We start from the raw sequence: 72,089 nt of genomic DNA, 5'->3' as shown, positions 1-72,089 counted from the left end.
CAATTTACAGTAATAATTGGAATAAGTTAGAAATTCGGGGTCCACTGTAACAAATACAAACATGATAGTTATCATTTAGTTGTGCCATAAGTATGTAAACTAATATTTGTAATATATTATAATTTACAGTGTTAATGTAAATATTTTAAATATATTGAGTTGCTGTTTAATCAAAAATATATATGTAAATGATATATATGACCATAAGATAAACATTGGATGGCTTTGTAGTATGATTCCATGTTTTGACTATTTAAATCAAGAGGTTTGTTACAAAGGGTTAGTTTGTAAACTTTGCAAATAAATTGAATCAGTTCAACCATATGTTAGATAACAGTGTTTCTCAAACTGTAGTAGTGTGCCAAAGAATTCTGTAAAAAAATGTGTTTGATATGTGTGTAATGTTACAGTGCCCAAATATATACCGTATTCTTTGGATTAAAGCGCACACTCGTTTATAAACCACATCCAGTAAGTAAAAAAATATATATATCCATACATAGCTGCATCAGTCTGTTAACTGCAGATATATATGTTGTAAAATTAGTTATTTGCAGCGAGCAATTTTGTAAATGTTTATTTGCATACCTTAATTGCTTTCAAACGGTGCGTATGACATGGCAGTAAAACGGCCGATCAAATAAAACAGACATCATTGTCATGGACCCACTGAATGCAGAAGATTTGCTGACTCTCCAATCAGGCTCAATTAATCCACGGTGACATCTCGGTGAATTTACTGAGGAATTTACGAAATTGAAACATTTAAAAAATAATTTCATTGTAAGTTAATAATACTGACATAGACACTCGAAATGTGTTAGCATATTGGCTAATGCTAAGGATGCTAGCTTCATTACATTATGATAGCACATAAATATGCATGAAAACACTTCAACATCACACATGGGATGGTTTAGTGCAGGGGTCACCAACCTTTTTGAAACCAAGAGCTACTTCTTGGGTACTGATTAATGCGAAGGGCTACCAGTTTGATACACACTTAAGTAAATTGCCAGAAATAGACAATTTGCTCAATTTACCTTTAACAAATAAGTATATATATATATATATATATATATATATATATATATATATATATATATATATATATTTTAAAAAATGGGTCTTTCTGTCTGTCATTCCGTCGTACATTTTTTTTCCTTTTACGGAAGATTTTTTTGTAGAGAATAAATGATGAAAAAACACTTAATTGAACGGCTTAAAAGAGGAGAAAACAGGAAAAAAAAAAAGAAAATTAAATTTTTAAACATAGTTTATCTTTAATTTCGACTCTTTAAAATTCAAAATTCAACTGAGAAAAAGAAGAGAAAAAAAGCTAATTCAAATTTTTTGAAAAAATTACAAAAATTATTTACGGAACATCATTAGCAATTTTTCCTGATTAAGATCAATTTTAGAATTTTGTTGATATGTTTTAAATAGGTTAAAATCCAATCTGCACTTTGTTAGAATATATAACAAATTGGACCAAGCTATATTTCTAACAAAGACAAATCAATATTTCTTCTAGATTTTCCAGAACAAAAATTTTAAAATAAATTAAAAAGACTTTGAAATAAGATTTAAATTTGATTCTACAGATTTTCTAGATTTGCCAGAATAATTATTTTGAATTTTACATCATAATAAGTTTGAAGAAAAATTTCACAAATATTCTTTGTCAAAAAAACAGAAGCTAAAATGAAGAATTAAATTAAAATGTGTCTATTATTCTTTACAATAAAAAAAAATAATTTACTTGAACATTGATTTAAATTGTCAGGAAAGAAGAGGAAGGAATTTAAAAGGTAAAAGGGTATATGTGTTTAAAAATCCCAAAATCATTTTTAAGGTTGTATTTTTTCTCTAAAATTGTCTTTCTGAAAGTTATAAGAAGCAAAGTAAAAAAATAAATTAATTTATTTAAACAAGTGAAGACCATATTTTCTTGGATTTTTAAATTGTATTTGAGTTTTGTCTCTCTTAGAATTAAGAATATGGAGCAAAGCAAGACCAGCTTGCTAGTAAATAAATAAAATAAAAAATAAAATGAGGCAGCTCACTGGTAAGTGCTGCTATTTGAGCTATTTTTAGAACAGGCCAGCGGCTACTCATCTGGTCCTTACGGGCTACCTAGTGCCCGCAGGCACCGCGTTGGTGACCCCTGGTTTAGTGTGTATTAGTTGGAAAATTTTAACTTTAGTTATATTGTAAAACTTACATTAAGTGATGAATGAATAATTCATACAGGTTGAAACACTATGGATGATTAGAAGATGGAACAGCACTTATACGTCCTGTTCAGAGCTTTAAGTAGCAGGAAACACTATGTCCATTCACCCAGCAGCATCAGCAAACTCGTCAAAAAGATGGCACCGTAGCACAAAAATTAACACACCATTTCAATGTCTTTGTATGTGTTTCATGAAAACTATTCGCATTATGGCCGTCAGTGACGCAAAATCCATAAATTAGCCGCACTGTTTTATAAGACGCGGGGTTTTAAGTGTAGGGAAAAAAGGGGCGGCTTATAGCCCGGAATTTACAGTATATATGTTATGAGTATTTGGGCCTACTAATTACTACCTATTCCCCCCCGCCCAATATTTGTCTGATCTTAAATGGGATTGTGCTGAAAATACTAATGTCCCCTCTGGGATTAATAAAGTATTTCTGATTCTGATTCTGAATTCAAATACAGTATATAATACAATAAAATACATCAATTGGTAAGTTCTAGTTTTATTGTTGCATAAAATTTAAATTTAAATATTGTAGATAAAGTAAATGGAAATGAAATGAAACTTCTCTACATTTTACATTGACGAAATAATGAATATAACAGGTCCACATTCAATAATGACAAACGGTACAGGAAACCACCAGAGTTTACATGAATCAATACCAAATGTCATTAAAACTAACCTACAAGAAGTGACAATATTGATCTGACATCAGATTCAGTCAGTGTGTGTTTTTGTGCGACAAGATCTATTGTTCTTGCTGGACACCTTCACGTGTCATCGTGCATTATTCTTCACTCTTCCTTTTGTATTATGTTAATATAGTTGGAGAAATGACAGTTATATCAATTATGCATCAAGTGAGGTTGTATGAAAGGCATCAATGCAAATCAGGTTTCAGAGTGAGATGAATTGAAATGTATCGTTTCAGAGCAGTGAGTTCAAGGCTCTGTGGAAAAAAAACACCTGAATGGAATCACAGAGTATGACGCTTTGAGAGGGATTGGATGTGAGAGACACTTTTAGACAACCCGCAGGTCCTACAAGCAGTTTTCACTCTTCAGAATAGTCTTTCTGAGAGAATGTGTCTATTAGTATGGTTATCATTCACTTTTGTGAGGTCATCACTGCAAATATAGAAACTAGACGGAAAATAAGTGACGTCATGCAAAAAAAACCAAAAAAACACCCAAATATTGTTTTGGATTAAAACCAAGCTGTCAGATATCTACAGTTAATTGTCAGAAATGACGCTCAGGTTTTATGGCACAACAGTTACCATGGAAACAGGCCGCATTCTCCGGCTTTATCTGTCAGTCAATCGATCCACAAAAGTTGCATACAGCCGTTGATCAATAAGTAATATTGACATTGTGGATAGAAATGAGTCAGAGCTTGGTAGGTGTGATCTTCTGGGATGTGCACACTTCTGAGTCCACAATGCCCTCCTCTGTTCCTGATCCTCTCTTTTTTGGAGCAATCTCTACTCATGAGGAAATCATTCTCGTGTAAACAGCGCCACCAAGAGATATTGGAGTAAAGTACAAGTCTCCACAAACAGTACTGTGTTTGTCTGATTATTGTTACATTCAATTTTTGTAGTAAGCTCTTGAATTATGATACTTTTTTTTTTTTAGCTGAACATACACCAGGTTACACATTTTCTAAAAGGATAAAAAATGTGTAATAATGAAGTTGATAGAGTATTTGGAATGTTTGTTCAGCAGTAAAATAAAAAATAAATTATGAGTGTCTATACTGATGATTGGAATGGTACATAAAAAAGAAATTTCATTATTGAGAAATTATTTTTCATACCATAATTATGTAAACACAACACAAAATAGGCAAACAGTTTTGAATTCATGAACTGAAAATGTTTTCAGACCAAAAGGGTTTATAGAACAATCTCAAATACAAGATGTAGTAAAACCAGGAGACATCGGGCTCTGATACTGAGCGTCATAGAATATGAAATTTCCTTTACACAACATATTATAAATACACCTTGTACACAACATAAACACTGTTCAAATATACACACAGTTAAGACAGACAAACAGTTGTGAAATATCCCTGTACACGTTCTGGTTAAACATTTGTACCAATAATATATACAATCACTTATATTTCCATTATTATTCATATCCCACATTTAGTTTTGTAATTAACATTGATTATAGTATTAACTACTGTGTTGATTCAAGAGTGATATATTTTCTAAGACATTGGTTTTAAAGGATTTTTTTTTTTTAAGGAATCATTCAAACTGTTCCACATATGAACCCCACTGACAGAAACACATCTACTTTTTAAGCTAGTTCTTAAGTTTGCTTTCTGAAAGACAGATGAACCTCTGAGGTCATAAGGACTTTCCCTGGGTTTGAACCTCTCTTGTAAACACCGAGGCAGCATGCAGTTATGAGCTTTATACGTCACAATTGCAGTGTTGAGGTCAACAAGATCATGCGGTTTTAATGTTTTTTTTATCCAATAAACAGAGCATCGGCATTGGTACAATTGTAATGGATTTCTTTTGAAGTTAGAACATAGAGTTTATGTTTGATTCGTAATTGTTACCCCAGATTTCAACACAATAGTTGAGATATGGGAGTACGAAAGAGTTATATAACATGTTAAGCGCCTTTTGATTTGCAGTGTTTTTTATTTTATATAACATAGCAATAATTGTTGCCATCTTTGTCTTGAGTATGTTTATGTGCAGTTTACAATTTAATTTGTCATCTATATAGACTCCCAAACATTTTGTTGAATACATCCTTTCTATCTCCACATCATTAATTCTTAAGGGACATTATATTATTTTTACAATATCCAAATATTATATATTTTGTTTTATTTAGGTTGATTGATAGTTTATTGGCATCAAACCATTGCTTTAGTACAGTGGTTCTTAACCTGGGTTCGATCGAACCTTAGGTGAGTCAACCTCAGGTGTTCGGCAGAGGTCAAAAGACACCCGACTCATCGTGTAAATACAAACTTCTCCCTATCTGCGTATTACTGATACGGCAACGGCTGACTGATTTGCAGGTGTGTAACTTGTTGTGAGGTTATGCACCAGGTTGGTTTTGTTGTTTGAACAAGGTGATGTTCATGCACGGTTCATTTTGTGCACCAGTAAAATAAACATGGTAAGACTTTAGTATGGGGAACACATCCATCCATTTTCTACCGCTTATTCCCTTTTGGGGTCGCGGGGGGCGCTGGCGCCTATCTCAGCTACAATCGGGCACAAGGCGGGGTACACCCTGGACAAGTCGCCACCCATCGCAGGGCCAACACAGATAGACAGACAACATTCACACTCACATTCACACACTAGGGCCAATTTAGTGTTGCCAATCAACCTATCCCCAGGTGCATGTCTTTGGAAGTGGAAGTTTTTTTGTTTTGTTTTGTTTTTTTTTTGTTTGTTTTTTTAAATACCTAATTAATGGGAACACATATTCACCATTAATTAGGGATTTAAAAAAAATATTATTAAAATTTCTCCGATGTCGCCTATAATTTGAGGGCTTTGTTTAATTTTTAACCATTTTCTAAGATTAATAATTTGAAATCATTAATCCATTTGTAAAGTTTGGGTTTCCTTAAGAAAGCGACTTGTGTGCATAAAAATGTTGCTTGCACATTGTATTCAATCATCACTCGATGTCCTTGAAATAAAGTTATCGGAAAAAATGTGTTCCGTTTTCTCTTCTGTTCCAGCTGAGATAGGCTCCAGCACCCCCCGCAACCATGAAAGGTACAAGCGATAGAAAAATGGATGGATGGATGGATGTTTGACTTGGATATTTTGACATAATATTGCCACCAGAGGTCGCTGTATTTTTCTCAGAAACACAGGCGGAAAAGGACGTGGCAAAGAAGCAGCTCACTTCCTGTATTTTGCCAGCGAGTGTTGACATCAGGGTGGTGTCGTGTAATATCCAATTAAGTCCAAACGGCTGCGCTTCCGGACACTTTTGGACTTTGCTGTAGTTTCGGAACACCCACACGAACAGGAGTCTGTGTGACAGGCCGGCGTGGTGTACATGTGGAGCGGGCAGCCGGCGCTTTAAGCGTCCGGACTTCTGGGTGCGATGGCGTGTCTTCTGTCGCTGATGGTCGGCGGGCTTCTGGAGCTCAGCCTGAGCGTTTTAGCGAACGGAGAAGGTTATCCCATCTTCACTGATGAAATTCCTTTTAAAATCACTTGGCCCGGGGCTGATTTTACAATGGTACGGACTCCTATTCGAGTCATTAAGTGTAATGTTGCAGGTGTGTGTTTTGACAGTTGTGTGTGTGGATTTCAGCCTACTTCCGGTGCTCTGTACAAGGAAGACAACTTTGTCATTATGACCACGCTGGAGAAGGAGAAATACAAGTGCCTTCTGCCTTCACTCACGGCGGGGGACGAGGTTGGTTTTGGGTTTTGAAACTGAAAGTGAAGTTGAACCCTTGTAAACAATCCATCCATCCATACTTTCCCTTTCGGGGTTGCTGGAGCCTATCTCAGCTGCATTCAGGCTGGACAAGTCGCCACCTCATCACAGGGCCAACACAGACAGACAGACACTCACATTCTTCACACACTAGGGCCAATTTAGTGTTGCCAATCAACCTATCCCCAGGTGCATGTCTTTGGAAGTGGGAGGAAGCCGGAGTACGTGGAGAGAACCCGCGCAGTCACGGGGAGAACATGCAAACTCTACACAATCCATCCGTTTTCAATTCAGCTTGCCCTCATTCGGGCTATTAGCTGGAGCCTATCCCAGCTAGATGTGGGCTGCCTAACTTTAGATCAGGGGTCGGCAACCTTTACCACTCAAAGAGCCATTTTGACCCGTTTCACAAAATAAAGAAAACAATGGGAGCCACAAAACTCTTTTGAAATTTAAAATGAAATAACACTGCACACAGAGTTTGCTTTGTGCTATGTATAAACCAGGGGTCTCAGACACTCCCTAACACTTCCGGGCTACATTATACACCCCCTACTACCACCAACCCCCCGGCCCCTCTGTGCGGTTGAGTTGGGCGGGGTTAAGGGGTGGGGGCGGTATTTGGTGGTAGTGAGTTTTCCTTGCCCTTTTGTGGGTTCTTCCGAGGATGTTGTAGTCGTAATGATTTGTGCAGTCCTTTGAGACATTTGTGATTTGGGGCTATATAAATAAACATTGATTGATTGATTGATTGATAATGTAGCCTGGAAGAGTTAGGGATCCATGGGGTTCTGGGTATTTGTTGTGTTGTGTTACAATGCGGGTTCACAGAGCGGCGCATATTAGTAATAGTGTTAAAGTCGTTTATATCACAACCCTCAGTGTAACCTGTATGGCTGTTGACCAAGTATGCCTTACAGTCACCAACGTGTGTCAACAGAGGCCGCTCACTAAATGTGACCGGCCAACTCGTAGACAGCATGGTGTAAAGCGGGCGCGACAACTCGATTTAAAGGACATTAAAGGCATCGCCATCATGGCACGCCCGGGCGAAGATTTAGGATATTTCTGGGATAGGCACTAACATCCGGGAACCTCCAATAAAAATCAAAGGGGTCGGCAAATATGCAGCTGAGCCACATCAGAGTGATCATAGAGCTGCATGCCGACCCCTGCTTTAAATTGATGCAGAGTATTGCTTCACCACTGTTGACTACAATGGTAAACATTTGCTAAATTATTTGTCTTTCCTTTTATTTTGTAGGATGATGTAAAGGAATACCGCGGCCCCAGTCCAGCTGACCTCCTGGAGCCTTTGTTTAAGCGAAACAGCTGCTCGTACAGAGTGAGTAAAAACTCCGGGCCTCCGCTCACATCTGCGTGCAAAACAAAAGCCAAATATTTTCGGTTTCTCTTTGCTGGCAGATTGAATCCTACTGGACTTATGAAGTATGTCATGGGAAGCATGTAAGACAGTATCATGAAGAGAAGGAGACGGGTCAGGTGAGTGAATGTTAAGTTATTACTTCATAGAGGAGCACTGTCTGAATATTACCGTGTGTAACCACAGAAAATAAGTGTTCAGGAGTACTTCCTGGGGAATATAGCTGAGAAGAAACAAAGTACAGAAACAGGTATGTGTGTTTTTGACTTATTTTACTGACCAACAAAAATTTGGGGTCTGCTCTTTTTAAAATGTGTTGGGATTTTAAATTACTAATATAGGTGTATTAAATACATATCCCTCTAATTATTTTTTAGGTTTTAACAAAATTCCTATTTTAAATATTGAAATTAGAATTTGTGACATCAAACCAAATTTTTAAATCTGATTGAAACTGTGCTTTTGCGCCAATTTACCAACCAATTTACCAATCCATACATCCGTCCATTTCTACCGCTTTCTCCCTTACGGGGTCGCGGGGGGCGTTGGCGCCTATCTCAGCTACAATCGGGCGGAAGGCGGCGTACACCCTGGACAAGTCGCAACCTCATCGCAGGGCCAACACAGATAGACAGACAACATTCACACTCACATTCACACACTAGGGCCAATTTAGTGTTGAATTTACCAATCCAATGTATGCCTAAAAATCTATAGTATAGATAGGGCAGCACAGTGACACAGGGGTTAATGCATGTGCCTTACAATACGAAGGTCCTGAGTTCAGTCCCGGGCTCGGGATCTTTCTCTGTGGAGTTTGCATGTTCTCCCCGTGACTGCGCGGGTTCCTTCCGGGTACTCCAAAAACATGCACCTGGCGATAGGTATATTGGCAACACTAAATTGGCCCTAGTGTGTGAATGTGAGTTTGACTGTTGTCTGTCTGTCTGTGTTGGCCCTGCGATGAGGTGGCCTTCCGCCCAAATGCAGCTGAGATGTGACCCCACTAGAGGGATGAAATTTTATATATATATATATATATATATATATATATATATATATACATACAGTGGGGCAAAAAAAGTATTTAGTCAGCCACTGATTGTGCAAGTTCTCCCACTTAAAATGATGGCAGAGGTCTGTATTTTCATCATAGGTACACTTCAACTGTGAGAGACAGAATGTGAAAAAAAAAATCCAGGAATTCACATTGTAGGAATTTTAAAGAATTTATTTCTAAATTATTATTCTTCCTCCAAACACGACGAGTTTATACCAAAATGAATACATGGATGATACAGCAAAGGATTGGGAGAATGTCATGTGGTCAGATGAAACTAAAATAGAACTTTTTGGTATAAACTCAACTTGTCGTGTTTGGAGGAAGAAGTAAACTGAGTTGCATCCCAAGAACACCATACCTACTGTGAAGCATGGGGGTGGAAACATCATGCTTTGGGGCTGTTTTTCTGCTAAGGGTCAGGACGATTGATCCGTGTTAATGAAAGAATGAATGGGGCCATATATCGTGAGATTTTGAGCCAAAACCTTCTTCCATCAGTGAGAGCGTTGAATGGTTGACCAAATACTTATTTTGCACCATAATTTACAAATTTATTTAAAATTCCTACAATGTGAATTCCTGGATTTTTTTTTCACATTCTGTCTATCACAGTTGAAGTGTACCTATGATGAAAATTACAGACCGCTGTCATTTTAAGTGGGAGAACTTGCACAATCGGTGGCTGACTAAATACTTTTTTGCCCCACTGTATGTGTGTGTGTATATATATATATATATATATATATATATATATATACATACAGGTATATGTGGGGGGGGAAATGACTATCTTGTGATTTTTTTTCTTCCCATACATACATATATTGCGCTCTACCACGGTATCGAGCACTGTATGTGTGTATATATGTGTGTGTGTGTGTGTGTATATATATATATATATATATCCATCCTTTTTCTACCGCTTATTCCCTTTTGGGGTCATATATATATATATATATATATATATATATATATATATATACGTGAATGCGTGGGTTCCCTCCGGGTACTCCGGCTTCCTCCCACTTCCAAAGACATGCACCTGGGGATAGGTTGATTGGCAACACTAAAATTGGCCCTAGTGTGTGAATGTGAGTGTGAAAGTTGTCTGTCTATCTGTGTTGGCCCTGCGATGAGGTGGCGACTTGTCCAGGGTGTACCCCGCCTTCCGCCCGATTGTAGCTGAGATAGGCGCCAGCGCCACCCGCGACCCCGAACGGGAATAAGCGGCAGAAAATGGATGGATGGATATATATATATATATATATATACACCTGTATATATACACGTGTGTGTGTGTGTGTGTGTACACGGTACTTGGATACACTCTTTCCTCTTTCTGGATAATCTAATTAAGATATATATATATATATATATATATATGCATATATATATATATATATATATATATACTTATATATATACATATACCTGTGTATATATACACGTGTGTGTGTGTGTGTGTGTGTGTACACGGTACTTGGATACACTCTTTCCTCATTCAATGGGTTTTCTTTATTTTCATGACTATTTACAAAATGTCCAAATATTAAGAGGACAGTGGGGGCTTTTAAGAAGAGAAAGTCCAACTGGAGCAGCAACACGAAGGAAGTGTGACGTCATTCTCGCTACAACTCGCCTAGTATGTCAGGGACAGAAGTAGTCTCTAAACACAAGTACATTCTATAATAACACAGGAAAAATATGCTAGATTTATTGCTTGTCGTTAATAATGAAGTCATTAAAAGTCTTTAGACATTTGAAAAATTCTCAAAGTACATTATGCAATAAACAGCAACAAATGGAAATATTGTAGAACGATATAAAATATATGTCAATACTAATTATTAATAACAATTGTATTTTAAATATATGTATACATTTGTTTAGACTTTTTAAAGAAAACATATCATAGCAGATTATGCCAATTATGTGGTGATGGTATGGTGACCACGCTCCTAACGCCACAGGTACTTTGGCAATCTCAGGGAAGCACTGGTTGTTAAATGTTTAAATGTGATGATAAATGTTTTCTTTTTACATCTATATGTATTAAATGCAGTTAAATATCAATTAATAAATATAGATTTATTTTTTATTTAACATTCAACACAAAGCTTTGCTATCCAGGTTTCTTGTTTTCTTACACTTCTGTGTCTCATTTGCAGGTACTGTATTGTACTTGCATGTGGTTACAATTCCAAGACGTTAGTCAGCAGTAGTGTATAGAGTACGGTTTGGTGCCGAGCTACTAAGTAGTCTTTGCCTTAAATTTAAATGAACATAGTTTGCAATCGAAACAAGTAACATATGTCTGGAAATATTGTACAGGTAGATTTTTTCCTTGTATTGTACCCTTTAGTACTACCAGATTTTGGTCAGTAACTATCAAAGTATTCAAATTAGTTACCCATCCCTAACTCTTTGTAATTATTGTATTATATTTGTTGCATTATGCTATAAAAGTATCTTGTTTTAGCTAAACCCAAAGAGCCAGAACCTGCTGAATCGGCTGCGCCTGAAACAGAAGTAAGCTTCACACCCAAGTTTGAATATTAAACAGCTTAAATTATGACACTGACACATGCTATTCTTTTGTGCTGCCAAGGTGCCATCTAAGAACATAGAAGGTCAACTGACTCCATACTACTCCCTGGAGATGGGTTACGGGACACCTTGCGTGTTGAAGGAGAACCAGCCGCGCGCCACCTCTGTGCTATACGTGTGTCACCCGGAGGCCAAGCATGAGATCCTGTCAATCGCAGAGGTCACCACTTGCGAATATGAGGTGGTGGTGCTGACCCCTTTGCTCTGCGCGCACCCAAAATACAGGTGGACCTCGCTACCCTGCCGTGATTAAAAGCATACATCAGATTTAGCCTGACGCCCCTCGTTGCAGGTTCAGGTCGTCCCCGGTTAACGCCATCTTCTGCCAAGCGTTGGCTGGTTCGCCACTGCGGCCTCAGCGGCTCGCCCAGCTGGATAAGGAGCAAGAGGAGCAACTCAAGCCTCCTTTCATGGCCACCGCAGAACCCAGAGACGTGAGTTGCTTGTCTTGTGAAAGGACGACAACAAGCTCACTGATCTGTCTTGTGTGTTACAGGAGGAGACTTCACCAGTGAAAGAAGAGGCCTTCACTTCCACTCCCAAACCGATCGCTGTTGGCGGACAGGCTCAGGTGGCCGTGGGCAATACTCACATCTCACGTCTGACAGACAATCAGCTCATCAAGGAGTTCCTCAGTGGCTCTTATTGTTTACATGGGGTAAGACCTTGTCAGCTGATTTGGAGGAGAGTCTCCTAGAGGCCTGAAATGTTCTGACGATGTGATGTGTCCTTTAGGGGGTTGGATGGTGGAAATATGAATTTTGTTATGGAAAGCACGTCCATCAGTACCATGAGGTAAGACAATCTTTGTGTCTGTTAGGGAGGGCTGCTTTTAAACTGGTTGACATACCTTAAGTAGCATTTTATTTAGCAACCAAAACTGCATCTGAAAAAAAATCACAAAATGTACCAAATTCTGTTTTACAAGTGCATTATTTGAATGTTAAAATAGCACAAACTGGCATTTGAACAGCTTTTCCAGTGCTGATAATGCTTGTAAAAGTTGTAGGGTGTTTTTATTTTATTACTTTATTACTTTATTTTATAAATTTGTATTACTTATGTCTAATCGTAATTGTGTCACATAGAACACGTGCTATTGAAACAAATAATTTGATAAAATAACGTAATTGTAATAATAGATAAGTGTAAATATTCATAACAAGTTGTGATTTTAAGAGGACAAAGCTTTGCCGTGAATATACATTACAGTGATTATTGGCAGACCATCCCTTACCTAAAATTACCGTAAACTCTTTAGACATTTGACCAGCAGCCATGTACCCCCTACACTTGCATACTTAGAAAACATACTTAAGTTATTACTGGGACTATTTTAGCTGTGCAATTACTTTGCTAAACACTAGAGAGTAGCCTTAACATGTTTGGGTTTTTTTAAATGCAATCAATCCTGCGCCTCAGATTGTACACTTCTAGGGCCTGACCTACTAAGATCCAAATAGGAAGTGCAAAATAGTATGTACAAACTTCAAAATGTTTTGTACTATTATTGGTCGTGTTTCATATGATCTGCTAAGACTGCGTGTACACTTGATAGCGAGTGTAAAAATGGTGCAGACCGCCATATTTAAATGAGAATTTTGCATGTATACTGCCTGTCACTATGGATACACTGAATTCCCTTCACAATTATGTCATCTTATGGTTAAATCTGTGGCGTTGTCATGTTGTTGACATGCAGCACACAACTATAATATGTACCACCTTTCTGGGCTATATTTAAGTATGATCTAAACAACAGAACTTACTTTTTCTGGGAGGTGTGTTTTGATATGTATGTATATAATGTAATAAGATATTTTAATTATTTATATTATAATATATTTTCTTTGTGAAAAAACAGCTGCCATTTAAAAAAAAATTAAATGAAAATTCAACCGAATCATTCGACTTTGTTTTAATCCATCAATTAAGTCATCCAACAGCTGTAAAATTCCTAAATGATTTTTACTGAATAGACAATATTACTAATGTTTTTATTTTTGACAGTCCAATTATGTTGACACGCATACAGATGGACTATACTGTCTGTTCGTGTGTTTTTGCAGCGCGATCATTTGTGCATAATTGTGTCAGTTTGCATGAACATTCAAGACATACTAAATATAGACGCAAAAGAGCGGCCACATAGCAGCTTTTGGCCTTGATAAATCACTTTGCGATTGCTATCAAGTATGCACTTGTTTTAATTCACTCAAACCTTAAGTATTTAATTCACACAAACCTTAAGTAGCTCAAGCCCTATGTCTATTTTTATAAACCACGGCTTTTGTCAAATGTTTGTTTCGCATACTCCTACGTCAGTTCGTACCGGAGGTTCTATCTGTGCTTTGTTAAAGTTTTTTTTTCATTATTTTGGTCCATTATTGGACTTGTGCAAGACTTTAAATCTGCAACGTGTCCTCTTTATAGCAAATAGAAGTCCAAATCTTTAATTATTGGCATGTAACAAGATTTGTGTTGCTTTTGTGTTTCAGGACAAGGAGCAAGGCAAGAACATTGTAGTTGTCGGGAACTGGAACGCAGACGAACACATGGAGTGGGCAAATAAGAACGTGGCTCGATCCTACCAGCTCAAAGACAGTGGAGTGCAGAAAGTCAAGTATGTTGTTGTTGAACATCCTTCATCACAACCACCTGCTCGTTGTCATGTTTGTGTGCTCACAGGTTGGTCTCTCACTTCTATGGCCATGGGGACCTGTGCGATATGACAGGGAAGCCAAGACAAGTCATTGTGAAATTAAAGTGCGTCATCATCAGTCTCTTCAGTTAGTACGCCATATTTTCTTACCGACTCTCTCCTGTTGTTGTTTGCTCAGGTGCAAAGAATCCGAATCTCCTCATGCGGTCACCGTCTACATGCTGGAACCTCAAACCTGCCAGTATATTCTTGGGGTGCGTGTCCTCCAACTTTGACTTGGAATTCTGCTTTAACAAAGTCGTTGATCCTGAGGTCAAGGGTCACTTAGATACTTTTTAGAGACAAGTCGACCCTTAAGGAGGTTTGTACAGTCGTCCCTCGTTTATCATGGTTAATTTGTTCTGAACCTAAATAATTTCCAAGAAGTAGGAATTACCAGTTATAAATCAAATATTTTCATAACTACAGTTCTCTTAAAAATCTGTTTACAACATTTTAAATACATTTTAAACATTGGGAGAGCCCTCGAGACATGAAGTTACCCCATTTAGTCACCTTTACAGTCTTTTAATTCAATATGGTAATGCTGAACCAAAACAATGAACAGCGTGCTCTTATTGGTTTGGTCTCCTTTAGTGGCCAATCGTACTTTAGTATTGAAATTGTTAATAAATTTTGACATTTTTATGCTTTACAATGCTCAATTTAGGCCAAAAATGTTTTCGAATATGCTTTAAAAAAAAGTCTGCGATAAAGCTGCAATATTTGAAGTGGGATGTAGTGAGGCATGACAGTAGGTAATTTTCCAAATAATAGCCAAATTTGCTTTAACGCCCTAACATGTTTGCCTTGTTAAACAAAAGTCATTCTTGCAGTCATATCTTAAATGTAGATATTTTTGTTCCATCTGTTCTTTGATTTAATTCTTAGCCATAACAGTTTAGCACATTGACCCAAATCTAATAACCCAACAATATAAGACGAGCAGTCTTTTTCGAGACTCGTTTTTGTTTTTTCTGTATATATGAAAATAAAACACAAGAAAATCCTGTTTTCAATACCATTGAAATTAAAATGTAATTGTAATAAACAATCATATTTAATGGTTGTTTTAGTGGTCATAATTATCTCAATATTAGCATTGTAACTTATCCTCTGTTCTTTCCTGTTCTTTACCTTCACCTGTTTCAATGCATGTCCAAATTTGTAGACCCAGAAAAAAAAAATGTCTTATTCAGGTCAATGCAATACATGAATATGACAATATGCAGATTCAGAGACTGGCATTGTTGTTGAAATCTGTTCCAGGTGGCTGTAAATTCCTGCTCTTAAGATTAATTTCCAATTGCTTAGAGAAACATGAAGGCTGTATCAGCTGGTGGAATCAATCCATGTTCTGTATTTTAGGTTGAGTCTTCAGTGATATGCAGGATTCTGGACTCGGCAGACGAACAAGGACTCCTGTCCATCTCCAGCTGAACTCCAAAGGTCATGTGAGGACGAGAAGAGAATCCTGTGTGGTAGGTCTCAAAAAACAAAAAAAACAGACTGATGCCTGTGACGCTGCACATGATGATGGATAACAAAGGTTCAAACTGTGGTGGTCCTGTTAGCTGGGCTGGACTGGATGTCGAGGAAACAGAAAGACTCTCCCAGCTTCCTGAAACTGTGCAATGGTTCACGCCTCTCCCAGCTTCCTGAAACTGTGCAATGGTTCACGCCGCGTCGTAGCTGAAATAAATCACTAAGAGAGATTTATTTTATATCTAGGCTTCAAAATGTGTTGATTTCTAATGAGCAGGATGATTATCAAATTCACAGTATTTACTGTGGGTTTCTTTGTGTGCCGGGCCGCCCCTCCCTAAACGCTGGCCATGCGGTGTGTTTTGGCCCCATAATTAGTGGTGGGCTTCGTTTTTTGTCAAGAAGCAAATGTAAAATATCAAGAGCAAACATGTTCCGTCACTGATTAGAATACGATGATATAATTCCCCCTAAGGCGGGGACGGTTAGTGCTCGTCTCCAATATACGATGGGACTGGGACCGAATCCCAGTCAAAGTAGAGTTAAGAAGAGTTTAAGATGTATGTTTTAAAGGGGAACTGTATTTCTTTTCACAATCCGTTCACAATGGATTTTTTTTTCGCAATCTAAATATTAAATAAATGCGATCAAAAATTTGCTTGTAGCCGAGCCATTGGAAGCTCTACTGTTGCGCCCATAAAATCCAATAAATAACCAAAAAGCTTCCACAATATCAGAATATTAACCATGTATTTGTGATATTAATATAAGCGCCATGATCACTACTCAGACATGGGAATTACCTGCGGAATTCCGCCGATTTTGGCGCCGCCAGGGTGGTTTTTGTCTCTGCGTTAGAGATGCGTGGATAGTAGGGGTGTAACGGTACGTGTATTTGTATTGAACCGTTTCGGTACGGGGGTGAACCAAAACGTCACAGAGATATTAAGTAGCGCATCGCACGTTGTGTAAACAGTGCACACCGAGGCACCATGAATTGATTAACGTGGACAAATTAAAAAACTTATTTGGGTGTTACCATTTAGTGGTCAATTTTACGAAATATGTACTGTACTGTGCAATCTACTAATAAAACTTTCAATCAATCAAAAAACAACAACACACGGCATGCTAGCAGCAATCAAGGTATATGATAGACTGACCACACCTCCTCTTTTCACGGGATATGTCCTCTTTGCGGGGATGTCCAGGTGGTGTTTCTTAAATGCCTCAAATGTTCGGCATTTTAAGTTAAGGGTTGCGTGTATTTTCAATGTACGTTCAGGGTTAAGAAGGGGTTAAAAACAAAAAAAAAGTGCTGCACGGCAGCAACATTTGTGAGGGAGGGGGAGACAGAGAGAGAGAGAGAGTTATGATAAACGCGCATGCGTCGCCAGGCTCTGCTTTTTAACCATAGACTTATCAGATTTTATTTTTTATTATCTATAGCAGTGGTGTCAAAACTGTGCCCCGGAAGCCATTTGCGGCCCACAGCTAATGTTTTAAAGGCCCAAGACACATTCTAAAAATACTATTCAAATAAACAAAAACATAAACAAAAGTGAAATAAAAAGCTTAAAGGCTAGATGTAATTTTAAAAAAGTAGCAAATTTGACTAATAAAACAATGCTGTTTGTTTTTTTTCTTTCAAACTTTCATTGCTCAAAACATAATATTGAATCAAAATCAATGTTATTATGAATTATTGACCTATCCAAGTTTCCCATTACTTCACATCAAATATTCCACTAAGAAAAATGTTTTTGGTGGAAGATTTAGCAAATTTATTAGATAAATAATCAAAAAATTTATATTTTGTTGTTTTCTTACTGTACCAAAAATGAACCGAACCGTGACCTCTGAACCGAGGTACGTACCGAACCGAAATTTTTGTGTGCCGTTGCACCCCTAGCGGGTAGGCAATTATATCATCCGCAACTGCATCACTAAAGTCGTCATCCACCCGCCATCCATCCAAACCAACATTTTATCAAAGCCACAACCGCCCTTCACCCGCCCGTTGTTATATATCTAATATAGACGATGCAAGACATTAGTGATGTTAGAAAGTGTAACTCCCTCCAAATAGCACAGACACAATGGCTTTCTTGAACTGATTTATTTGAAGGCTTCCTTTCCCTTCAAATTCACCGTGAAAACTGTAATAAATTAAGCACGTTACAAACGTAAAAATAATAACATGCCCAGCATGTGGATCAAACATTTTACCAAATAAAATACCAACAAATGACAAACAAATACCTCGTTGGCCATACCCGGAAGTAGCTTCCTTACATCCGTCGACAAACCAAACGAGACACTTCAAAATAAAAGAATGCCCACATACTGTTTCAAAGAGTGCTGCTCGTTTTTCGTATGTGGGTAACAACATTTAACTATTTATAAATGGTTGATTTCTATAGGCTAGTAAGGTAAAGTGTTGTACCTGACAAGTTTGGGCTAGCTTGCTTCTGCAGCCTTCATCAGAGGTGTCACGTGATGTTAGCGTGACGTCGTCTGTGACGTGTTATATGGATTCTACATTCAAAAGTTGTCAGGTACAACACTTTACCTACTAGCCTATATAAATCAACCATTTATAAATACACGTCAGTAGGCTAAATTAACCTCTTCAACATAATATTTAACTATGTATATATATTTCCGAATGGTTCAACCGCCACCCGCCCGAATCTATTTAAAATCAATTTTTTCGTTATGTCACCCTCCAGACCCGCGTCCGCGGATGAGACCACAAACCGCACATCTCTACTCTGCGTTGACCTAGTTATCAGTACAAGGCAAATAATTCAAAATAATCCAAAAGTGTGCAAGAATATGATATATGTGTAGACTTGTATACATAAATGTCATCACATGATACATTTTTATGAAAGTATTTGCTAATAAATGTGAAATTTTGGTCAGGAGAATATTGTTAGATTTTGACTCAAAATAGCAGGAAATATATCCTAAGCTAACATAGATTTAAAAAAAATTCTGGTGGGAGCATGCCCCCAGACCCCCCTAGCAGGTGCACTCGGGTGCGGCCACTCTGCTTTAGGATTAAAATATTTTCAGCTGATTTTGTACATCTTCATTCCTATCCCTGACTACTGTGTGTGCCTATGTTTACATTATTGAGTAGTCTGCTGCTTTCTCGTTTCCTAGCTCCTTGAATGTTTATTGTAGATCATAAATCATGCATCTCACCTGGACAGAAAAAGTCAGAGTAGGTATTTGGTCAAGTTGGTCAACTTTAACAGCCATTTAGGACCCGAAAATGGCCGGAATGACACAAAAAGGCTCTTGGTCCCCCCGCAGTCCCACTACGTTTCTTTGTGAGAATTATGAGTCATTCTTCACCGAAACGGGAATATATCAACATCCCAGTAGTCGGCATCTTAATGATAGCTGACATTGTACAGTAAGTGATTATTTGTTATGTTTGTTGGCTCACACAGTCTGTAGTGAGTAACAATCAGTGATGAATAAGAAAAAAAACAAATGTAATGCGTTTTTTAAATTAATGCGTATGCTTAAAATGATCAAAATAGGTACATATTAAATGTTAATATATAGGTGTCTGTTACGTGTTTGAATGTTTTTTTAAGGGCTATGTAGGCGAAATTGCTTGGCCCCCATTAGCTCCATCGTAAGCAAACTTTTGATCGCATTTATTTAATATTTAGAAAGCAAAAAAAAACATCGTTATGTAGGCTTCATGATTGCGAACGATAGGCAAAATTCCCCAAAAAGTGCAGTTACCCTTTAAGAATATTTATATTTTTCCACGCAAAAAATATTGAACTTCACCCCCATGTATTTGTTTTTTGTTTTTTAATGGAAGGTTTCTAAAATTCTGTTTAGGGCTCCAATTTAGGCTGGGGTGGCCTTGTGGGGGTGTGGGTCTTCACTTATGTTTGACTAGGAGACGTATCACTCGTAATCTTAATGATGATGGTGAGTGTAACTTAATTATAAGATGGTGCTGTCAAATGCTTGAAAATCTTGATTAAAATGTATTTTTAACTTTTGCATTTTGTCCAAGAAGTATTTTGTAACCTACATGTTGTCTTGGTCACTGTCGCATCTCATGGACAAAACATAAATACACTTGCAGTGTGACAAAATGTGCAAATATTTGTTACACTCGTGCAAAGTAAAGATGTGCAATTTAAACATTTTTCTTTTGTAAAATTAATACTATTGTTTTAATAAAATTCTATTAGATTAGTACAGCCAAAGAGTGTTTTCATCATAAAGACACTAAAAGGACAAGCTGCTGCTTCAAAAGCTGCAATCTTACTTGGTTTGGCTTTCTCAACACAACTGAATAAACCCGAATTCAAGTGTGTATTTTTCCACCTGAAAAGAACACAACACTCGCGCTACAGCAAGGGTGTCAAACGTATGAAATCAGGCCGTTGGACAGGTTTACTAAATACAAAAATGAGCTTAAATGTTTGGGTTAAAAGAAACTGCTGTTCTAAATGTGTCCACTGGATGCCGCAATAGCAATTCTTTGTGACGGGCAGAGCTATGTCCCGTGATAAGATAGCGGCAACATTTCCGTGTTTGGACACTACTTACTTATAGTGTTTATTAGTTATCGTATGTAAAATGTGCTTCGTTACAGTTATGCTTTGATTGTGTAAGATGTTGGTAATGTCATAGGTGACCTGGGACATACCCTGCGATGAGGTGGCGACTTGTCCAGGGTGTACACCGCCTACTGTCCGAATGCTGCTGAGATAGGCTCCAGCGACCCCAAAAGGGACAAGCGGTAAAAAATGGACGCATGGACCTGGGACATTTCTTCCAAAATAAATAGGCGCACATAAATATGCTGAAATTAAAAGGTATCTTCATGTGTGATTTATGAAATGAGTCTAAATTCAAGTTCAAATTCAAGTTTTGTTGTAGATGATGCTACATATGTACAGAATAAACCACATGACGTTAGTACATTAGTTGAGGAAAAATTTATAAATTACAGTATAGCTCGGTTGGTAGAGCGGCCGTGCCAGCAACTTGAGGGTTGTATGTTAGATACCCGCTTCCGCCATCCTAGTCGCTGCCGCTGTGTCCTTGGGCAAGACACTTTACCCACCTGCTCCTAGTGCCACCCACACTGGTTTAAATGTAAAAATTAGATACTGGGTTTCACTATGTGAAGCGCTTTGAGTCACTAAAGAAAAAGCGCTATATAAATATAATTCACTTCACACTTCACTACATGAATAACATCCTGTAATTGGATCTTGATATTATTACTCATTCCATCTTCTGATAGATTAAGAAATAACACCAATAGGAGCATTTTAAAACTCTGCCAGACTCAAAGCCAACTATTTGACTGATGAACATCATAACACCATGTATTCAGAAAGTAAAAACAATGACAACTGAAGGTAGAAAACTATTAACCGCAACATGAAAGTGTAAAAAAAACATTATGATTTGTACATTTTCAGAACGTGCTTGGTCTATTTTTAAACAAAGAAAACACTCTAAAGTTGTGTTTATTTGTAAGGTTCTCGTGTCATGATTTCACCATTTCGGCCTACATAGGAAAAGGTTTACCTCCATGTGGCCTCCTGTCTTAAATGAGGTTGACACTCCTGCTCTATAGTATCAGATGTTTATGTTATTCTTTGTAAGGCCACCAGGGGGTGCTACTGCTTAATCAATACTATAACGTTGAGTGTAGGAAATGAGTCAGGAATTGAAGTAGCTTTTAAATCAGGGGTCGGGAACCTTTTTGGTTGAGAGAGCCATTAAGCCAAATATTTCAAAATGTATTTCCGTGAGAGCCGTATAATATTTTTTAAACACTGAATACAACTAAATGCGTGCATTTTTAAGTATGACCTGTCATTTCTTTGTGATCATGTTCTGTTTTGTTTTTGACTCCATTAGTTCCTGTTTTTGCGCACCCTGGTTTGTTTTTGTTTCCATGACTAGCAATCAGTTCACCTGTTTTCACGACTCGCACACCTGATTTACTTGAACTCATGTACCTGATGTTAATCACCACATCACCATTTAAGCCTGCAGTTGCCAGGCAGTCAGCCTGGCGACATAACCTTCTACTCACCCTCTATCACCTCCTACGCACCTATGTTATCCATGCCAATTCTCCATGCTCTTTCTCGGTCCAAGTAAGTTTTTCATGCCATAGTTTGTAGGTTTTATTTTATGTTCATAGTTCTCCCATTGTGCGAGTTTTAGTTTTCATAGCCAAGTTTTTAACCTCCACTGAGAGCGCCTTTTGTTTATACCCTTTGTTTTTGTAATATTTTTGAGGTTAAGATTAAAGATGTCATTACCCTCACGCCATGTCCGTTCCAATCGCTTTGCACCACGGGAAAACAAACCACACCATAGTCCAGGTCTTGACAAGAACAACATTTTTAGAGTATAATAAGTCTCTTATTCTTTTTAATAACATTGTTATTTTAAATTTGACCAATAATAAATATATTACTTCTTACTATTGGACAGGTGCGATAGAAAAAGGATGGTTGGATTAAAACGCATGAGAATGTTTTATAATTTGAACGTTATTTTTAACACTGCGAGTACCATCGTAATTATTAATTACTTATCGTGTGAAGCAATGTCAGTTAAGATTTTATCTGAGAGCCAGATGTAGTCATCAAAAGAGCCACAGGTTCCCTACCCCTGTTTTAAGTCCTTACCTCAACTCAACAATAAAATAAAATAAATTATTTTATATTTAAAATTCAACTGTCATAATTTTAGCCTAAATATTGTGTAAAGCATGAAAAATAAACAAAATAATATAGCTAAGACAAAATAGCACAAATAAGTAAAGAACCTTTGCTATAACAACTATCAATCAATCAATCAATGTTTACTTATATAGCCCTAAATCACTAGTGTCTCAAAGGGCTGCACAAACCACTACGACATCCTCGGTAGGCCCACATAAGGGCAAGGAAAACTCACACCCAGTGGGACATCGGTGACAATGATGACTATGAGAACCTTGGAGAGGAGGGAAGCAATGGATGTTGAGCGGGTCTAACATGATACTGTGAAAGTTCAATCCATAATGGATCCAACACAGTCGCGAGAGTCCAGTCCTAAGCGGATCCAACACAGCAGCGAGAGTCCCGTTCACAGCGGAGCCAGCAGGAAACCATCCCAAGCGGAGGCGGATCAGCAGCGCAGAGATGTCCCCAGCCGACACACAGGCGAGCAGTACATGGCCACCGGATCGGACCGGACCCCCTCCACAAGGGAGAGTGGGACATAGAAGAAAAAGAAAAGAAACGGCAGATCAACTGGTCTAAAAAGGGAGTCTATTTAAAGGCTAGAGTATACAAATGAGTTTTAAGGTGAGACTTAAATGCTTCTACTGAGGTGGCATCTCGAACTGTTACCGGGAGGGCATTCCAGAGTACTGGAGCCCGAACGGAAAACGCTCTATAGCCCGCAGACTTTTTTTGGGCTTTGGGAATCACTAATAAGCCGGAGTCCTTTTAACGCAGATTTCTTGCCGGGACATATGGTACAATACAATCGGCAAGATAGGCTGGAGCTAGACCGTGTAGTATTTTATACGTAAGTAGTAAAACCTTAAAGTCACATCTTAAGTGCACAGGAAGCCAGTGCAGGTGAGCCAGTACAGGCGTAATGTGATCAAACTTTCTTGTTCTTGTCAAAAGTCTAGCAGCCGCATTTTGTACCAACTGTAATCTTTTAATGCTAGACATGGGGAGACCCGGAAATAATACGTTACAGTAATCGAGGCGAGACGTAACAAACGCATGGATAATGATCTCAGCGTAACTACTTCACAAATGAGCCTCATTTGAAAAGAGAGCAGCACAGCACTTTTCAAACATTTATTGTGTTAAAAAGTGTGCATGGGGTTCACAAATAAATGTGTTAAAAAGCACAAAAAAATGTCAACTACAGCCTTGTGTGTGCACTGAAGGCCTCCGATGTCAGGTTGTAGCAGCCCACAGATGTGCAACACAACAGTTAGATCCATAGGAACATCAGGAATACCCCAAAAACACAGCAAAAATAATTTGATCAAAAGTCTTTCTTTACGTCACTGTCCACCATGGATCCATCTTCTACACGACGTATCCTGTTCAGGATCAGCTGGAGCCTATCCCAGGTGATTTTTATAAGGGTCAGTCTATCCTGTCTGACACACCAAACAAGCATTACAGATTACAGCCAATTTCAGGGTTCCATTACCTCAGTGGTGTGCTGACATGTTCAGAAGTCATAAAGTGAATGGATGGATGCGAAAAACAGGAAAGTTGTCAATTACTAAGTACATAATATTTTTGTAGTTTATAATGGTTCCTCACCAGCGAATATACTGGATAAGGCCACAAAAATGATGTTGCGAGCCACACCACCTTAAATGCGGTGGTGGGCAACGATAATAAAAATATAGTTTAATTTGTAATTGTTTAGTTTGTAATTGGGCTTCACGGTGGCAGAGGGGTTAGTACGTCTGCCTCACAATACGAAGGTCCTGCAGTCCTGGGTTCAAATCCAGGCTCAGGATCTTTCTGTGTGGAGTTTGCATGTTCTCCCCGTGAATGTGTGGGCTTCCTCCCACTTCCAAAGACATGCACCTGGGGATAGGTTGATTGGCAACACTAAATTGGCCCTAGTGTGTGAATGTTGTCTGTCTATCTGTGTTGGCCCTGCGATGAGGTGGCGACTTGTCCAGGGTGTACCCCGCCTTCCCCCCCATTGTAGCTGAGATAGGCGCCAGCGACCCCAAAAGGGAATAAGCGGTAGAAAATGGATGGATGGATTGTAATTGTTATGTTGAACAACTCTTATGGTACATAATACACAGCTGATAAATATATATCTTTAAAATGCCTGGTGGGACACATGGTGGTTGTCTACTGCAGTGGTTCTCAAATGGGGGTACGCGTACCCCTGGGGGTACTTGAAGGTATGCAAAGGGGTACGTGAGATTTTTTTTTAAATATTCTAAAAATAGCGACAATTCAAAAATCCTTTATAAACATACTTATTGAATTATACTTCAACAAAGTATGTATGTAAGATCATAAACTTTGGGTGAAAAAATACAACAATGCAATATTCAGTGTTGACAGCTAGATTTTTTTGTGGACATGTTCCATAAATGTTGATGTTAAAGATTTCTTTTTTTGTGAAGAAATGTTTAGAATTAAGTTCATGAATCCAGACGGATCTCTATTACAATCCCCAAAGAGGGCACTTTAAGTTGATGATTACTTCTATGTGTAGAAATCGTTATTTATAATTGAATCACTTTTCACTTTTTTAACAAGTTTTTAGTTATTGTTATAGCTTTTTTTCCAAATAGTTCAAGAAAGACCACTAAAAATGAGCAATATTTTGCACTGTTACACAATTTAATAAATCAGAAACTGATGACATAGTGCTGTATTTTACTTCTTTAGCTCTTTTTTTTTTTTCAACCAAAAATGCTTTGCTCTAATTAGGGGGTACTTGAATTAAAAACATTTTCACAGGGGGTTACATCACTGAAAAAAGGTTGAGAACCCCTGGTCTACTGCAATGTCTTAAGTAATGGGGGGGGGCGTGTATCAAGGCCTCAAAATTGCTATCCATATGTAAAATGGGAAAACTGGTGGTTCGCATGTAAGGAGATTGATAGAGTAGCCTTTGTTATTTTATATTGTTTATATACAAGGGGTGTCAAACTCATTATAGATGGGGGCCATATGGAGAAAAATCTACTTCCAAGTGGACCGGACTGGTAAAATCACAGCATGATAACTTAAAAATAAAGACAACTTCAGATTGTTGTATTTGTTTAAAAATAGAACAAACACCATCCATTTTCTACCTCTTGTCCCTTCTGGGGTCGCTGGCGCCTATCTCAGCTGCATTCGGGCGGAAGTCGGGGTACACCCTGGACAAGTCGCCACCTCATCGCAGGGCCAACACAGATAGACAACATTCACACACTAAGGCCAATTTAGTGTTGCCAATCAACCTATCCCCAGGTGCATGTCTACAAACACATTCTGAAAATTTACAAATCATAATGTTAGGGTTTTTTTTTACACTGATTTATTTGTCGTTATTTATATTTTCTGAATAAATTATGTGATTATGTTCATCAGTCAACTCATTGCTGTGCATTTTCAATCAAGATTAAATAAATTATATCAAAATCAAATTACAGTATTTTATTAGTTTGATCATTTTCCTCGACTGATGTACTTACATCTTGTGGTTCATTTTGTACTTACTCAGCATCATCTACAAAGATTGACATCTAGTGGACACTTTTAGAACAGCTGTTTATTTCACTCAAAAATTCAGGTCAAGTTTTATACTTTATCCGTGGGCCGGCTAAAACCTGTATGTTTGACACCCCTCTTATATTATGTAAAGTGTCCTTGGGTTTTTTTTGAAAGGCGTTTATAAATTAAATGTATTATTATTATAAACAAATAGGTTAATATAAGAAATGTTTTTAAAAACAAAAAATTGTATAATTACATATTAAAGGCCTACTGAAACCCACTACTACCCACCAAGCAGTCTGATAGTTTATATATCAATGATGAAATATTAACATTGCAACACATGTCTATACGGCCGGTTTAGTTAAGTAAATTGCAATTTTAAATTTCCCGGGAGTTTCTTGTTGCTAACACCTCAGAATGATGACGTGTACGCGTGACGTCATGGACTGTTAGGAAATATTAGCGCTGTGCACACACACAGCTAAAAGTCGTTTGCTTAAACTGCATAATTAAGACAGTATTTTGGACATCTGTGTTGCTGAATCTTTTGCAATTTGTTCATTTAATAATGGAGAAGTCAAAGTAGAAAGATGGAATTAAGAAGCTTTAGCCTTTAGCCACACAAACACACGGTGATTCCTTGTTTAAAATTCCCGGAGGTGAACCTTTCCTATGGATCAGAGTGGTCAAGCGAACATGGATCCAGACCAAATGTCAACCAGCAGTTTTCAGTGAGAAAATTGTGGTAAAAAGTCGGCACTTACCGGGGATCAGCTGAGTTTGTGCCGTCCACACAGCTGCCGTCGACTTCCATCAGACACTGGCCTCAAGACACCCGTGGAAAAAACCCTCCGACTATCAGGTACTATTAAACTCACTAAAACACGAGCAACACAATAGAAAGATAAGGGATTTCCCAGAATTATCCTAGTAAATGTGTCTAAAAAAGTCTGAATATGTCCTAATGCAATCGCGGTTTTTTTTTGACTTGATTTTATTTTTTTCTAGTCCGTCGCTATCAATATCCTCAAACACAAATCTTTCATCCTCGCTCAAATTAATGGGGAAATTGTCGTTGTCCCGGTTCGAATAGCTGTTTTCGTTGGAGGCTCCCATTAAAAACAATGTGAGGATGTGAGGAGCCCTCAACGGGTGACATCATCGTCTGCGACTTCCGGTAAAGGCAGGGCTTTTCTGTTAGCGACCAAAAGTTGCAAAATCTTTCGTTGATGTTCTCTACTAAATATATTTTCAGCAAAAATATGGCAATATCGCAAAATGATCAAGTATGACACATAGAATGGACCTGCTATCCCCGTTTAAATAAGAAAATCTAATTTCAGTAGGCCTTTAAAATTGTATTAAATAAAATTCAAATAAATCCATTAAGGGAACCACTTGGCATTCCCAGAGAGAACAAACTCAAGCACAAGAACCCCGCAACCTTCTTGCTGCAGAACACAACAGATCCCAAGTGAAAGTTCAGACTGAGGGGGCGGGGATCTGCTGCAGTGAGGCGCTGTCAAAGTCCTGCAGCGTGTCGTTACGGGTGTGGTAGTGCATGGCGACGTAGGACTTGGCAAAGGCGAACGTCTGTGAGCTGGCAGGCTGGAGGCTGGTGGGCGAGCTGGGCCCCGCCGACGGACTGCTGTTGTAAATGCTGTAGTACGGCTCGATGCGGGTGTTGATGGGCGTGGACGTGCTGGCGGGGCGGGGCCTGCGCCCACCTCTAGGGCTGGCGGCGCAATCCCTGGACTGACTCGGCCCGCAAGCCTGGTCCACCAGTCTCTTCTGGGCCTTGGGCGAGAGCACGTAGGCCGAGTTGGTCTCGTGGTGCGAGGATTTATTCCGGTTGACCTCCAGGCTGCCCTTGCCCATGGCGTGCAGGCGAGTCTTTTGCTTGCAGCACAGCAGGCCCAGCGCCGCCCAGTGCACGCAGCACAGGACGCGGCGCCGCAGGCCGGCGCTGTTGCGCGAGTACACGAAAGGGTTGATGCCCGATTTGAGGAAGATGAGCACGAAGCTGCACAGTTCGAACTGGTGGTGCGCGAAGCTGCTCTCGGGCGACAGGACGTCCCGCGCCAAGCACGCCCCCATCGGGAGGCAGCACAGCAGGACGGAGAACACGATGACGACACAGGTGACCACGGCTTTGGAGTCTTTGGCGGTGGCCAAGTTGACCGTAGACAGCAGCTGACAACACGTGGCTCCCTGCGCAGCCCCCGGAACCAGGGGTTGGTTGGGGTAAGAGTGCGTCTTTACGTTCTGGAGCTTCCGGTACAACGGGGGGCCTTGAGAGCCGCACTGCACCCCCTCCAGGCCGGTGGCGACCAGAGGCGGCGTGCACCTGGCAGCCACCGTGATGACGGGACACTTCCTCACTTGGACGTTCTTCCTCAGGGTCTGCGCGATCATCAGATAAGACACGGTCACCACGGCGACACAAAAGGCGAAGTCAGCGAGGTAGGCGTACAGAACCAGCCGGGCCCGGCCCCCTCCGAGACCGAAGTGGGGCAGGCAGGGGCCGTCCCTGCGCGGGTACGCCCGCATGGTGAGGAGGGCGGCCATCGTGAAGCTGGACGTCCACAGGAGGGCGGTGAGCGCCAGCGTGCACGGGAAGGAGGCGGTGCGGTTGGGCTGCTGGCCCAGCACCATCCGCAGGCGGTGCAGGGCGATGACCGCCACTGTCTCCAACGACATGATGATGAAGCCGGAGCTGGTCAGGTGGAAGGCGAAACAGAAGCTCTTGGACACGCCGTCGCCGCCGCCCGCGTCCAGGTAGAGCACCAGCGCGAACATGGGCGCCGTCACGCAGCAAATAAACAAATCGCAGAAAGACAGATTGAGGATCATGAAGTCGAAGTTGGTGCGGAACTTGCGGAAGGCCGGGTCGAAAAAGGAGAGGAACACCACCAGGTTGCCGTAGGAACCCAGGAAGAAGATGAAGACGAGGAGGAGGGAGCAGAAGGTCAACGTGGTCGTGTGGACGAGCGCCCATGTCGGGGGGCCGTGTGACGCCTGGGTGCCGTTCAAGTTCACCTGCTTGGGCACATCCGTCAGGTCTGATGGCGTCACCGTGCTGTTCATCATCATATCATTATTAATAATGACAACAATGAAATGTCAAAGAGTCACATAATATTCCTCTGGAAAGAACCGCCAACATGATGACAGCCTCCATCATTGGTGCCTCCTACAAATAAAATCACAGTTTATACATCGAACAATAAAACAACACACGTGTGAGAAGAGAGGAATCATTTGAGCAAAAACTATAAAATCCCAACGAATCTTACCTTCTTTAGTTGATCCTGTCATTTATTTCAGCCCATATTTCTATTTTAAAGCATTCTCGCGGTACGTGAACGCACCGCAGCTTCGAGGCGAAAAATATCCACTTAGGCTCCATTAAGACAACATAAAACGCACCATCGCCTTCATCCTCGCTGTTTCTAACGCATTCGCAGCGCAGACTCGCGTCGGCTCATTTATTTGTCTTGTATTTTCCATCCTTTCGTTTTCTTCTTCTTAGTCGATGTATCCATTCTTTTTTTTTTTTTTACCCAGAATACAACCGGACCTGCGCGGTTTGAAAAAAGAAAAAAAAAACGAGCATGAAGTCACAGCCGACGTATGCGAGCAATGAGCATCAAGTACTGCGTTCAACTTGTGCATACAATTATTGTTCTGGTTTATCAATGTATTTGTGTTATTATACACGGTCAGTGTGCATATTTAAGTCACCTTCATCCCATTGTGTTTGGCTATTACCGTTTTTTAAAAGGAGATATTGAACGTCACACTCCAGCAAAATGGTTACCCCATTAAGTATATCGTTATTTCGCTCATTTTAGTCTAAACGTACCACATTATGTACCCCATACAATAGTATTTATTAGAAGTGTATGAATTACAGACTTATTATTATTTTATCAGTATTTTTTTCCACACGGGGTAGGAAGCTTAATTCACAAAAATAATATTCAGTCTAAGCTTGGGCCCCTGGAGAGTGGGTCCAGACTGAAGCCAAGGGAAGAAAAAACCTCATAGCCATAGCACACATAAACTTGTGTAAGAGGGAAGCATCGAAGGACATTAAAAGAGAAGAGCTGTTTCGGCCAGCCACTTCTACACACAGCCACAAAAGTCAAACTAAAAACAAAACAAAAACATATGCATCATCTGAGGTGGAGGGAGCATGGCCAGAGACAGGAGCAGACCCAACAAAGCAACCAAGAAAGCAGACTCCACCCTAGGCCGCCCACCAACTCTCGGCCACTGTCCAGTCCGCATGGATGCGTTAAAGGGGGCCGAGGTGTCCCATACCTGATCGTTTGGCCAAGATTCTGTGAAGCTTGTCCGTCCCGGTACTCAGCGCCAGCTCCGCAGCCCTGTCTCTTCATCCGCATCTCCTCCAGTCTCTACAAACGGACTGGGGTATGGCAGAGACCCAGCAGCTGGTCTCCATGGCCAAGAGGCTCCCGGGAGGCAGATCCAGAAGCCCACAAAAACGCACCGCAGAGGTCACGAAGGTGCCAACCCTTGTCACACAGTCCCAAAGGGTCCCCAACCAAAAGGCAAAAAAAAACCCCACATAAAAACAAGAGTGGGCCCTGCGATGAGGTGGCAACTTGTCCAGGGTGTACACCGCCTTCCGCCAGAATGCAGCTGAGATATGTTCTAGCACTCCCCGCAACCCCAAAAGGGACAAACAGTAGGAAATGGATGGAAAACAAGAGGGAAACATCAGGAACACAGAGCTCCTGCCAACAGCGGAAATTATTTTTCATCATTTTTATCAATATTTAAGACATTTGTTTGTAATAAACAATTTATTGATACATAATATACAACAGGTAAACAGTACGTACAACTACAAAAAAAAAAAAAAAAAACACTGCAAGTTTTTTGGCACTACACTATACAAACGTGAGGTACTAAATGCTTCAATGTTTGGACTCTTTCCAAGTCTTCGAGGAACAGAGAAAAAAACAGAAAGTTCTAAGAGAGTTAATGTTATGGATGGTAAAAAGAAGTTAGACATAGTTTTGCACTGGGAAACCTTAGAAAAAAATGTGCTGGGGTCATCACAAAAACATCACAGCACCGCATCGGGGGGAGCGCACCCTCTCCCAATAGGCTCTAATGCTTGAAAAAAAAACAAAAGAAACTGAAAACCCGAAGAAACACCTTCTAGGAAAATAAAATGCAGCATTTTAAGAACTTACAAATAAATAAATATGTGTATGCATATTTGCTATCGCATGATACATACACACGCCAACGATGCATATAATCACATCTAGCTCAAACAGCCACACAAACAGTGTTATTACAGTCTAAACCTTGGGCAGCCTGCATGTCCTCCATTGGGACTTTGTGTTGGCTCAGAGTTGATTCTTGGGATACAATCCTGAGAAATGTGTCCGACACCGCACGCGTCATCAAGCGTCCCAACGCGCACGCAAACAACTGTACAGAAATGTTACACGCTGCAGGGCGTCCATCCCTGCCATGAGTGATCCTTAAATATTAAGTATAGAGGAAATGTAAATGGGCTACATACTATACATCCAATACACAACATTTCAAGCAATGCTTGTGTGCCACTTCCTGGCCAGGGTGGGCTGATGTTTGGGAAAGGCAGCCCCCACCTTCATGCAGGCCGGCATACCGCTGGTGTGGTCTGAAAGAAAGGAAGCAAAATGTGATGGCAGAAAGTATTGTCACTTGAATCAGTGTTTTTCAACCACTGTGCCGCGGCACACTAGTGTGCTGTGAGATACAGTCTGGTGTGCCGTGGGAGATTAAAAATATTTTTTTCAAACCAGTAATTATAGTCGGCAAATTATGTGTTGTTGTTGAGTGTCGGTGCTGTGTAGCGCTCGGCAGAGTAACCATGTAAAACTTTTCAAGCTGTAGTGCACCACAGGGGCTAGTGACAGTGTTTTTTGTTTTTTTTCTAATCCTTCGCTATCAATATCATCATCCACAAATCTTTCATCCTCGCTCAAATTAATGGGGAAATTGTCGTTTTCTCGGTCCGAATAGCTCTTGCTGCTGGAGGCTCCCATTGAAAACAATGTGAGGACGTGAGGAGCCCTCACCCTTGTGACGTCATCATCTGTGACTTCCGGTAAAGGCGAGGCTTTTTTATCAACACCGAAAGTTGCAAACTTCATTGTCGATGTTCTCTACTAAATCCTTTCAGCAAAAATATGGAAATATCGCAAAATGATCAAGTATAACACATAGAATGGACCTGCTATCCCCGTTTAAATAAGAAAATCTCATTTCAGTAGGCCTTTAAGTACTGTATAGCGCTTTATATTGTCTTCAAATTGTACAAACTTTTACTAAATGATGTACTTTTGTCAAAGCTGAAACCCATTATTGATGTTTACATTGTCTTTTTATGGAGAAATTTTCTTAAGTATAAAAACTTTTCTATTAACAAACCAATTACGTTAGTAAATTGAGGTTTCACTTGGCTATACAAGCTGTACACTGACTACTGTTAACTACAATTTATATTGTATTGTCCATTGAGAAGGTGTATTGTAATACAAATGGTTGCAAGTGAAATGCTTTACCAGGTTTTAGGCATAGTAACAGGGGGACACCAGCAGGTCGGTGAGCACCAGCAGCTGGTCATCTGTGAACTGCTGCTTATGCTGCTGCCAGTTGTCATGGTGCGTCCTGCGGAAGTTGGACAGGGTTTTCTTCACAGTCATCTGGAGGACCACAAACACACATTCAGGTTACGTTTTACTTTCCCATGGTGAAAAAATGTATTCTAGTAAGACATACTTCAATAGGTTGAGTGTCATTAAGGTGGGCGCTCAGGTCCATTAGCAGCTGGGGCATCCAGGTGGGCACGTCGTATGGGCTGGAAAGGATGCAAGCACTTAGCCCAAGAACACCAGCGTGGCGCCGCACCAGGTCTGTGACAACAGCAAAAAAATGAGGTGAAAGGGAAGTATGGATACATTTTTTAGAGGTCAAACTGGCGCCTCACCTGCAGAAGGTACGGTGTCCCCTATTGTGACAATGCCCCTCTTCCTCTTTTTAGGAAGGCAAGTCTTGCACAGAGCCTCAAAGTGAGTCTGCATGGGGGCATCCATGTGCAGGAAATTGCACTGGAGGAAGCCGCTGAGTGTGGTGGCGGCCATTTCTCTTACCTGCAGAGGAAGTCAAAAACATTACTGGCTAGTGCACTTGCACAGTCTAATGGCATTAATTCCTCTTTTCCCTTTGACAAACATAGAAACAACAAGATGGATATAGCATCTGCTTGAAAATGAGGGTGGTGTTATGGAGTCAGGAACAGTCATCTCCAAAGAAAAGGCCTCCACATCAAAATGATTCTTTGCTTTAGTGCAGTGTTTCTTAACCATAAGGGCGGGGCCCATTGTTGGCCCACCAAAATATCTGTTTCTCAGCTGTGGCCCGCAGTGGCACTCATTTGTATTACACTTTTCCACCACTTGAGGCAGTAATGAAAATCTTAACTAAACAGAAGATATCTAGTGCTAAGGACATAGAGAAGTTACTTCAGTGCAAAAATGATGACTGAATTATAACTTGTTTTTGACATTATGACTTGTGAAACTGTATTTTCATTTCATTTTATTGACAGTTTATTTAAGACCATCCATCCATCCGTTTCTACCGCTTATTCCCTTTGGGGTCGCAGGGAGCGATGGTGCCTATCTCAGCTACAGTTGGGCGGAAGGCGATGTACACCCTGGACAAGTCGTCACCTCATCACAGGTCCTATTTAAGAACCATTGATTATTTATTTAGTTTATTTTAGCACAACATCCATCCATCCATTTCCTACCGCTCGTCCCTTTCGTGGGCCCAGGGGGATGCTGGAGCCTATCTCAGCTACATTCGGGCGGTAGGCGAGTACACCCTGGACAAGTCGCCACCTCATCGCAGGGCCAACACAGATAGACAGACAACATTCACACTCACATTCACACACTAGGGCCAATTTAGTGTTGCAAATCAACCTATCCCCAGGTGCATGTCTTGGGAGGTTGGAGGAACCCAGGGGGAAACCACACAGTCAAGGGGAGAACATCCAAACTCCACACAGAAAGATCCTGAGCCCAGGATCAAACCCAGTACCTTTGACATATATGCATTTATTTTTGTCAGCTATTATTGAGTGCCTTGTTATGCAGTATATTTGATTATGGCTTATTTTATCTAATTAGCCTGACCTGAGCCTAAAGTTTATGTGTTCAATGAATAATATTCTTTGTGATTAACACATGCTTTCATATCAATTGACAAGGTGTATTCTGTTAAACTGTAGTTAAGTTAGATATAGTAGTTGAATCTGATTAAAATCAAAAATAAGATGACTAACCCAGTGTTATGATTTGAGTGGGCAACGGGTTCCTCTGTAATGGAAAAGTTGGGCCCCAAGGTCAAAAAGGTAAAGAACCCCTGCTTTGGTGCATGCAGTTAACATGGATGATAGGTGAGCTTTTAATCCATTATGTCTTTAAATGAAGCAGGTAGTCATGAAGGCCAAACAAAATCGACTACTTCTATCCATCCCCCACTCTTTTGTCTCAACCCCATCCCCTGCTTCCTCTTTCAATCTGAAAGTTATCTCCATGGCAACAGATTACCGCAGCCTGTGGTTTCCATAGCAACAGTTAGAGGACTAGAGGAAGGGTGAGGGGGGCTGGCGGTGAGAGTAGTGGAGTCAAGAGGTGAGTGCTGAATCACTAAAGGCCGTCAGCATAAACAGTCGCCTTTACAGTACAACGATGATGAAGCTGACGACTATTTATTCTGAACTAATTTTTGGTTTAGAACTAATGAATTATGTTGTTGTTTTTTACCTCCAACTGCTCGTCTTCCAGCAAACTTATGACCAGTGCTCGCACGTTGTCCACAGCTTTCTGGTCGCTCATGAAGGTGAACAGGTTGTAAAACACCATGATCTGGAGGTAGGTCAGCACTGTGTAGCGAGCGTGCCAGGAGCTGCTGCCTGCAATCTGCAACACACAACAGCGTCATCACATGTCGATTATGGACTAAGCATTGGACACACCAGAGGTACAAAACATGAATAAATTTAAAGACGCTTTTTTTTTTTTTCTTTTTTTTTTTTAGAAATGTGATAATCTTCGTAAGCAAAGGGGCCTGATTCATTACGATGGGTGCAATGTGCTGCATTGCTAGAGGTGGGGGACATAGTGGATTGCATAAATCGATTATTTATTTTTTGTAATTAAAGTAATGCAAACAGCTCTGAAATGTGGAACAAAGAAGTGCGGTAAACGTCATTTCCGGCACGCTATGTGAGCGGACACGTTGAACAGCATAAACAAGCATGGCTGCCCACAGTGAACCACCTCATCGAGAGAAACAATCAGATCCTGTGGAAACACTTAGGCTTTTACACTGTCAATGGCAGAAAATAACTGGACAAGACCCAAGATATTTGCATGTTGTACTGCAGTATGAACATTTTTTTCCGGCAACACAACAAACAAGAACCCGCCATCTGACATGATCCCACCTGGTGGAAGCTGGGGTATAGCAACAGGCAACTACAGTACAAGCTAACAGTACAGTTCAGCAAACCAGCAAGCAAGCAATTTGAAAGATGGCACCCTCATCTGAAAAGGTAAACAAAATAAAGGCCATTGCCACGTTTATTGCTAAAGATTTCCGTCCTTATTCCATCCTGATTTAGGGATTTAGAGCTTCACACAATGGAGGCCAAAAACCTGTTCTTATTTGTTTGTATTTAGGCAATAAAGCACTTTAAATGTGATTATTTGCCAAGTGTTTAGGCTGAAGTTAAGTACATTTTTTGTAAGGGCCACATATTTTGTAATTTGAAGAGGCACTACGACTGTATGTACAAAATTACATTTTGAAAAAGGATTGTTAATGCTGAGCTACTGATACCAATGTTTTAATTTGTCACTCAGGACAATTTACTGATGTTTGTGTTAGTATTTAAGCACCAAAGCACATTTTGAACTGCTGGTTTTGCAGTTCATGTTTTTCTAAATGCAGTATTTCTGTGCTCTATTATTTTAGGGCACTTATGTCCCAGTTTTGCACAAATTTCCATTAATCTAATAAACGTAAAGAAAATTACTTCAACTGTTTCTTGCTAAAACTAAACTGTTTTTTTAAAGGTGCTAGTGATGAATGCTTATTTAGTGAAACAAAAATAAATGTAAATCTGCATCAATATACTTAAAGATGCATCAATAATTGATTTTTAATACAATTGTAGCTCTTGAATTGCCCATAGATTCCCACCTCTATGCTTTGCCACAACATATTGTCTAGTACAGTGGCACCTCAACTTAATAGTGTTTTGAGACAAGAGCTTTCTCTCGGCTAATTGTTATGCTTTAAGTTACAAGAAATACATTTAGTTCAGAGCACTCTCACCATTGGTTAGCAATGCAAATACCACAATAAACCTTTAAGAAGCCCCCAAAACCATGTTTACACTTGCTAGCATTAGCTTATAGCTAGATAAAGATCTCTGTTTTCCAACCATGGTAAGAAAGACATTTGAGTGTGAAGGATAGCGCTGGGAAGAAGTGAATGACATTCATTGAATTAAAGAAAAAAGATCTATAAAAATATGACCGGACATGTAACTAACTTGGCAAAGCAATTTAAGCGCATGATAGCTAGTCTGCACAATACTGAGGCAGAATAAGCCTGACACCAGCCAAGAATGTTAAAATAATATTTAAAAGGCAGCTATTCATCTACGAAAGTATGGAAAAGCTGTGTTTGATGGAGAAGCAGCTCAAAAGATACAGTTGAAGTCCGCTCTCCCTGGTAAATGTTATTAAATAAATAAATAAATGGGTTGTACTTGTATAGCGCTTTTCTACCTTCAAGGTACTCAAAGCGCTTTGACACTACTTCCACCTTTACCCATTCACACACACATTCACACACTGATGGAGGGAGCTGCCATGCAAGGCGCCAACCAGCACCCATCAGGAGCAAGGGTGAAGTGTCTTGCTCAGGACACAACGGACGTGACGAGGGTGGTACTAGGTGGGATTTGAACCAGGGACACTCGGGTTGCGCAAGGCCACTCTCCCACTGCGCCACGCCGTGGGCAAATTACATTACATTACTTCATAAAACTATTGTGGTTGTTTGTACTACAATTTTTTTTGTTTTTCAAACAATATTTATGGATAATAAAATTGTAAGGTTTTGGGCGAAGGCAAACACCACTTAAATTGAATTCCATTCATTTCAATGGGAGACGATCAGAGATACAAGTATTTTGCGTTAAGAGGGCCAACATGAAACCAATTCAGGTCACAAGTTGAGGTACTCTTGTACTGTATTTCCTCTACTTGGGACTGTGGTGCTTACAGAAACCCTTCTTCAATTAATTCATAATTTATACACTGCTTACACAAAAATAAATGCCGCACCTCATAAAAAGCAGCTAGTGGCACAGTGTATCCGAAATATATCTTTACTACCGGTGTATTCCAGTTTTCACAAGGTGGTACACTTTTGGCACACTACACCCTAACTCATTTGTTGACTTTCCACCACAGGTGTGTTTGCAAGATGCTGAGGCATGGTCATAGCTCGGTTGTATCATGTCAATGCCCAGTAACTATCCTCAAGCAGGCTTTATTTTTTAGACAAAAGAACCCATAAGAACTAGGTTGAAGAAAAAAACAAAAAAACACTAATTCATCAAATTTACAAAAAGGAAATCCCTCACAGTCGTGTGCAAAACTGAATGGCAGAGCACTCATGTGTCTATCCTATGGGACAATGTGGAAATGTACATAATAATTACTTCTGCCACAAAATACACTGCAGCATGTATACCAATAATTAAAGGACACGAAAATAACCAGCTAATGTGAGTGGGTTAAACAGTTCATTCCACTGTAACATGGAAGTAGTAATTCTCTGTTTAACAAACATCATCAGCATGTCTACTTCTATTCTTACACAATCACTACACAGGTTAAGGACCTCCTCTCAAAATAATGTCTGCTACTCTCTGCACTTTAGTGATTGAAGGTGGTCCTATCATGCAAAACCAACTTTTCTTACCTATTGGTGTCTGTTTTTGAGCATTTGGGATCCCTGTAAGTTCCGAAAATTTGAAATCAACTATGGAAGTATGGCAGAGGTATTTATAAAACAATCATGGCTACTTCCAAACTTGTTCCAAATGGGCTGTTTGGAATAAAATACTTTAGTGACGTATCGTGCCGTAGTTAAGTCAGCGGATATCTCAATAAACGGTAAAGGTTTACCCGAAAAGCTTTGCGCCAAGTCTGCAATTTTTATTCAGGTATAGTCCAAAGAGTTCCTTATTTTTTCCAATCCTTTTGTTTTGGTCACGCTGGCTCGTACATGCACATGCATGCTAAAATCCTCCGTAGTTTCCAATTCAATAAAAAGTAGCCTGTGTTTCTAACTTGTATCTGTCAGTAAACACTGATTGAAGCACTAATATTATAATATGGCTGACAGGGAGAAGATGCTGTCGAAGCAGGCTTGGTCTGGAGGAGGGTTTCGGCACGTAAATAAGACTGTCCACAAAGCAGCTTAATGGTCTGTAAAACATAATCTATGCAAAAACCCTACAATTACATGTCACATTGACCAGAAACACGTGTTTCAAATGTAGGAAAACTATTTTATATAACCTCTGTAACTTTAACCTAATTGGCCACCGTTTCAGGAAACACTGTAATTCCACTGGAAACTTTAATGTTTTCTTCTTATTAATCTCTTGAGTCAGTGAAGTCATTTTATCACAGAAGGCTTACCTGCTGCAGGCCATCAAGGACCATGGGGATTTGCTCTGTGTATAGGAGTCCCTGAGACATGAGGGACAGGCAGATCTTTGCATCCCGCTTAAGCTCATCATAACTGTCGTCATTCTCAACTGGAGCAATCTGCAATCGCATAATGACATCAGAATATGTAAGCTTGAGTTATTTTAAGCCAATGTGTGAGCAGCTGAAGAGGCGGGGCTTAAAGGTGCTACCTTGAAGAGCAGGGGCAGTAAGCGCAGCTGCTCGGGTACGGCCGTGGAGAAGGAGCGCCCAGCACTTGCAATCAGCCACTTTAACACTGCAAACATGTTAAGGGTGTGGGGTGTTGATAAATGTTTACGGTATTAAAAGGGCCATTAAATATTAACACACCTGTTTTGAGCAGTTTGATGGCTTGAGTCCTTTCATCCTGCTCTCCCACCTCATTTTCCTCAATCACGTGGTTCTGGATCTCCTCGTCACCCTCGGTCAGGGGCTTCAGTTGTAACAGAATTCTCTCAGTGAAGTCTGAGATGCGAGGCGAGGTGGTTGGCTGAGTGTAAGGCAGGTTAACATCTATCATGAAGATGTAGGTCAGCACGCTGAAGGGGTATAGAAACAAAGATGCAGGTTTGACAACTCGTTTAAGGTCAAATGCAAGATTTTTTTCACTTCAATAACTTTGTCCCTGTTTATTACGGATGGAAAGAACACCCTACCTTCCAATTCGCTCTCTCACATTCTTGTAGACTTGCGTTAATTTAGGCTCCAAGTACTGCAACAATCTGTGGAGAAGCTCCGGCACACGCCACTCCTGCTGAGCGAGGCCTCCCTGCAGAACATATAGGCGGCTAAAAAATCAAGAGGAAACCAAATTAATAAACTGATTATTATCGTAAACATTACAAATAGAGGCATACAACTAAAGACAAGCTCTCTGTACTGACCACGCATCGACAAACGAGCCCCCTTCTCCATTGACCGGAGACTCCATCAACAACTCAAATAGCCAGTGGAGCTTGCGAGGGTCTCTACTCTCCTGTAGATGGGACAAAAAAGGTTAAAAAGAGTCCGCTGAATAAATGGACAAGATGAACGATGAGAAGGAAGGCTTGTTTACACAGGCTGTGGCGATGCAGGTGCCCCAGTCTGCATATGTTTCCACTGTGATGTTGGACAAGGCGGTACGAAGGAGTGGACACAACATTTTCCAGAGGCTATCAACCTGTAAATCAAACATTGAAGATACATTCAAAACAATGTTTAGCCTAAATAAAGGGGTTCCCACTCTTTCCCCAAAAATATTTTCCAAGACATTAAAGCGGCTAAAGAACCTTAAAGAGGATGTGCGCTTTTTTTGGAATTTAGCCTATCATTTACAATTCTTATATATCTAGGTGTTATTTTTTTCATACATTCTAACTCGTAAATAAACACTAGCAAGAGTCAGCTAACAATGGAGGTAATGGGCTTTGATCTATTTTGCCAATAAAGCGCTCAAAAAACACCCAAAACCCATTAACAGTGGATATACATGCTGTAAGTATGTTCTGTATGTAATGCAGTATCAGGCAAAGTCATAATAACATGTAAAATGTATATATTTGGTAATTTTAAGCATTACATTAATTTCACATACGCATTATAATGTTCTCTATTTACTTCAGCAAAATACAACTAATACTAGTTATAGTAGACTACATGAGAGACAATAACAACTAATTTGGGACAAATTATGATCTAGTATATATATATATATATATATATATATATATATATATATATATATATATATATATATATATATATATATATATATATATATATATATGTGTGGGAAAGTAGTCTTGTGATTTTTTGGAGATGAAGTAGTCCTGTGATTTTTTTCCCACACATCCATATATTGCGCTCTACCACGGTATGAAGCACTATTCTCTGGATAATCTAATTAAGACATATATATATATATTTTTTTTTTTTGGGAGCCTAAATATACAAAGGATGACCTACAAGTTTAAGAAGATGAGTGATAAGCACATACCGCTCTAATGATAAACTAAGCATTATGTAGTTTTATTGGTAAGTGCCAAACAAGAAATACTAACTACAAAAACAATAAACCTATCACTTACTGAACAATGTCTGCTCTCAGTGTGATACTAATTGATGGCATGTTTATATGTCCCCATTTAGATGGAGAATTAATCATAATCCACAAGTGGGCTGTGTAAAAAAAAAAGTAGGCACAATCTAGCGTCTTTTCACGTCTCTCTCGCGCTCCCCAGGTCTAAGTTGAAAGTCAAAGTTGATTGGTTTATGGCCACAACCAAAAGCGAGATGCATGATTTATAATCCAGAATTACATTTCACCAACTCAGAGGCAAAGCAGTAGCTGACTGGCTCAGTATGTCAATAGCTGCATAAGCTAGATACCTAAGTATCAATTATCACTTTTGCTAATGCTTGGTTAATATGCAGGTCACGACATGTAAATTGAGTATTGTTGGCCGTTTTTAGATGTTTTTTAGAGTGCTTTATAGACGGAGTAGTGTACTCCCATTGGCTGCAATGTTAGCCACCTCGTACTTGCCGTATATTACAAATTACAATGCATTAAAAAAACAGACTAATGTGTTCTTGTCTTCCAAAGGGATTGCGAATGATAGGCAAAATTCCTAAAATAATGTTTATGTGTACTACATTTCTCAAATCTGACCTAAACCTTGCTTGATATGATTTCAAAATCAACTGTTTATGTGAACACTAAATACATTGATACGTATAGGTGTGACAAGGATTTAATCAGAATAACCATACAAACACATACTTTAAAGAAATATAAATTTCTCCACTCAAGATGATCTCCTGCTGGCCCCACTATGGACTGGACACTCACACTATTATGCTGATCCACTATGGACTGGACTCTCACACTATTATGCTAGATCCACTCGACGTCCATTGCACGGGTCACATCCAAGGTTTCTCATTGTAGCCAATTGGGTTGAGTTCTTTTCTTGCTCTGATGTGGGATCTGAGCCGAGGATGTCATTGTGGCTTGTGCAGCCCTTTGCGACACGTGATTTAAGGCTATAAAAATAAACTTTGATTGATTGATTGACTTTTACCTAATAATACCGTGTTGTCTGCACGCCCTCAGCTCATTCGCTCCTTGTGCTCCACACATTATATTTTCCTTCACGCTGTCTGTTTATGCAATTTTTAAAATCATTATTTTCATGAATTAATTTTCATAACTTTTTGTTTACAACCTTTCGACTATAAAAGGAGTTCAAAGTTCCCGAGTTCTCTGAACGTTTCTAACAGAAAAGTTGTGTCGGCAACTGACAAATTATACCTCCCTCCCGCCATATTTGCTGCTGGATGATAACCATCCGTCTATCTCAAAAGGAGGAAACGCGTCACGCTGTTGGAGCAAATTTTACCACAACCACAAAGACAGGATCTCAATGTGTACATTGTCGCGATTCTGAGTAATGGTCGACCTAAAAGGCATGTTTTCAATGAAAAATTGGTCAGTTTTTTTTCACGAAACTCTACATAAGTATGTGTGCTTAGGAAAAGCCAACCTTAGTGTAGCTCCAGTGCTTAGAGCCTCTGATCAGGCCAGATATGATCTCTGCAACACAACGCTGTTTGCTCTCGTGAGTGTCCGCTACGAGGCGCTCCATGTGTGGTTGCAGCAGAGGCAAAAAGGTGTCGCTGAAATTACGGAACAAACCCTGGGAAGAAAAAATAAGTAGCTTTCATAATCTTTTTATAATTGAAAGCAACTTTGGGAAGATCAAGTCACCTTGAACAAACAGAATCTGCGTGTACTAAACTTGTCTTTGCCCTTCCGTTCCTCCAGAGAGAGAAACTCGATGAACTGATTGACGAATACTGGGTCAGAGAAATGGTCATAGATGATCTGCTCGCGCTTTAATGAGGAGAAAAAAGCAGAAAGTCTATTATTTTAAAAATGCATCTGTATTTGTTGGCCTATTGTCGGAATGCACAAACCTCTGTCATTTCATCTCTGACCAGATTCAATTTGGGCTGTTCGTCCTCAGGAGCATAAATCATCAGTTTCCTAGTAAGTAGTTTGATAAGATACAGCTAAATACAACTTAATTATAGACAGCTAAGTAAAGGAAATGAAGGAAAGGTGGAGCATTCTTAAACATGAACCTTGGCCAACTGTAGTAACCCCAGTGAGTCTTTTCCACAAAAACACAGCACTCCCAGTCTTGCTGTGTCCGTGGCAGGCTGCTACTGTTGTACTGCAACCACTTGTTATCTGGTCGATCTCCAGCCGCGATACCACTTGTCTCCTCAACTGCAACTTATTACGACAAAGAAAACATTGTTTACAATGAATTGTAAAGCTGTATTTGTAATTCCAACAAAAAATAAATAAAAATCAAACCTTTGTTCCTTTTAAAAATCTCAGATGGGCTAATTGGAACTTTTTTATGAGGCCTCTTTATCTGTTTCATGATCCCTGCCACAGCAGATATTGCCACCTATTGGAATGGTTAAAAACAACAACTCTTCACCCATGTATGGTTTTGCCAAAATTTAAGTGTGGCTTTAAGATGAGGACCCACTCACCTTACGGACATAGAGCGAGTCATGGTTGAGGGTTTTGATGAAGAACAAAACAGCGGCTGGAGGGAGTTGGTGGTCATCTCTCAGGAGGAGTGACAAGAAGCCAATAGCAACATGCTCAAATTTCCAAGGCCTGAAGCGTAAAAACAAAGTGTTGTAACAATTACGCCAAACTGCAATGAGGTAAATATCAAATCAACTTACGAGTTCCTGTTCCCGAGAGAGTCCAGCAGATCACAAATCAGCTGCTGGTACTTCCTAAAACATGCAAATGAGCAATTGGTTGTTACATCTGTAACATTAACTATACAGACATGGTTAAATGTTTTGGTTGTCTCATGAAAACCCTGCATATTCACTTTTTAGATTCTCCTGCATGACCTGTTAAAAGTATGCACCAATCAACCAAAGAAAACATGTTTTAGACATTGTTTTTATTGTAAGTATAGGGGTGTCAACATGTGACGTCACATAAACCGGATGTGCAACTCTCTTTTTGGATTTATCAATAGTAAACACATGATAAACATATTCAAACATTTAAATAACAATGAAGTAATTAACAGCATTTAATAACAAATGCGTGTCCATAAGTGAGCTGTCAGAACTGTCCTTCAAGGCACGTACTTCCGCTTAGCGATAACAAACGTGCTGAAGAGAAAAGCCAATCACACTTAGCGTCATCTAATTTTAATGACACACAGTATCAACTTTAGATTATGAACAACATTTTCTGACAGTAGTTGTCTGAGTGATGTTGCAGCAGTTTTTTTTTTCTTTTAAAGGGTTCTATACAGTTTTCATCAGACTTAAAAAAACAGCTTAACTTACTCTATAGATTCCAAATTTTTAAGTTGCTGTCTCTTTACACCCTCAGCTGTTTCTTCCTCTGAAGGAACAGGTTCTTTAGGAACGGGATTTCCAGTGACCATAAGTTGTTTGGCGACATCACAGCTCTCTACTGGGATCTGCAGGACAGAAAATTAATTGGTAGCAATGAGGTTTCTGTTGTTTCTTGCTCGGCAAATCACAAATCAACTATTTGATTCTAGTGTTTTTTTTACAGAGAAGTCGATGCCAATGGTCTCATACTGCCGGTGGATTTTGTCAGCAAGGTCGTCAAAGAGCCGCACAATGGAGGGTTTCTCCAAGGACATAGCTGAACTGAGGCCAGATCGAACAATAGCAGGCCACGTCAGGGCAATGCACTCCCAGTCATGCAAATTGGCCAGGCACATGCCACTGTGATTTCCCAGTAGACAATACAAGGCACCCTGGAAAGGCAGAGTAAAGCATGTGCCAACATTTAAAACATACTCTTTGACATGTTACAATTTATAAATAAAAAAACATTTGTTTGACATGACATACTTTGAACTGTTGCTGTGTGACGCTGCCGTTGTCTGGGTTGAGAAACTCAAGGACATGGGGTATCACATCTCTGCAGCAGAAGTTATACGTGCCAAGGGCAGTGAACAGTACATTCTGAGCTTTGCTGCGTACCTGAAAGAAAAGGCTCACTGAATTTAAGTCTATTACAAAACAGTAGGTTAGAGTGCATGAGAAATTAAAACATTACAGAAACAACAAGAACACAAATGATAGAATTGTTTTAAAGTGTGCTCACTCACTTGGCTATAGGTGCTTGTGGAGAGACGCAACAGATCCCTCATCAGCTCCTGGTGAATGCTTCTGTATTGACAGCCTTCCATCGTCAGCTTGCGCAACTTATAGAACACCAAGTTCGAAACTTATGAAATGATAAAACATACTGAAATAACATGACTTGCAAAGTTCTACATAGTCAACTCACTTCGTGCTGGAGCATGACTCTGTCTATGAGGAGAGCTCTTATATGCTGCTTTCTGCCATGGAGCTGCAAAAAGTTGAACTTGAGTTTTGAGGGAAACCTAATTCTGTGGCTTTATTTATATTTACATAGGACGACAAAGTCTCACCCTATTTTCCATAGATTTCTTCACAAGATTGAAGCTCTTCCAACGAGAGTCAAACTCATGTTTGTGAGAACCCTTAAAGTGCAACAGGTCACTGATTATCTAAAAAACAAAGACAAAAACGGGTTTGTATAGGATGAGATGTTATGCAATTACAAACATGAAATGGGACATATTTAACTATTCTACTTTTAAAAGTATGGCAAATAATCAGGCATATTTTATGAAAATGTAATTTTTGCAATCACGTCCGATGCACAGTGACTAAATAGGCAACCTTTCTACTGGGACAATAATTACCACCTATCCTCAACCCCCAAAAAGTGTAGTTTTACAAATTGTTACCTTTATGATCGAAAAGAGAGATTTGGTGTCATCCTCAGAGTTTTCAAGTATGTAATCTGCAAAAAGAGTTTAGGAAGGCTTGTCAATAACCACTTTTTAGGGGGTGAAGAGCTATTGTAAACTTACGAAGCAACAGTCTCATCACACGGCAGATGGATTCTCTGTAGTTCTCTTTAGACTGATCTGGAAATACATGTTAAGACTGCAAAGTAAGTGTGCTTAATATTCAACACTATTTCCCATTAAGTTATTCTGAAGTCGAAATTGTAGTGCACACCATAATCTGCTCCAATATAGAGGGTAGTCTCGTCCAGGTTCACCATACTATGCACTCTGTTTCAAAAGCATAAACTTTACTATTGAAACATTTTATTATACCTCACATCTTTATTGTATTCATTGAACAATAATGTAAAAATACACTCTTAATGAATAGTATGCATTTCATCTAACATATATTTAACTACTTACAGTTCAGGAATCGGTTCTCCTTTCAAGGGCGGCATGAGACCACCAGCTCCTAGGAGGCAGTGCTGAATAATTGTAAGACTCTGTAGGACATCATCTCTGGTGGTAAAAAACAAAAAAACAGGGTAAACAAATCAGTAACAACAGGGCTCCCAAGGAGTAAATTGGAATGTGTTTTACATTCCAAAATAGATTGCTTCGTATAATACCTGCTCATGTCTTGGTCTCCCTCTGCATAACTTTGAAGCCTCTCAAGTTCCGGCTGCAGAATTTGGTCCAACAAAGAGTAAGTGAAGTTGGTTTCATCTACGCTGGGTACATGCCACCGGATGTCCAAGTTCCAGAGGTCACCTGGACGACCCCAATCCTGCATGGGACAAACACATAAGTAAAAGCTACCACATTATCCAGCTACATTTGCATCACTGTAGAGTTGTACAGCCCATTGCACAGCAACAATTTAATAAAGGCTGACTCATTGACAAAATACTTATTAGTGGTTACAGTCAAAGACACAGGGAAGACTTCGCATTTGTCCTAAAGTACATATGACAGTAATACAGTCAATCTATGAATACTTCCATTGGGGAAAGTCTGAAACAAATTAAGTATTTAATAAAGATTGGGTACTCCGGCTTCCTCCCACTTCCAAAGACATGCACCTGGGGATAGGTTGATTGGCAACACTAAATTGGCCCTAGTGTGTGAATGTGAGTGTGAATGTTGTCTGTCTATCTGTGTTGGCCCTGCGATGAGGTAGCGACTTGTCCAGGGTGTACGCCGCCTTCCGTCCGATTGTAGCTGAGATAGGCGCCAGCGCACCCCGCGACCCCAAAAAGGGAATATGCGGTAGAAAATGGATGGATGGATGGATGGACAATAAATACAACTAGGCAGAAAGTCACCCAATTTATCCGCTAATGGATAATTTTTACAGACTCACATTATTTTGGCAGTTTTACTTTATGCAAGTGATTTAATGAATTATAAATCATTTTATTTACCTTAATGGGTAGATAGTCACTGATTGGTTGGCGAAAACCGCTTGGCACACTGCAGTACTCAGTGGGGTAGATAAGGGCTGTGGAGCGCAGGATGTGATGCAGCAGGTTGCAGGCAAGAATGTAGCCCTGCTTACACTTGAGGTGGAGGGTCAACTGCAAAATGTGGGCCAAGTCTGAAGAATAGGTCAAGAGCTTGTCACCATCCACTCGAGTAACCTGGGGAGCACATGGCGAGATTATACAAAATCAGCAGCTGTAAAACGATTCACTATATTCCTATTAACAAATTTTACCTCACCTCAGATAGTAACTGAAGATTCCATAAAAACTCCTTGTCCAGCTCCTCTTCGAGCAAAACTTCCTCATCTGTTACAATTGAAAAAAAATAGGTGTACATTACACAAAAAACAATGAAATCCAAGCAAAGTACATTAACTTTGGACGAAACTGCTTTATGAGGATGCAATGTACTTACTGGCAGCAATTTGGTGTATTTGACTGCAGCAATGAGGCACAAACATTTTAAGAGACTCTGCAGGGTGACACTGAAAGAACAATTAGGTGGTCAATGAGCATTAACCCACATTAACATGATTGCTATATTTCTTCATACACTGGCCAGATTAAAGGCCTACTGAAATGAGATTTTCTTATTTAATCGGGGATAGCAGGTCCATTCTATGTGTCATACTTGATCAATACGCGATATTGCCATATTTTTGCTGAAATAATTTAGTAGAGAACATCGACAATAAAGTTCGCAACTTTTGGTGCTGAAAAAAAAGACTTGCCAGTACCGGAAGTAGCCGACGATATGCGCGTGACGTCACGGGTTGTGGAATTCCTCACATCTGAACATTGTGTTCAATCACGGCCACCAGCAGCGAGAGCGATTCAGACAGAGAAAGCGACGATTCCCCCATTAATTTGAGCGAGGATGAAAGATTCGTGAAAGAGAAAAGTGAGAGTGAAGGACTAGGAAAAAAAAAAAAAAAAAAGACTATACAGTGGGATCGATTTAGATGTTATTAGACAAATTTATTAGGATAATTCTGGAAAATCCCGTATCTGCTTATTGTGTTACAAGTGTTTTAGTGAGATTATATGGTCGTACTTGTACAACCTGAAGGTCGGCCCCACACCTTTCTTCAGCACCAGTCGAGGGGTGGTGGCGATGCCCATCTTTGCCCTTCGCAAGGGACCCTCTTCGAAACACGATCTTTCGAAATGATCGCTGCATAATACACTGTACTTTGTGTGTGTTGTCCAATCCAACCGTGTTCGCTTGACCGCTCTGTTCCATAGTAAAGCTTCACCATCATCTTTCGGGAATGTAAACAATGACACACCGGCTGTGTTTGTGTTGCTAAAGGCGGCCGCAATACACCGCTTCCCACCAACAGCTTTCTTCTTTGACGTCTCCATTATTCATTGAACAAATTGCAAAAGATTCAGTAACACAGATGTCCATAATACTGTGGAATAATGAGATGAAAAGAGACGATGCGTGACCTCACGCGCACGCGTAATCATACCGTGACGTTTTAGCATGATATTTCCGCGGGAAATTTAAAATTGCAATTTAGTAAACTAAACTGGCTGTATTGGCATGTGTTGCAATGTTAAGATTTCATCATTGATATATAAACTATCAGACTGCGTGGCCTTTAACAGGGCTCAATTAGGCTAGGGTAGGCATTAATCATGGTCATTTTTTTTTGGTTTGTTGAAGTGGACTACACAACTGGCATTTACAGGGGAACAATTATGATTTTAACACACTTGCGTATGGTCTACTCTCGATAATAAGTATTGGAGATGCTTTGGTGTAACTTTTGCTCCACAGTCACAAACGGTTCATGTATGGAGGAGGCGTTTCCTGATTGCAAATGAAACCCATATCGCCCCACTCACTCCTTTTTTTGAAAATGTACACTGTGAAATATATATCTTGAAGATATCATTTACATTTTTCTTTCGGTCATGGTAGGAAATACATTTAATCTACAGTGTATAAATTTGCCACAACATTAGGTTCACATAAAAAGTGATATAGCGCACATACCATGATTATGACGAAAATAATACTTCCTAATATCCTACCTTTTGTGGTTTTTCCACAAACTTAGTTGTAATGTCGCAATAGTGCTGTCTTTTTGTCAGAGTTTAGCGGCTAATCCAACTTTCTACACACCGGTCCAATATAACAAAATCCATCGGGTAAAATGTAGCGTACAACAAACACAGACGTATTTATTTTATAGAAATCAGAACAAGCAGGGGAGCATGATACAAAAGGAGTAACACTGCAATCTATAGGCAGCAAAGCACAGGGGGTTCGGGGGGCTGGCCGAGATCACGACTAGAAACGCCCAAAATATTATTTCCACCACACTAAGGATGTAACGGTAAACAGTATAATGATAAGCCGCGGTAAAATTTTCGTCGGTTAGTAATACCGATTAAATATTAAATTACTGGAAAACCATGATTTATTAAAACATTTTATGCAACACTGCTTACTTCCTGGAAATGGCGCCAAAGCAGCGCTGGTGCATGCGCATTAAAAACCATGGCGGAACAAAACTACACAGACTTTGCTACGGAGATTTCCCCTCGGAGTAAAGAGAGTGAAGCGCTTGGTTTAACTTGATTTTCTTTTGCTTCATTTCCGTGGCGTCTCTATGTGCGTTTAAGAGCGCACTGCTGCTTTTAGACAGGCGACAGGTGTGGACAATTTTGGAGACAGACGTATTTGTCTCACACTAAAAGTGTATAGCAAACTATTTGATGTTGCTTTCATTTTCTCAATACAGCGTCCATCAGCTGTGATTGTGAGTTAATGACGTGCGAAAACACGCAGCAAGCGGTGTGTTGGAAAACATTGCCTCGACTTGTTTATAAAGTCTTTAGTTTGTTTACTGGGATGTCCCCTTGTGATTTTTTTAACTGCAAACTGCATCAATTCTAGCTATAACGTTACACAGGAAATCATTTTAAATGTATGGTTTGTTTTTGTAAAATAAAACCTGGTTGAAAGATTTCAGTATAAGTAATTTTTAAAAATTTGGAGCACATTTAAAAATACCGCAATAATAATATTTGTGATCATTTTGGTCACAATAACTGTGATAAGAAATGTTCATACCGTGACATCCCTACAGCAAACTCTGATGTCAGACTGTGCCATCTGTTTAAAAAAGACTGCAAAACGCAGCATTCAGAGACACCTGAAACTGCATGCAATTTTACACACAAAAGCATGACCGTTGTGATATAATTGTTTAACCCAATTATCCAACACTGTAAAAATAATTAGAAGTCAGAAAGGAGAACAATCATCATAAGTGGGATACAGGGTCAAGTAAAGCGGAGACCACTATTTATGGAAGCACAGTATTTAGTTACCTTAGCAGCAGCACGACACATGTCTGCCACCATCCTTCCAGATACACGTGTCTCAAAAATGTTGGTGGTTGCAAAGTTAAAGACCTTTTCCAGAGCCACCTGTTAAAAAAATATATGGCCATAAATAATTGAAACTTTTATGTAACCACATTAAATATATATATTGTTTTGTGTTGACCTTGAAGATGTCCAAGGAGCACTGAGTGAGGATTGTGCTGAAGGTGGAAGACAAACCAAGCTCCACCAGACTTTCTAAATGGGTCATTTTCTCAGTTTCTGTTTCCTCGCGCGTTTGTTCCAGAGTGCTACTGTCAATCAGGGCAAAACACCTAAACACATTATGAAACATTGATGAAAGAGTTTGTCACACAGGAGATAACCATTGTTTATCATTATAGTACTACCACTTACAACATAGAATTAATCAAAAATCCTCTACATACCTATCCATGAATTGAAGTACAAAGTCTTCAAACTCTGCAGAAGCTGAGCACATCTCCCTTTCCACCTTAAAAGTTGCAAAGTTTAGAACAAATCAGTATGCATGTACACATACTTTTGCATTATTCATGATCATTTAACAGTACTTCACCTCTGTCAAATCAGTTCTTTCGTGGAGGACGGACGAACAGTCCACCAAAGGCACAAGAGTCACAAATGTAGCAATAAACTGGAAAGTGATCTGCAAGGAAAGCAATAACTGGATAGTGAAGGCGATCAGTCAAAAAAAAGACAAAAATTGTTTTAGAGTGCCAGACAGGAAGCCTACCATGCACTTGCTAAAGTCATTCGGGTCAACTCCTGGCAGTGCTCTCATGAGTAGGGGCAACATGTGAGTCGGGCCTTCAAGAAAGTACTTCCCACCCGAGACTAAGCTCCGTGCGACACCGATCATGCAGCTTAGGGTGGCTGTCAGCTGGTGGGGTTCTGTTAGAGTCTCCAGTGCAGGGTATGTTCTACATCAGTGACAACAATTAGCCCCTTGTGTTGAGCCCAAAGACTGCCTTGTTTCTTAATCAGAGTGGAAAAACAGTAACAGCGTGTCCGACTCTAAAGAGGCAGGCCCAGAAGTTATAAAAGATATTATTTAACTTGCCTCTCTAGTACAGGAGGAATGACCAACTCGGGCCTCATTAGTGCGAGGTTCTGAAGAGCTTGGGCGGCATCCAGACTGCCTGTTTTGCTGAACATGGCCAGTAGAACAGGCTGCATCATACTCTCCACAAAGTTGGTAATATCTTCCTCTGTGAGCTTGTGGGTGTCTGGAACTGGAGTTAGCCACGACAGCTTTCTGTAGCGCTCTCTATGTACCCGACGAACCACACTCGCCGGGAGACGTTGGAGCAACTTCATGAGTTTCATCTGGATAGAACAGGACAGGAACACACAATAAAGGGTAACAGTCAAATTTATGAAATTAAAATAGCTATTTGCATGAAAGTAGTTGGAAAATGGTTTTGTACAGAAAATTTATTGAAGCAAAATTGTTTGAAAAACATGTATCTCAATCGGTGTGTGTGTAATCCAATTCATGTGTGTGTAATCCAATTCACGTGTGTGTGTACTAATGTGTGTGTCTGTATACCTGACACCTCAACATGCCTACCGATGGAGGCCCGTCCAAATATTTGAGAAGCACCACATTACTTCATAAAGTACTGTAGTTGTTTGTAGCACATTATATTGTATTTTTACAATGGTCATTATCAAGAAGTTTTTCTTATCCAAAAGCATGTTACATGTTAAAAATGTTGTTGTTTTTGAGGACCCAGAACAGAATAATATAATTTAAAATATTTTAAATAGGGAACATTAATTTGACATTTGAGTATTTTGGTTAGAGTGTGGTCACAGAAGCATTAAACTCCTAAGCTGAAGTACCACTGTACAAGGCAAAAGTCAACTGCGTAGAAACAAACAAGTCCCAGACTAGGATTGAATCCAATAACTTTGTTGCGACAGTGCTAACTATTAGCCAACTGGGCTGTACATCTTATCTCCAAAAATACATGTTGCACTTTGGTGCCTGTGCTTTAACAAATCAAGAAGAGGGGCTTCCTCAAACCATCCTGCTCTTGAGGACATTCAATACTATTGCAGCAATCTCACTCATATGTTTTCTTGTTATTTCTGAACTAGTATGTAAACCGAGACAGCCAAGAAGATTCATTCTTGAAAAACAATGACAAATGTGTTTGCCCCTCTGACGCTGTACACATTGCTGACGTGAGTTGGAAAGAAGCACACTTGGAATAAGCTGTGGAAAAGTGACATCACGATGTGATGCTTGATCACAGACTGTCCCGGTGTATTTGTTGTCTAAAACTACAAACTATAAATTATAGGAATGCAATAGACTTGCTTGATGAATCATTGTAATAGCTTATTCATATTCATGGAAAGGAAAAAAAAAAGTAACTCACCAACCAGCGACCGTGGTTTGATGGATGGAAAAAAGATGTAATGCTGTTGAAAAGGCCAGTGAGTTGTGCTTGAGTTTGTTTACTTGGTCCACCCTAAAATTGACAAGGAAGCAGTCATGGAGAAACATTTTTAAACTGACGTTGCCAAAATCCATGGACACCAGACAAACCAGAAGTGATGATATCCATAGCACCACATGGCCAATATCGTAGGCATTGGTCACGTATCGCGGAACCATCATCTGGCTGGTTCCCACAGGAAGATTCAAACTCCTCAAAATTCTTGTGAAAATCTGAAAAGTATTATAATAATACATAAAATATATATCTGATAAAGCTGGCAGTTTAGTAGAAATAAATAAAAGCTGGCGGTTTAGTAGAAAGAAATAAAACAATGTTTTTCACAGAGAAGTCACATGGCTGGAACATAAAACATGTCACTTTATATTGGTGACCCTCAAGATCAACAAGGAAACTTGATAGTTTGTTTCTTTAACACGCAGTTGTGGTTGTGAAACACAAACACACACACACACACACACACACACTGAGTCATACTGTCCATGAGAACATGTGCAAAAATTAAAAACCTGTCATTTCCTGTACCCTCCATTTTGAGAAGTAGAACATACCTTGGGGATATAAGAATCCCAATCAATGTAGCCAATGTTGTCATTGGCCAAGCGAGCGAAGAGATTGACTAGGTGCTACGAAAACAGAATGACAAATGAGCGAGACTGAAATAAAAGACAAAATACATAACAGGTCATGGAGACTAATATGCTGTACTCACCAATTCCCAGCTTGGAAGATTCTGCACTGACACCCACAAGTTGATCAACTCTTCAAACCACAATCTGGCAGAAAAACAGTTTAGTTCAAAAGTCTATGGAGAATTCATTAAAAAAAAAAAAAAAGTTAAAGTACTAATGATTGTCACACACACTAGGTGTGGTGAAATGTGTCCTCTGCATTTGACCCATCCCCTTGTTCACCCCGTGGGATGTGAGGGGAGCAGTGGGCAGCAGCGGGGCTGCGCCCGGGAATCATTTATGGTGATTTAACCCCCAATTCCAAACCTAGATGCTGAGTGCCAAGCAGGGAGGCAATGGGTCCCATTTTTTAATAGTCTTTGGTAATAAGCACTACAATTAAAGTGCTTTAGAGGTAAAAAGACTTGAAAAGCTACTACATCAATATACAATAGATTTTGATGTAGGGTTTATTTTATGCACTGAGGAAGCAAGTATTATAGTTATTTTAGTCTATCAGTTGTTGATCCATTTTAATCAAATTTCTACAGTGGTACCTCAACTTACAAGTAATTTGTGATACGAGCTGTCTTCCGGCTTCTTGTTATGCTTTAAGTTGTGACCATATTTGAGTTACGAGCCCAACCCGCTGTCGGTCTTAGTAGTTTTTGTTACAGGGTTTAGCCGTTTGAGCAATAAAGAGTTAAAATATTGTTATGCGTTGCTGTTCGCGCTTTGTTTACACAAAATACAAATGTACATTTTGATTAAACAGTCGGGGTGTGCATTTCAGCACCGCTAAAAAGATTGACATCCCACCCTCCTCAGTTCCGGTGTGTGAAGAGAAAGCGGAAGACCAAATCAGAGTCCCATTTAGCAACCTACTTGGCGAGTCACTGTAATGTAATTTCGCATCACACAAGGCAGCTTCCGCGGCAAGCAGCCAAAAACTTCCATCCATCCATTTTCTTCCGCTTATTCCCTTTTGGGGTCGCGGGGGGCGCTGGTGCCTATCTCAGCTACAATCGGGCGGAAGGCGGCCAAACAACATGTATCCATTAAAACAATAAGAATCTGCAGTTGCTGTTTTTGGCATGTTTCAGTGTGTTCCGTCAACTCCTGACTCAACAAACTGGATGAATGGGCATTACATTTGATACACGGACTTCTATATCACTTGTTGTCAATTGACTTCTCCTGTCCGTCACTCAAGTATGTTCGTGTGCAATATTAACATCAATTTTTTAGTTTCTACACAAAGACAGCATTGCCCTATTTCACAAAAGAAACAAGCAACCAGCTTTATGACAAACAGTTGCAAATAATAAGCAGACTTTGCAACACTGGACAGATAAGCAGCCCGAAGAAGAAACAGCATTCTTCTGTTCCCCATGGTAAACGCGGTACAAAAATATTACATAAAACTACTGTAGAGGGGAACTTTGATTTACGAAAACCTATTTGCAAATGTTTTGGTTTACATACATTTAAACAGCAACATATATGCCTGTGTGCAAACTATGTCTTGGCGTACGAAAGCTTTATCCAATCATTCATTCATTTTGCATGCCGCTTGAAACCATAGGAGGCTGCCATTTTGATGACATCACTTCCTGTACACGCGAGCACGGCCATTTTGAAAAAGTGGGCCCCCTACGACACATCCTGTTTACCTCCTGTATACACGGGTGCAGCCATTTCGAAGAGTTTCAACAGCGAGCGGCACTTTTGATGTGTTTTTTATCCACTATCGTCATACCTTGCGCCGGTCAGAGCTGTGCGGGCCTTTCTTAAAGATCACTTTGTGTGATCAGAAATGCTTTAAATGTGTCAAAACTGTCACGGTCAGCTTTGTGTACAGCTTCAGGTTGCTAGACAACCACTGAGGTAGGATTTTAGCTGGGTAATTAGCCTCTGGCTTGCGGCACCTTAATTTCAATGATTTTTATCAGCTAAGGGAGCTTTGTTCTGCAGCAATTATTTAGTCGTGATGAGAGATAAAAATGCCACAGTGGACTTTTATTACAGTAAAGGAAAGAAAATTACCTGGACACAAGCCGATGAAGGATCGCCACACACTGCTAGTTTGTGCTAACGCTAGCGGCGGCTACGCTAAGCCAATGTTGGTTTATCACTTCAAAACTGCCAGTGTTAAAAAATGCCACACACATATTACTATTACTAAAATTGGGAGTTTTGTCAAGACTACAGCCAATTATTCATGTTTACATTGATTCTTATGGAGAACTCCGCTTTGCAATACAAATGTTTTGGTTTACGAACCATGTTGAAGAACCAATTAAGTTCGTAAATCGGGGTTTCACAGTATTAAAAATTTAATCGTCAGGAAAATTCTTATCCTTTATTTTGTATGTTGTCTATATCGCGCAACTGTAGTTGAGACACATTTTGGTTCACCTGAATTTTCCATGTCAATAGAAACTGAATGGGGGTGGGAAACACACACTTTGTTACCAAACCATTCACTGATTGGGACCAGAAAAAAGCTAATTATATGTGCACTCTTACTTGAAGCCTTTATGGTGCAGCTCTGGTGGTAGGGTTGTGGGTAAAAAGAGTTCAAAGTAGCTTATTGCCCTCTGCATGGTGACGTCAAATGGGCAAAATAGTGGTCTCCACTCATCTAGCATTTCCTGAGTTGCAGACACTGGAAAATATCTGCATCAAAACAAAACACCAGAGAGAGAGAGAACAACATTGAGTTATTATGGAAGTTGCTGCGCAAAAAATCATTCATATTACATGAAGTATTTAAAGCAGCAAAGCAGGTACCAAAGCCTGACAAACCTCTTAAAAGCCTAAGAGACCACATTCTCACACACAACCTGTACCATTCACTACTATGATGCAGCTGTACTGGTGTCAAAAATTTGATATTGCAAAACACATGAATCAGCATCACTGAATTATATAACCGGCAGGGGGGAGATGACGGGTCACACCTGGCACATTCTCGGTTTTTGCATCAATCCAGTGGTTCTAATGGGCTCATAGTACTACCGGGGGTCTTTTTAGTTTCATTACATCACAGCGGGTTATGTCAAGTCACTAGCTTCTTTAGGGGAAAGACAAGCACTTGAGCAGGTCAAGGAAGTACTGTTCCAGCTCCGATCCACTAGCTGACCACAAATCACACTCACTCGTCCCAGTGACAGCAAACTCTCACACAAGACAGAATTAGACAAATAATAGGATTATCTGACTAAGTGCAAAGTGAGGACTGTCCTCGTGCTGGCCTAAGGTCTGGAAGCACATAACCATGGTGGACACAGTAGACCTGCTTGCTCATTTATAGACATTAGAGGTGCAGCACTTTTCTTCAGTTGAATAGAATATATCATAGTTTTTCTGTACTTCAATAAACTAAAACAATAAAAATATACCACTACAATATACTACTTTTTTCTTCTATTATTGTCGAATATTATCAGGAATCACGTAATCAGTCTGTCCTACTATACAATATCAAGGATTGGTCACTGGAACACTGGAACCAATCCAGACATGGTCTTGGCGAGTGCTGGTCATGACAGCCGGCAAGAGATGTCTCAACATTGACCATCTTTGATTACAACCCCCGAACTTGTAGTCACGATTGATTTCAAGTGAGCCGCAAAAGCATTGCAACTTTCGCAAGGCCAATTGGAAACTATACAGCTTCATCACAGATCAACTTGCTCAGGACCTTCCATCTCCTCACCACTGGTAACAGTGACTTTGCAGGACCAATGCAGCAGGTTGGGCGGATTGCCAATTGAACACGGAGTGGAAGAAGAGCACATACAGACATTCATTTCAGACACCAGTTCTTCATTGTCAGGAATGTGTCTCCCCAGACCTGCCTGGTCAGGCTAAACCGCCATTAAACTAGCGTTGTACTTTTATGCTCAACAAAGCACAAATGATGTATGGCTCCTACAGTGATCTGTGAGTGTGGCGCATAGGAACAAACAACTGACCACATCAAAATATCTTGCCCCCTCTACAGTCTTCCAAACGGAGCCCATGGTCTGAAAGCAGTTGATAACAATGCTATGGCCTGGCTGTTTAACAAATGTCTAAGGATGTACAGGTTTTTACACACCTCTACTGAAACCATCACTTTTCCTACAACAAAGAAAATCCAAGTATGTTTGTATTATTTTGTCCCCATATTTTCTTTATCATTATTTTATGTGCTGATTGGCTGGAAGAAATCACTCTATAGCACAGGTGCCAAACACATTTTTATTGTGGACTTGTTCCCCATATTTTCTATTTGATAATTACTTTAAATGCTGATTGGCTGAAAGAAATCCCTCTCAAGCAGAGGTGTCAAATTGTTATCGTGGATCACACATCAGTTAAGGCTGCCTTCAGAGGGCCACTTCCAAATACAAAACATATAACAATGTAAATGCATAATTGTTTTATCACCGTGATATTACACAATTGTTCTTCATTTGATTATTGCCATTGTTTACCAACAAACTGATGGAAACTGTGGACTCACAAGTCATGGTAAAAACCCTAGTTGTAGATTTTTTTTCAAAAACGGTTATAATGACCAAAAAAGATATAATTAATAGCTTGTTTCATCTTATAATTAAATATTTATTTAGGAACAACTGCAATTAAATGCAGTATTTTTTTTGGGTCGAAAGTGCAATACAATTAGCAAAGATGATGAAGTGTCTTATTATTTACAGGCTTTTGCAGGCCACATAAAATTTTGTGGCAAAGCAGGTGTGGCCCCCTTGTGTTTGACACCTGTACAATATTGTGTGCGGCATATTTTTCTACGAGTTTTTTTTTTAATGTTGTGAAATAAAATGATTTTACAGATTTTGTACTTACGGTCTGCAGCTCTTTATTAATGTCTTCAACACACCTTCCACGGAACTGTACAAAAAAACAGAAACACATGTCATGGATATGTTATTCAAAACACATTTAAATACTGATCTTAAAATAATTCCTCCACTGCAATGCGGTTTCAATTTGATGTCATGCACACATTCAATTTGTCACACAAGTGTCTGTTGTTTAGGTTAGAGAACTACAGTGACTTTATTGGGTATAAATAGTAATATGTGAAATATGTCACTTGTTTATAAGACGTTGTGCTGTGGTTAAGGCTATACATAAGTTGTATGCATAATTCTGACATGATGACCTTTGGTGCATAATCTAAACAGCAGGGCCCTGGTCATACAAGGGTGTTGAAAGCACAGGACCAATATAACCACAGCTTTGGGAGCACCCCACCCTCATTCCCACCTATCTGCGCTCTGTCATGCACACTAAAGCCATGCCTTGTTGGAAATGGCCTGCCAAACCCACTTACCAACAATATAACTTAGCAATAACACAATGCTTTTTGGAGCTTACAAACTCTACTTTTCCCATGCCAAATCATGGGTTGAAGCAAAATGCAACAACGGTATACAAGTGTATGGAAGTTGGTCAATGTTATAAGACTGAAAGATCACAAAATGAACCAAACACATGCGTGGCAAAATCTTCAATCAAGAGCCAGTCATGACAGGCCCATTTTAAGTGCCTGGAGATCAGTACTTGACCATAGTGTGTTAGGGACAAACCCCTTACATTCCGACATTTTCAAGGATGAGAAAAAACGTGACCGGAGTTTCTGCTGACTTATGTGGTGCTGTGTTACTGCGGCAATGCAATAAGCAAGCTCTTGTTACAATTAATATAACGGTCAGAGGAAAATTTTGTCAAAAAAAAAAAAAGACATTCAGTACTACATTGAAAGTGACTTCTCAATAAGCCAGTGATTAAGGGGAAAACATTGTTAGCTGCAGTGCGACAGTCTCCTCAATGAGTGAAATGTTAACATTGATTCAGCCTTAATCTATTTTATGTCCCAAGCTGCATATGGGCTGTCCAATTTTTGTTTTCACATGCAATGTGTCAAAAAATGAATGAGTGTCTCAAAGAATGAAAACACAAAGGAGCGTTGTTGTTCTTACCACCATTGAACCAATTTTAGCATAATGAGTTTAGCTGATGAACGAGGCCAGGGAGAACTGAATGTGAGAGGGGGACAAAGGCATAAAGAACACATTCAGCACCAGAAAATGTGCCAATCATGCAAAATATAAACATATGACACATCACTTTGTTGTAAAATCCGATTTTACAAGTGTGTTTTAAATGAAGTTGAGCTGCCGATCAGCCAAATAAAGCAGTTTGTTCGCATCAGGTGTAAAGCAACAAAGATATGATAGCGATCTACAATGTTTTCATAGCACCATAAAAGAGCACCTCGCACTGCTTGCTTTAACAAAAAACAATGAATGAACAACATTTGAATGCCTCTCGAAAGCATCAAATGTGCAAATCATTGTAGCATATACAAATACTGGGAAGGTCAGTTCAGAGTTGTTATAGGACTCATGATTACCAGGAGCATAAAACATATGGTTAAAACATGAATTATGCAGAATTGTAAAGTTTGGTGTGTGTGCTATTTGGAGTAACCTACAGATCAGTCTCATTTTGGGTATGTGGGAGGCTGACTGACAATGCCAACAGATCACACTACAGACAGTGCACATGGAAAGTATTCACAGCACTTCACATATTCCACATCTTCTTTATGTTACAACCTTATTCCAAAATGCAATAATTTAATTTTAGTCATGAAAATTCTACACACAATAATGTGAAAAGTTTATTTTAGATAATTTTGTAAATTTATTACAAATAAAAAACTAAGAAATCACATGTGAATACATAAGTATGAATACATAAGTATTCACAACCTTTGCCTTGAAGCTGAGCTCAAAAGTGAGCTCAGGTGCATCCTGTTTCAACTGATCATCCTTGAGATGTTCCTACAGCTTAATTGGAGTTCACCTGTGGTAAATTGGACATGATTTAGAAAAGCACACGCTTGTCTATATATATAAGGTCCCACACTTGAAAGTGCATGGCAAAGCACAAACCAAGAATTATCCATCCATCCATCCATCTTCTTCCGCTTATCCGAGGTTGGATCGCGGGGGCAGCAGCCTAAGCAGGGAAGCCCAGACCTCCCTCTCCCCAGCCACTTCGTCTAGCTCTTCCCGGGGGATCCCGCAGCGTTACCAGGCCAGCCGGGAGACATAGTCTTCCCAATGTGTCCTGGTTCTTCCCTGTGGCCTCCTACCGGTTGGACTTGCCCTAAACACCTCCCTAGGGAGGCGTTCGGGTGGCATCCTGACCGGATGCCCGAACCACCTAATCTGGCTCCTCTCGATGTGGAGGAACAGCGGCTTTACTTTGAGTTTCTCCCGGATGACAGAGCTTCTCACCCTATCTCTAAGGGAGAGCTCCGCCACACGGCGGAGGAAACTCATTTCGGCCGCTTGTACCCGTGATCTTATCCTTCCGGTCATGACCCAAAGCTCATGACCATAGGTAAGGATGGGAACGTAGATCGACCAGTAAATTTAGAGCTTTGCCTTCCAGCTCAGCTCCTTCTTTACCACAACGGATCGGTACAACGTCCGCATTACTGAAGACGCCGCACTGATCCGCTTGTCGTTCATTTTTTTTTTCTTTGTCATGAAAAAGGGAGGTTTTTGTTATGAAAAAGGGAGTTTTTTTGGGGTGGTGCACTAATTGTAAGTGTACCTTATGTTCTTTATGTTGATTTAATTAAAAAAAATAAAAATAAAAATAAAAAAAATATTTTTTTTAAATTAAAAGAAAATACAAATGTATTAAAAAAATTTCTGCGGCCGGTACCAATCGAGCCGCACCTCGGTACCGGGCCGCGGCCCGGTGGTTGGGGACCACTGCCCTGAAGAACCCTACCGAGAGTATAGAGCTGGTCCACAGTTCCACAACCAGGATGAAAACCACACTGTTCCTCCTGAATCGAGGTTCGACTGTCCGGCGTAGCCTCCTCTCCAGTACACCTGAATAAACCTAACCGGGAAACCTGAGGAGTGTGATCCCACGATAGTTGGAACACACCGTCCGGTCCCCCTTCTTAAAGAGAGGGACCACCACCACGGTCTACCAATCCAGAGGCACCGTCTCCCATGTCCACGCGAAGCTGCAGAGTCTTGTCAACCAAACAGCCCCACAGCCTCCAGAGCCTTAAGGATCTCATCCACCCCTGTGGCCTTGCCACCGAGGAGCTTTTTAACTACCTCAGCAACCTCAGCCCCAGAAATAGGAGAGCCCACCACAGATTCCCCAGGCACTGCTTCCTCATAGGAAGACGTGTTGGTGGGATTGAGGAGGTCTTCGAAGTATTCCTTCCACCGATCCACAACATCCGCAGTCGAGGTCTGCAGAGCACCATCCGCACCATACACGGTGTTGACAGTGTACTGCTTCCCCTTCCTGAGGCGGCGGATGGTGGTCCAGAATCGCTTCGAAGCAGTCGTTTTCCATGGCTTCCCCGAACTCCTCCCATGTCCGAGTTTTTGCCTCCGCGACCGCTGAAGCTGCACACCGCTTGGCCTGTTGGTACCTGTCCACTGCCTCCGGAGTCCTATGAGCCAAAATAACCAGATAGGACTCCTTCTTCAGCTTGATGGCATCCCTCACCGCTGGTGTCCACCAACGGGTTCTAGGACTACGTTACGGCCAAAGCTCCAATCGGCTGCCTCGACAATAGAGGTGCAGAACATGGTCCACTCGGACTCAATGTCCAGCACCTCCCTCGTGACATGTCCAAAGTTCTTCCGGAGGTGGGAATTTAAACTTTCTCTGACAGGAGACTCTGCCAGACGTTCCCAGCAAACACTCACAATGCGTTTGGGCCTGCCAGGTCTTTCCGGCATCCTCCCCCACCATTACAGCCAACTCCCCACCAGGTGGTGATCGGTAGAAAGCTCCACCCCTCTCTTCACCAGAGTGTCCAAAACATGAGGCCGCAAATCCGATGATACAACTACAAAGTCGATAATGGAACTGCGGCCTAGGGTTTCCTAATCCAAAAGGGCACATATGGTCACCCTTATGTTTGAACATGGTGTTTGTTATGGACAAACTGTGACGAGCACAAAAGTCCAATAATAAAACAACACTCGGGTTCCGATCCGGGTGCCCATTCTTCCCAATCACGTCTCTCCAGGTTTCACTGTCGTTGCCGACATGAGCGTTGAAGTCCCCCAGCAGAACAAGGGTATCACCCGACGGAGCACTCTACAGTACTACCTTGACTGTACCCAAAAAGGGTGGGTACTCTGAACTGTACGTAAGCACAAACAACAGTCAGGACCCTTCCCCCCCACCCGAAGACGGAGGGAGGCTACCCTATCATCCACTGGGTTGAACTCCAACGTGCAGGGTTTGAGTCGGGAGGCAACGAGAATTGCCACCCTAGCCCGTCGCCTCTCACTGCCGGCAATGCCAGAGTGGGAGAGAGTCCAGTCACTTTCGAGAGAAGTTGTTCCAGAGCCCTTGCTGTGCGTCGAAGTAAGTCCAACTAAATCCAGTCGGACTTTCTCTACTTTGCGCACTAGCTCAGGCTCCTTCCCCCCAGTGAGGTGATGTTCCTTCGTAGCCGAAGATCAGACCGCCAAGTGCCCTTCCTTCGGCTGCCGCCCAGCTCACATCGCACGTGTCCTCTATGGCCCCTGCTACCGGTGGTGAGCCCATTGGTGAGGGACCCACATTGCCTTTTCGGGCTGTGCCTGGCCAGGCCCCATGGGAACAGGCTCGGCCACCAGGCGCTCGCCATCGTGCCCCACCTCTGGGCCTGGCTCCAGAGGGGGGCCCCGGTGACCCGCGTCCGAGCGAGGAAAATCTGGGTCCTTGATTGGTTTTCTTCATAGAGGTCTTCGAGCAAACCAAGAATTAAGTCAAAGCAGTTGTCTGTAGACCTTCGAGACAGAATTGTCTTGAGGCACAAATCTGGGAAGGGTACATAAAAATATCTGCTGCCTAAAGGTCCCAGTTAACACAGTGGCCTCCATCATTTGTATGTAGAAAAAGGTTGGAATCACCAGGACTGGTCCTAAAGTTGACCGGCCGGCTAAACTTAGCTATCGGGGGAAAAGGGTCCTGGTCAGGGAAGTGACCAAGAACCCGATGGTCACTCTGTCAGAGCTACAGCCTTTGTGGAGAGAGAACCTTACAGAAGGACCACTATCTCGAGGCAATCTACCAATCAGGCCTTTATGTTATAGGGGCCAGACAAAGCCATTCCTTATTAAAAAACATATTGCAGCCCCCCTGGAATTTGCTCAAATGCACCTGAAAGACTCTCAGACCATGAGACACTAAATTATCTGATCTAATGAGACAAAGATTGAACTCCTTGGCGTGAATCCCAGGCATCATGTCTGGAAAAAAACAGGCACCGCTCATCACCAGGCCAATAACACCCCTACAGTAAAGCATGGTGGCGGCATGCTGTAGGGATGTTTTTTAGCGGCAGAAATTGTGAGACGAATAGGGATAGGTGTGTGCAGCAATTTACGGAGACATTCTTGATGAAAACCTGCTTCAGAGCGCTCTTTAGCTCAGACTGGGGCGACGGTTCATCTTTCAGCATGACAACGACCTAAAGCACACAGCCAAGATAAAGGAATGGCTTTATGATAACTCTGTAAACGTCCTTTAGTGGTCCAGTTAGAGCCCAGACTTAAATCTGATTGAACATTTATGGAAAGATCGGAAAATGGCTGTATAACACCGATGTTTTCCATTCAACGCGATGGGAGCTGGAGAGGCGCTCAGAGAATAATGGGCAAAACTGCCCAAAGACAGGTGTGCCAAGCTTGTGGCATCGTATTCAAACATACTTTAGGTTGTAATTGCTGCCAAAAATGCATCAACAAAGTATTGAGCATGAATATCATGTAATTTCTAAGTCTTTAATTTTTAAAACCTTTCCAAAAAGCTCTAATAACAAACATTTTCACATTGTCATTATGGGGAATTGTGTGAAGAATTTTGAAAACAAAAATGAATGTAAAACAAGTCTGTAACATAAAAAAATTGGAAATAGTGAAGCGTTGTGAATACTTTCCAGATGTGCACTGTGTGTTATTAGTAAAAGTGTACCTCAAGGGTTAAACATCATTAGCACATATATGTAGCTGAAATAGGCGCCAGCGCCCCCCGCGACCCCAAAAGGGAATAAGCGGTAGAAAATGGATGGATGGATGAAGACTTCCACAGAGTGAGCAACTAAAGCAATGATTTTCAAACTGTGGTTTCAGATACCACTAGTGGTACACGGTCTCCATTCAGTAGTATGCCAAAGAATCAATTAAATATTCAAACACAGTGTTACAGTTCAAACTGTTCGTAAAAAATACATCAAATATACTTTTTAAATAAAACCTCTGTCTTATTTTTAATAAATATTTAGGCCTACTAAGCTACTGTATTTTAATGTTGGTCATTGTGGTAGTAGTTGAAGAGCTAAGTGTTTTCTGAAGCGGTACATGGTGGAAAAAAAGTTTGCGAATCACTGAACTAAGGGATTAACTTCCAAGAGTTTTGCTTTATTTTCAGCTTTTTTAGTTATGTTGACAAACATGAAAAGTTTAATTAAAGCTTGTGAAAGTTACTGTAACCTACAGCAACGTAGAGTGACAAGAGTGGTACACAACCTTCGTCCTGGCTATTCAGTCAAATAAATTTAAAATAAAGCGACGCCTCATTTTTTTACATAACCGAACGTGGACTCCTGACATCAGACCCCCTTGTAAAGTTACAAATATTTCTTTTAAAGTTATATCTGTTTTGTAGAGTAGTTAGGATCACTCCTTTGAATGTTCATCACTCCAAAGATGTGGATTATGTTATGTCTTACTGGTAATTATTTTTCACGCTTGTACAACAGTTGCCTAATTGGCAATGACACATGTACATGTAATTATAACGGTAAAAAAAAACCAACATGAAAACGCAAAACTTTTACATACAAATAAACTTTCTACTGTCGCTTTTTGTGTCTTTTTAAAGGCACAAACAGAATTGAACAGCCTGGGAGTGCTTTCAGATGGGAGAGGGACCCACAGCATCACCAACTGTTCATTGAAAAGAGCAATACATTCTTTCATGTTATTTTGCAAAAGTCTTCAATAACACTAGAGAAAGTCGCTAGATTAGTCATAAGACACTTTCTAGAAAAAAGTTTATTTAAGGGGTACGAAAACTCGCTAAATATGGCAACAACGTCACTAAGTTGGCAACATTGACGACTCCTGCTATGTCTTCTTATTCTCTGACAGACCGGGCACGTATAAAGCATGTTAAGAAGGGGAGTTACGATGGTTACTGCCACATATTGTACAGACTTGTAACGAGATGCTACAGTTTGGCAGTCCCACTATAATGTGCTTAAGAGCAAGGCGAAATGGTAAAGATGGGAACAAATCTATTTGTGGCGCTCTGACATAAGGGAAACACTGAATATTAGAAAATACTTACAAAATTGCCTTTTATGATTGAAAATGTTTGCGCTAAAATTTACAAATTCCCCTTTCATTAACATTGGGGGATTTAAAAAAAATATGTGAGCAAATTGGGGGTCGAATAGTGTCCCAGAACAAAATGTGTTTAACTTTAGAGAGGGGGCTATTTTGCAATTGAGTAATATGGCAGGTGGCAATCAGTGCCACCACTAGAAAAATATGTGAAATGAGTTGAGTGTGTTTTAGTAAAAGAGGCATCAAAAACTGTAACAATTGCCTACTTGGGAAACCAATTTAGTCCCAGATGCTCGGTCTTGGAGAAAAGGATCCTGTCATGCAGCTCATACAGGGGCCTCCAAGGCAATTCCAGGTCATCCCTTGAGAGAAGCTCCCTTTTCCTTAGAAGGACAAGACACAAACATAGTCAAGCTAATATGTAAACAGGCTTGCTTCAGACCTTGTGACTCCTTCTTACTTGAGCAGGTTGATGAGAAGGCGAGCCAGTCCCTGCATCATGCTGATCTCAAGTCCAGGGATAGTCACTAGCTCATAGAGCAACTTGATAAACAACACATGGTCTTCTTTGCTGAACTTCCGACCATACAAGCGCATGTACCTAAATCACAGGGGAAACAAATTAAGAATTGCTCTTCCAATTGCATTTTACATCATCAACAGTGTTGATGTTGGTTCATGCTTTTAAAGAGGGCACATTATGACAAGGAGCTAGGTTTCATAAATGACTCCGGTCTGTGAAATTGACAGTTTTGAAAAGGTTGTATCACGAGCCGTATCTCATAATACCAGTGAGCAGAATCTGGGTCAAACCCCATAGTGAACTTTCCATCTCTCTGAGCCGGTAGTGACTCACTCTAGGACAGAGCAATGTGCCAACATGGGGACAGAAACAGATTATTCAGCCCAGCAACAAAGTACAATTTTGAAACACTACTCCTGTGAAATTCACTGCCATTTTGAAAGATGCCATCACAGAGTAAACAAAAACTACACGGGGAAAAAATAGAAATGTATTTTTGGTCCGTGGTTGTTTAACATGCAGCCCCGAGGGCAAGGCTGTACAACTGGCAGCCCGGGGGCCAAACCCACTCTGGGAATGACACCACAGATCAGTTCAAAACTTGGGAGACAAACATCTTTGCAGCAAATTCTTAAAACACTAGCATGCTCCTGGTTTGTAGAAGAACTTGGACCATTATAAACACATTGTTAGTTAATTGCATTAACATTTTAATCTTGCTAGCAAACATAGAACACTGGGGTACAAACCTGTGAACTGAGGTGTTCCTTTAAGTCTTCTCCTTTTTTTACAATGTGATATATGACACTAAGCTGTAGCTGTAACTTGTTTACTTCAGTCATTAGTTCAATTGTTTAGTTGTACTAATGGTGTTCCTCAAGGTTCTAATTTAGATCCTCTCCTTTTCATCATTTTTATATTGAACTGGTGCCATGCAAGATCAGTTAAAAAAATGTGTGAAAGACTCACATTTCTGCAGCAGATTCTAAAAAATACTGTCAAAGATGATCTTTGACTAGGTTTTTTGCAGAAGGACCTTAAACACAGCAGTTACTCTGTAAACCCTGTAACTCTGACAGGATAAAAAGACCAAAATCAAAAGTCTACTGGTTCTCTGGAATATAGAAAATAAGACTAATAACGAAGGGAGAAGTACGTTGCCCCCGGTCCTTAGCTTTCAGTTGAATATCCATGCTCTTAAGGGTTTACCTGCCTGGCAAAACAGCTGGGATAGGCTTCAGCTTACCCATGACCTGAACTAGGATATGGGTAGAGGAGTGGTGTATCAATGACACTGTTAGTAAATATTGGCACACTAGTATTTAGTTGAATGTGGTGTGAGTGAATAAGTGATTCTGGCACAGTGACATTGTGGTTAGAGTGTCCGCCCTGAGATCAGTAGGTCGCGAGTTCAAACCCCGGCTGAGTCCAACCAAAGACTACAGAAATGGGACCCATTACCTCCCTGCTTGGCACTCAGCATCAAGGGTTGGAATTGGGGGTAAAATCACCCAAATGATTCTCGAGCGTGGCCACTGCTGCTGTCCACTGCTCCCCTAACATCCCAGGGGGTGGAACAAGGTGATCGGTCAAATTAGGGCTGGGCGATATATCGCGGGTTTGTCTCTGTGCGATATTGAAAATGACTATATCGTGATATTCGAGTATACGTTCTCACGCAGTTGTTTTTAGCTGTGGCCATTACACTACAAGCTCTTCCCACTCCTTTTTGTGTCTCCTTCTCACAGAGTGTACGCGCACCTTCTTATATACGTCACATATTGTCACATACTTATACGCCCTCGCCCAGCAGAGAGGTAGCAGCATGGGTAAGGTTAGCTGTGATGCTAGCGGAGCAGTGCGAGTGGTAATACGAGAGAAAGAGGGTGCGAATATGGTAACAAATGAAGGAAGAATTCATTCCCAAGAAAAACAGCACAGGGTCCATCGTCTGGCAGTGGTTTGGCTTCAAGTGGGAATATGTCGAACAGACAACCGTAATAAGTCAAGCATGCGGTACAAGTGTTGCTATAAAAAGTAGGATTACTGCTAACATGTAGCATCATTTGAAAAATCACCTGCTAATAACTGTTTAATAAATACAGTTTTGGTCAATTGACTTAGTTGTGATTTCCTTCTCTGCATGAAAGTTTAAAATGAGTATATATTAATGCAGTATGAACAAGAATGTTTTAATATAGACACATAGAATCATCATACCGCTGTGATTATATGTATCAAGTGTTAATTCAAGGCTAAGGCAAAATATCGAGATATACATCGTGTATCGCGATGCGGCCTAAAAATATCGAGATATTTAAAAAGGGCCATAGCGCCCAGCCCTAGGTCAAATGCAGAGGGTAATATTGTCACTCACTCAGTGTGTGTTTGTGTGTGACTGTCAGTGGTACTTTAACTTTAATAAGACAAGTATTCTTCTGTGCAATTTCGTACCCAATCACACGAATTAGCCAACTCACTCCTACTGAGACAATAAAGCGATTTATATTAATCTAAATGCAATATGGTGATGCTCGAGATATTAAAACGAGTTAAAGGCCTACTGAAACCCACTACTACCGACCACGCAGTCTGATAGTTTATATATCAATGATGAAATATTAACATTGCAATTGATTGATTGATTGATTGATACTTTTATTAGTAGAATGCACAGTACAGTACATATTCCGTACAATTGACCACTAAATGGTAACACCCGAATAAGTTTTTCAACTTGTTTAAGTCGGGGTCCACGTTAATCAATTCATGGTAACACATGCCAATACGGCCGGTTTAGTTTACTAAATTACAGTTTTAAATTTCCCGCGGAGTTTCCTGTTGAAAACGTTGCGGAATGATGACGCGTATGATGACGCGTGTTTGTGACGTTATTGGTTGGAGGGGACATTTTAGCCCAGCACCACACACAGCTAAAAGTTGTCTATTTTCATCGCATAATTACACAGTATTTTGGACATCTGTGTTGCTGAATCTTTTTCAATTTGTTCAATTAATGATGGAGAAGTCAAAGTAGAAGGGTGGAGGTGGGAAGCTTTTTGCTTTTAGCCACACAAACACACGGTGTTTCCTTGATTAAAATTCCTGGAGGTGAAGCTTTACTATGGATCAGAGCGGTCAAGCGGACATGGATCCCGACCACATGTAGACCGGCAGTTTTCGGTGAGAAAATTGTGGAAATAAGTCGCCTCTTACCGGAGATCAGCGGAGCTTCTGTCGTGCTGCAGCTGCTTTGACTTCCCTCAGAGACTGGCGTCAACACACCCCTCCGACTATCAGGTACTATTTAATTCACTAAAACACTAGCAACACAATAGGTAGATAAGGGATTTCCCAGAATTATCCTAATAATGTGTCTAAAAACATCTGAATCGCTCCCAATGCAATCGCCTTTTTTTTTTCTAGTCCGTCACTCTAAATTTCCTCATCTACGAATCTTTCATCCTCGCTCAAATTAATGGGGAAATTGTCGCTTACTCGGTCCGAATAGCGCTTGCTGCTGGAGGCTCACATTGTAAACAATGTGAGGATGTGAGGAGCCCTACAACCAGTGACATCACGCGCACATCGTCTGCTACTTCCGGTAAAGGCAAGGCTTTTATATTAGCGACCAAAAGTTCAATCAATCAATCAATGTTTACTTATATAGCCCTAAATCACTAGTGTCTCAAAGGGCTGCACAAACCACTACGACATCCTCGGTAGGCCCACATAAGAGCAAGGAAAACTCACACCCAGTGGGACGTCGGTGACAATGATGACTATGAGAACCTTGGAGAGGAGGAAAGCAATGGATGTCGAGCGGGTCTAACATGATACTGTGAAAGTTCAATCCATAATGGATTCAACACAGCAGCGAGAGTCCAGTTCACAGCGGAGCCAGAAGGAAACCATCCCAAGCGGAGGCGGATCAGCAGCGCAGAGATGTCCCCAGCCGATACACAGGCGAGCAGTACATGGCCACCGGATCGGACCGGACTCCCTCCACAAAGGAGAGTGGGACATAGAAGAAAAAGAAAAGAAACGGCAGATCAACTGGTCTAAAAAGGGAGTCTATTTAAAGGCTAGAGTATACAAATGAGTTTTAAGGTGAGACTTAAATGCTTCTACTGAAAAAGTTGCAAACTTTATCGTAGATATTCTCTACTAAAACCTTTCAGCAAAAAAATGGCAATATCACGAAATGATCAAGTATGACACATAAATGGACCTGCTATCCCCGTTTAAATAAGACTCATCTCATTTCAGTAGGCCTTTAAAACTCGTAACAGCACGTACACGTTTTAGCAAAACATGCACAACAACAAAAAAACAATCTTAAACAGTTGACATGGAATTCCTCAAAGCACGTTTTGAAATTGTTGACATTTTTAAAATACTTACGTGGAAAGTTTCCTTGTCCAGAACAGCACCCCGGGCCATATTTCTCTAAGCTGAACAGCCCGGCCTAAATTACCCTTAATTTTACTCAAAATGTCATTTGATTCTTCATCGAGTTTCTCCGCATAAGGTAGAAGTTTGTTGTACACGATATCTTTCTGAGGAACAAATCCCAATGTGTCCGATTGTGCCTCTTTCATATTACCGGATTTTAACGAATGGATGGCACGTCTTGTTGACAAATACTAAATAAAGGCTAGCTTGTTAGCCCACTCGTGTGACTGGACGGGGGTTCACAAGTTGATACGCGCGGCAGCCATCATCGTCCCAAGTAGAAATAGCTTCTCTCCATTGTGGACGTTAGCGAGAATCGACGTTAAAAAACTTAATAACCCCAAATCATCCGCATAACGCGTTGGCACTCGCTTTCCTAACGTAGTCCTTAACGATATTAAAGCCTGCTAGCAGCCTAGCTAAAGTTAGCGCTCTACTAATTCCGCTCAGTCACTTCCCATAGACCGCTGAACGTCGACTGATTCATCCAACTACAGGCGGGCAGCAGGCAGGCGACACCCAGCGACCCGCCACACTGTGGACGTCATATCCGCTTGTCGGCTCGCATTGCAGTGCATTGCACAAGGTCCTCGTTGCCTCTAGAAGAGATCAAATTTGTTTTTGTTTTTTTTATAAAGGACTGTAATATAGAAATTAGGGGTGTGGGAAAAATCGATTCGAATACGAATCACGTTGTGCGATTCAG

General features: G+C 40.4%; 3 protein-coding genes across 5 annotated transcripts; 1 reads left to right on the top strand and 2 right to left on the bottom strand.

The window, feature by feature from the left end:
* Positions 1–6,133: 6,133 nt before the first annotated feature.
* erlec1 (endoplasmic reticulum lectin 1) lies at positions 6,134–19,971 on the top strand. Of its 2 annotated transcripts, XM_061910432.1 has the most exons (15): positions 6,134–6,490; positions 6,566–6,670; positions 7,959–8,039; positions 8,120–8,197; positions 8,265–8,328; positions 11,621–11,670; positions 11,750–11,973; positions 12,041–12,182; positions 12,245–12,406; positions 12,484–12,543; positions 14,247–14,371; positions 14,437–14,514; positions 14,589–14,664; positions 15,818–15,930; positions 16,024–19,971. In XM_061910432.1, exons 1-14 carry the CDS (start codon positions 6,353–6,355, stop codon positions 15,887–15,889), a joined length of 1,455 nt encoding a protein of 484 aa, XP_061766416.1. In that variant the 5' UTR covers positions 6,134–6,352; the 3' UTR covers positions 15,890–15,930; positions 16,024–19,971. The 2 variants fall into 2 exon arrangements, with proteins under 2 accessions (XP_061766416.1, XP_061766415.1); XM_061910431.1 differs by having other exon boundaries at positions 15,818–19,971.
* A 3,827-nt stretch (positions 19,972–23,798) lies between these two features.
* On the bottom strand, positions 23,799–29,814 carry gpr75 (G protein-coupled receptor 75). Its single transcript, XM_061910430.1, has 2 exons — positions 29,508–29,814; positions 23,799–29,404 (listed from the first exon to the last, which is right to left on the bottom strand). The coding sequence occupies exon 2, from the start codon at positions 29,302–29,304 to the stop codon at positions 27,694–27,696; it is 1,611 nt and encodes a 536-aa protein (XP_061766414.1). The 5' UTR covers positions 29,305–29,404; positions 29,508–29,814; the 3' UTR covers positions 23,799–27,693.
* Positions 29,815–31,237: 1,423 nt separating this feature from the next.
* On the bottom strand, positions 31,238–71,886 carry psme4a (proteasome activator subunit 4a). Of its 2 annotated transcripts, XM_061910428.1 has the most exons (48): positions 71,333–71,886; positions 66,866–67,006; positions 66,672–66,788; positions 59,989–60,045; positions 58,850–58,894; positions 56,522–56,671; positions 54,034–54,097; positions 53,873–53,947; positions 53,411–53,533; positions 53,241–53,333; positions 51,914–52,179; positions 51,587–51,773; positions 51,410–51,499; positions 51,261–51,325; positions 50,996–51,146; positions 50,818–50,916; positions 47,885–47,954; positions 47,708–47,775; positions 47,410–47,625; positions 46,615–46,772; positions 46,409–46,504; positions 46,215–46,270; positions 46,064–46,120; positions 45,938–45,993; positions 45,596–45,694; positions 45,451–45,513; positions 45,269–45,364; positions 45,009–45,140; positions 44,702–44,911; positions 44,469–44,605; positions 43,842–43,895; positions 43,641–43,770; positions 43,456–43,552; positions 43,218–43,371; positions 43,050–43,119; positions 42,841–42,966; positions 42,617–42,769; positions 40,147–40,251; positions 39,974–40,065; positions 39,746–39,877; positions 39,420–39,628; positions 39,260–39,345; positions 39,039–39,167; positions 35,076–35,231; positions 33,230–33,392; positions 33,022–33,155; positions 32,805–32,945; positions 31,238–31,897 (listed from the first exon to the last, which is right to left on the bottom strand). In XM_061910428.1, exons 1-47 carry the CDS (start codon positions 71,527–71,529, stop codon positions 32,811–32,813), a joined length of 5,559 nt encoding a protein of 1,852 aa, XP_061766412.1. In that variant the 5' UTR covers positions 71,530–71,886; the 3' UTR covers positions 31,238–31,897; positions 32,805–32,810. The 2 variants fall into 2 exon arrangements, with proteins under 2 accessions (XP_061766412.1, XP_061766413.1); XM_061910429.1 differs by lacking the exon at positions 59,989–60,045.
* Between the last annotated feature and the right edge of the window lie 203 nt (positions 71,887–72,089).

This window comes from Nerophis ophidion, linkage group LG09 (genome assembly GCF_033978795.1).
Source record: "Nerophis ophidion isolate RoL-2023_Sa linkage group LG09, RoL_Noph_v1.0, whole genome shotgun sequence".
NCBI lineage: Eukaryota > Metazoa > Chordata > Actinopteri > Syngnathiformes > Syngnathidae > Nerophis > Nerophis ophidion.
This window is presented reverse-complemented; position numbering and strand designations above follow the sequence as displayed.

Coding starts and splice junctions, on each gene's coding strand:
- gpr75 (XM_061910430.1), bottom strand. CDS start 29,304: ATGATGATGAACAGCACGGTGACGCCATCAGACCTGACGGATGTGCCC.
- psme4a (XM_061910428.1), bottom strand. CDS start 71,529: ATGAAAGAGGCACAATCGGACACATTGGGATTTGTTCCTCAGAAAGAT. Junction 46,271..46,408: donor GGAGAACCGATTCCTGAACT/GTAAGTAGTTAA, acceptor CTTTTGAAACAG/AGTGCATAGTATGGTGAACC. Junction 44,606..44,701: donor CCATTGGCATCGACTTCTCT/GTAAAAAAAACA, acceptor TCTGTCCTGCAG/ATCCCAGTAGAGAGCTGTGA.
- erlec1 (XM_061910432.1), top strand. CDS start 6,353: ATGGCGTGTCTTCTGTCGCTGATGGTCGGCGGGCTTCTGGAGCTCAGC. Junction 6,491..6,565: donor CCGGGGCTGATTTTACAATG/GTACGGACTCCT, acceptor TGTGGATTTCAG/CCTACTTCCGGTGCTCTGTA. Junction 14,665..15,817: donor CCTGCCAGTATATTCTTGGG/GTGCGTGTCCTC, acceptor TCTGTATTTTAG/GTTGAGTCTTCAGTGATATG.